This window comes from Ursus americanus, chromosome X (genome assembly GCF_024610735.1).
Source record: "Ursus americanus isolate L20-20 chromosome X, mUrsAme1.1.p, whole genome shotgun sequence".
In the NCBI taxonomy this organism is placed as follows: Eukaryota; Metazoa; Chordata; class Mammalia; order Carnivora; family Ursidae; genus Ursus; species Ursus americanus.
The window spans coordinates 121,726,608-121,798,120 of NC_142164.1; the positions used below are offsets into that span (position 1 = coordinate 121,726,608).

General features: G+C 52.1%; 2 protein-coding genes across 2 annotated transcripts; both read right to left on the reverse strand.

The window, feature by feature from the left end:
• Positions 1–10,639: 10,639 nt before the first annotated feature.
• On the reverse strand, positions 10,640–29,549 carry ASMT (acetylserotonin O-methyltransferase). The gene is made up of 8 exons (XM_045813658.2): positions 27,402–29,549; positions 20,658–20,832; positions 18,842–18,971; positions 16,301–16,369; positions 15,512–15,630; positions 14,051–14,191; positions 11,899–12,021; positions 10,640–11,418 (listed from the first exon to the last, which is right to left on the reverse strand). Exons 1-8 carry the CDS (start codon positions 27,468–27,470, stop codon positions 11,207–11,209), a joined length of 1,038 nt encoding a protein of 345 aa, XP_045669614.2. The 5' UTR covers positions 27,471–29,549; the 3' UTR covers positions 10,640–11,206.
• Positions 29,550–39,388: 9,839 nt separating this feature from the next.
• Positions 39,389–49,900, reverse strand: AKAP17A (A-kinase anchoring protein 17A). Its single transcript, XM_045813642.2, has 5 exons — positions 49,738–49,900; positions 46,387–47,164; positions 45,773–45,921; positions 42,519–42,759; positions 39,389–41,297 (listed from the first exon to the last, which is right to left on the reverse strand). Exons 2-5 carry the CDS (start codon positions 47,146–47,148, stop codon positions 40,350–40,352), a joined length of 2,100 nt encoding a protein of 699 aa, XP_045669598.2. The 5' UTR covers positions 47,149–47,164; positions 49,738–49,900; the 3' UTR covers positions 39,389–40,349.
• Between the last annotated feature and the right edge of the window lie 21,613 nt (positions 49,901–71,513).

Below are 71,513 nucleotides of genomic sequence, written 5' to 3' on the forward strand. Positions count from 1 at the left end.
CTCTGGGCTTCCAGAGCCAAAGCCAAGAGCGTGAGCATGGCTTCGGAGGAACGGCGTAGACACGTCACAAAGGGGGAAGTCATGAGGGTAGCCCCATCGTCCCAAAGACCTGGAAGAAACAGCCCCCCCCAACTCCAACCCCATCGCTCCTGAGCAGATTTGCAAAGGCTCCCCTTCGTCCTCATGAAAACCCGCTCATTTCTCCTCCGATCCATGCAACACCTGGAACCGGGCAACAGAACACAACAGCACGGCCGCCTACCCCCCCCCCAAAACCCCGTGACCTTCCACCAGCGGCCACGTCTCGCTCCGAAAACACATCAGGGTCCAGGGACGCCCTTCACAACACGGTGAAGTCGAAAACGTATCACATTCTGCACCCACCCTGGATCCCGGAGTTTCTGCGTCAGACACCCCCTCCCAGACCATAGAGAAAATGCCTCCAAATCACAGGCAGTGCCCAGAGCGTCTCCCCCCATGGGTGGAATTACTAGTGATTCTTCTTAGTCTTTACTCGTTTGCATATATCCTGATGTTTTCCCGCCGTGAACGCTGTTTGCTTCTGCCTTGCGGAGATACCTGTGTGGTGTTCTCGTGGCAGACGTGTTTCTTGCACACGGAGTCTCTGTTGTTGTGCAGGCCCTAGGAGACGTGTGGGTCACCTCAAGCCCACGGTGAGCTCAGGGCAGGTCGCCCCTAAATATCCCACACTGGTATATGGATTATGTTTGGTAGAAGTTACTTAACACACAGCAAGTGCATAGAGGACACTGAGACCCTCCTGTGTCCCCCTGAAAGTAGGAAACAGATTTGCCATGGCAAGCATGCCCTCCCCATACTAAGAATCAAAAAGACACCTTTGTCACCAGAGATGAGGATGTACAAGATGAGAAAGCGATAGAAAAAGACTTTACTATTTTTGTTTCTAATGTCATACCTCTGCCTCAATTCTGTTCCGAATTCCTTACTCAAGACAGCTCCCAAACCCCTGTTTTCCTGACCCTGTCCATCCCTCAAAAAATGCACTATTTTGGGGCCCCTGGGTGGCACAGCGGTTAAGCGTCTGCCTTCGGCTCAGGGCGTGATCCCGGTGTTATGGGATCGATCCCCACATCAGGCTCCTCCACTATGAGCCTGCTTCTTCCTCTCCCACTCCCCCTGCTTGTGTTCCCTCTCTCACTGGCTGTCTCTCTCTGTCGAATAAATAAATTAAAAAATCTTTAAAAAAAAAACGCACTATCTCTCTGGTCAGAATGTATAAAAACTGCCTGCCTTGGTCATGTCTTTGGGTCTCAATTTCATTCTTGGGCCTCCATGCACACATAATAAAACTTTGCACTTTTTTTGGTCGTGTTAATCTGTCTCATACTCATTTAATTCCTAAACCAGCCTGGATATCCCTGAGGGGACGTGGGGAGGAAATCTCTCTCTCTTTGCCCAAAAAGGGCGACCGTGGGATGGGACCCTGGAGCCCAAACCCAAAGGTCAGCATGAGCTAGCCACTCACAGGTCATAAAAGAATCCCAGAAAACAGGCATCGTAAAAATCTTGGGCGAGGGGAACCGTGCAAATGCTATTATTCCTAAGAATACTTCCCAGTGGCCCAAATACAGCAGAATGAGGACGACCCCCCCCCTTTGTAAGCAGAAACATAATGTCAACTTTCCTTTCCAAAAGCATAAACGATCGTAAACCAGCAAAAGCCAGAAAGCACTGAAAGCACGGGGCAGCGTCAATTACATTAATGAGACAAATTAAGCAGTGGCAGCCAAAGGAAAGACCATGACCTGGACATTCATCCAAGAAAATAAAGCCCATAAAGTGTGCGCTTCACTATTCATGGGAGAAATACAAAGCAATGAATGGGTGCGTGAGGACATCGGCGGGTCATTTATACTAGCAAACCATGAGCAATCCCCTGGACGTCCTACAGAAGGAGAAACCGTTGCGTATCTTTACGCGGACACGAAAAATCACACACGCAGTGCAATGTTAATACACCAGTCCCGTCTCCACCGGCAGCAGCAGGTTAAGGATTAGAAGTCATCCGTCAAGCATGAGTGGGCGGAGAGCCCGTCTACACCTGGAATCCCTGGACAAGCGTGTGTCTCCAGACCCTTCGGTCACCATCTTCGCCCCATGACAAAGGGTGTCAGGGTGACGTTAAATTGGACTGCATGAAGGTGCTGGGAATACCCCAGGTCGTGAGACCCATAACACATGTTCATCCTCACGGCTGACGTGCTGGATCAGAGTTCCGTCCTGAGTACGGAGTGGCGGCGGTCCAAATGGCATTTTCCCCAGCCAGCTCTGTCATGGCGTCCTTGGTTTCATGAGCCCTGCCTGGCCATCGCCTGGTGCCTCCCACCCCACACGCTTCCATCCCCAACTGAGCCGTGTCTCAAACACCAACATGCTCAGAGGTGCCCCATCCTCAGTCTTGGAGGAGCTGCTTGGATATCCCCCGACAACGCCCCACAGGGCCCCCTCCTCCTGTGTAGGATGATGATGCATCCCCCTTCCAGCACCTCCGTCCATGTTACAAATTCACTCTGTGTTTCAGAGACGGGCTCCCCTGGTCAGAGTGTGCCAACAGCCTGCACGTCCCCCATCGTGATGCGTGATCTCACTGTCACGAGACCAAGGGGCAGTAGGACCAAGACGGAAATGACAGATTTCCAACAAACCCCCTGAAGTGAGCCAAGGTACCGATTCTGTTTCCCATCAGAATTCTACTGGACCTCCTGTGTCGCGGCTCCTTGGGCAGTGCCCCTGCTTCGCCTCACAAATTCTCTGGACACCGTCTTGCACAAAAATGCAAGACAAACAGGAAGCTCTGTGATAAGGAGATGAACAGCAGGAGGGTAGGGGAAAAACGCGAGTGTCATCTTGGCTAATGTGGGTTGTAAATTCCTAGCATAGACATTTTACGGGGGAGGGGGAGGCCGCCATGGAGGCTGGTCTCATTAAGGCAACATCTGTTTACAAAAAGATAATCTAGCATTCTTTCCCCAGGATGAATTTCTAAAGAGACGTCTGGTTGACCAGCAGGTTGAAGAGATGATGTGCCAAGGGTGCCCCCTGCTGTGCACTGTGACAACTGCTCATTGACACCCGGTCCCCTGACCAGGGAGATGGCTTCCTGGAGAAAACGTCCCCCAGCCCTGCCTTCCCACCTGCTCAGGCCGGAGTCCGGTTGGGGGTCAGGTACCTGGGGAACGATTTCGCTATGAATGATGCTTAAAAAGCAATTTAGGTTTCTACTTTTCTGAACCTGGCCTTTTTTGTAGGCATTTAAACCTACTAACATCTTATTATTTTAAAAAAACAAACAAAAAAACCCCAACTATGTGACTTTATATTTGTTAAGGAATCATATCAGAAGATAAAAAGGAAACCCTGTGGGATGCCTGGCTAGCTCCGTCAGGGGAACATGTGACTCTTGATCTCTGGGTTGTGAGTTTGAGCCCCAAATTGGGTGTAGAGATTACTTAACAATAAAACGTTTTAAAAGCATTTTTAAAACGTTTTATTTATTTATTTTAGAGAGAGAGAGATAGGAGCAGCAAAGGAGAGGGACAAGCCAACCCCATGCTGAGCACAGAGCCTGATGTGGGGCTGGATCCCAGGAGCCTGAGATCATGACCTGAGCTGAAACCAAAAGTCCAACTGAGTTGGTTTAACCAACTGAGCAACCCAGGTGCCCCTAGAAAATATTTTAAAAGTGAGAAACTATGATATTGTGCAGCTGGTGAGGACAAGTTCTGATAAGGAAGTGTAACAAACGTTTATACAGCCTGACACTTAGGGAGTTACTTGCTTCCCTCCTGTGTGGGTCCAAGGCTTAGACATCACAGGTGGGACACTCCGGTAGGGTGAGCTCAGAGAAAGGGGATTCCCAAGGGAGCCTGTTGCACACACCACCACCACCACCACCACCACCACCACCCCCCCCGCCCAGGTCTCAGGGTGCAAGTGCAAGAGGGTCGGCTCAGAGAGAAGAAGCCAAACACCTGCAAATCCTGGGCAGCCAGCATTGGTGAAACCCTGAGGAAGAATTACCCCGGCTCTTCTCTCTGTTCCCGCCCCCTTCTGTCCTGCCGCTGCCTCCCATTGGCTAAGCCCACCAGGAAGTCATTCTGTCATGGGGCCATGCAGGTGTCAATCATACAGGGCACTGAGCTGTGCAGAAATGGTTCAGCGTGAACCAGGAGGATCCCGTAAGGGAATCACCAGTATCTGCACGGGGCGGGGGCGGGTGGTGGTTCTTCCCTGGTGTGTCGTCACCAAAGGCACTGGGCTCCTCACCGGGCTGGTCCCTGCGTGCATCCGAACCAGCGCTGCAAATGCACTTTGGAACAGCCAGTCCCGGGGATCCCATGGGATACTGGCCGTGAAGGCTCTGTAAACACTGCCGCTTCCTTCAATAACGTATTTCTACATGGTTTTTCCTACATACATGATGGTTCTCCAGGAGGGGGGAGGGAAAAGGCAAGAAATAGGAGTCATAGCAGAAACAATGGTCCGGAGATCACTAGGCTTGAGGTGGGGGGGCTTCATGCATCTGCCCTCCCGCACACAAAGGGGTTCTACTTCTTGCAGGAATGGAGCTCCAAGGAGAGGATCGAGAAGGAACCGGAAGGTTTCCTTTGGAAAATGTTCAGTTCTGCTCCCGCTGTGGAGGCTTATATGGTCCGAGAAACACAGGGGAGAGGGTTCTAGGTTCCTGGCACAACCTTTTGAAACATGGCGTTTTTTCTTTTAAACTCAAAGGGGCCACGCACCCCTGTGTTTTTTAGTGACTTTTGTTCTAAACGAGTCTGTCCCAAACAAGGCAATCTACCCCAAGCGATGTATCCTAAGAAAAATACAACCCATCAGACATTCTGAACGATGTTTTAATTTTTTTTTAAAGTGTTTTTTTCTGGTACTTTGCATACCATATTTGTTTCCATCATCCTCTCGTCTTGGAAGAAGACGTATGGCTTTCCTCAAATCATGATTTCCATTAATTCCTGTTAAAACTCAAATTCCTTTGAAGCGCACCTCACTCATTTTAAAACTGGGCCCAAGTGCCTCTCAGGGAACGTCGGTGTCTGTCCGTAGGGAAAGCACGCGACCTCTCTCCACCTGAGGACGCCTAATAATGGTTGTCCTCAAACTACCGACAGCCTCTCTGGCCCCGCGTTCCTAGAACAAACCTCCCACAGACATGCAAACAGACAAGATTTATAAAACATATGCGGGCGCCCGCGGGAGGCGTCCCCGGTGCTCGGCGGCAAACACACAGCGAGGAATTTGCACAAGCTCCAGGGGGCTGTCGCGCTTGGCGCCCTGGGTATCATTTCCTGGATTCTTCATGTCAAACTGGGCTCCTTGCGTCTGACAACTGGAGACGCAGATGGCGTGCCGTGTGAGCAGATAGAGGCCTGAGGTCTTCACGCAACGTTGAGTTCATGGTGTCCCAGAAGAACAAAACAAACAAAAACAAGACAAAAAAACAAAAAATAGCGGGACTGCATAGTCCATGACACTGGTGTCCAGCCTGAGTGTCATTCTTTAGGGTTTGCACGTTGGGGGAAACGCGAATGTCGCGTAGCGGGGAGGACGTGGTTCTCGTTATTGGACTTGCAAGATTTTAACATAGGAGCCCGTCCTTGTCTGGAGACCCGGGCTCTGCCTCCAAAGTCCATCCAGGGGCTCTTTTGTCGTCCAGGCTCCCGTGGGAGCTGCGGCTTCACGGTCCTCCTTTGGGGTTTGCCATCGCTTGGAGAACCACGTGGGCATCTACGTGGCTGCAGGGGCGCCACGAATGATGGGGAGATTGTATGCATCACATTTTCACATTTCATAGAAGCAGAACCATACACAGTTGTGTGCTTTCCTGAGCGCCTTCTGTCTCTGAGCGTAATGGGCTTGCTGTTCATCTCTGTCGTAGTGTGGGTCAGTGATTCGGGGCTCTTTGTTTGTTGTGTTTTCATTTTTTTTGCATTATTTTTTATTTGCTTTAAAAATGTCTCCAAGCATCCGATTGTTCTCCACAAACCAGAGAAGCATAGGGTTTTGCAAGCGAAGAAAGAAAGAAGGGGCTTCGGTATGGCTGAGCAGCCCCCTGCCCCGATGGGACGTTGGCTGTGTGCCTTGTTTTGCTGTCTGCAGTGCCCACTCCACATCCCTGTATTAGGGACGCTGCTGCTCGGGAACACGTATGTTCAATGAGGAATGCAATGAGAACCTTGCGGTCTGGCGTCATTCCCCCGCGATGGGTCTTTGAAACCCAGATCCTGTCCAGGGGGCTCATGCTATCCACTCATTTGTCAAGACTGCAGGTCAGTCAGCAGGGCAGCTGAGCTCAGAGCATGCACAGAACGCAGGAAACGCACGGGATCTGACCTCGGACCCGCGTCTGCGGTGGGACAGAGCAGGGAGGCAGGAAACAACCTTCCCCACCTTGCATGCACACCTGTCCTGGCAGGGATTTCTCACGAGGGCCTTTGTTAAAACCTCATGAAATGCAACGTGCGGCTAATTAACGTGAATTAACTGAAACATTCTGCAAGTGCTTCTGTTGTCCCCTCGTTCGAAGGTCCTGTGGGAGAGTGAGGAAGATGCCCTGCCACCGCGGCTCACTCCCCCCCCCCCCCCCCCCCGCGTCCCCAAGAACCTGGGAGAAAGGCGTTTTGCTCCTCGACCACGTTCCAGGTCCTGGAACCCTGAGACCAGCCCCAGGCTTCCTGAAGATTTGCATATTAGCAGAATGTGGAGAAAGAACTCTCCAGAAGCAAATGCTCTAAGCAAAAGCAGATGGGAGGGTGCTGCCCCTTGTTCACAACAGGGAGCAGGACACCTCTTGCTCTCAATGTATAGGACTAACTCCTGTGTATTATAATGGGTATTCACGGTATTTGTCCTTTACAGCGGAAAATGACGAAAAGGTACTTTTGGACGTTGTTCTTATTTTCATGACACCTGACGTTTAAAGGAGTAAAGGCTGCTTCTCTGTCGGGGGTCAGCGCCCCCCCCCCCACCCGCCATCGCCAGGATTTGGTGCCTTTGCAGGATGTGGGAACGTGTTCCATCGACTGCCCCACGGCGCCACCTGCTGACGGACGGGCATCCCCATCTCCAGCGGTCCACGCGTCGCCGTGGCAACAGGAGGAGGACACACACACACACACACACACACACACACACACACACACCGCCTCCCCTGGAGGCCCTCCTGAGAAGCAACGGGGAAGAAGCCAGAGCAGGTGCTTGCTGGCGCCCTGGAGGGCTGCTCCTGGCAAGTCCACCTGACCCCACGAAGGCGGGACCAACGCTGGTGAGGACACACTCTGCAACAAGGAGCTGGTTGGCCCCACCTGCTCGTCCACGTAGCCCCAGGAAGAGAAGCCGACCCTCCCTGGGCCAGGCTTCCAGCTCTCCTGCTGTGGGATCGGCCTGACCCGAGCCCTCACCCGGCCAGGGTTAGGCAGACTCTTACACATCCCTAAATGCCGACCTCGTCCCTAGAGCCATGAGCACATGCAAAGCTCCAATGGGGCCACATTTTAAGCCAGCACCTGTCAGACTCGGCGCTGTGGACATCTGGGGCTGGACCATTCTCTGGGGTGTCCCGGGCACACCACACGGTGATGAGCTGCGTGCCCGGTCTCCACCCTCCACATGCCAGCAGGTCCTCCTCCACAGGGCGACCACCCCAGAGTGACTCCAGACATTACCAAAATCACCCCGTTGAGAACCACTGGTTTCAATGCATTCAGACTCACAGAAGGTCTAAGACACACAGGGCTTCATAGATTATCTGGTCCCGCTCTTAAAGGTGAAGGCTGGATGTCCAACGGGGCCGGTGTCCTGTCCAAGGTCAGGTTACTCTTTTTTTTTTAAAGATTTTATTTATTTATTTGACAGGATAGAGATAGCCAGCGAGAGAGGGAACACAAGCAGGGGGAGTGGGAGAGGAAGAAGCAGGCTCACAGTGGAGGAGCCTGATGTGGGGCTCGATCCCGTAACACCGGGATCACGCCCTGAGCCGAAAGCAGACGCTTAACCGCTGTGCCACCCAGGCCCCCCAAGGTTACTCTTGAATGCAAATCCTGGGACTAGAAATTGCCAACGTTGTGCCCTTGCTGCTTGTAGGGACCTCCTACGTCTTCAGGGTTATCTAGGGCTCCCTTGCAGCCCTGTGGTGGCTAAAAGAAGCATCTGCACCACCAGGTGATGTGTCTGGGTCTTGGAGACAAATGTGTGATTGCTGAGAGGCTACGGATGCTGATATCTGGGGCCCCAGCAGCAGGGTGTCCATGGCTACCTCCCCAGGACTGGCTGCACCCAGGAATGATTTTGGCTTCAAGCAGACTGGCTGGACTCCCTGATGGTACATTTTAATGGGCCACCTTGAAGTCATGGGTTGCCAGTCTTAAGTCCCTAAATCCCATAGCACTTGCCAGTTTGTGGGATGGGAATTGCCTTGTCTGGCAATTCAACATCAACATTCAGGGCAGAAAACTCTGTACCTGGTCCTCAAGAAGTTACAGTTGAGGGGGAAAACACAAGCACATGGAGACATCCATTGTTAAAATATTGCCATTTAATCTAGAACAGGCAAGTCCATAGACACAGAACATAAGATGGTGGGAGCCAGGGTCTCGGGGACAGGGATAGGGAGTCCTTGCTTCATGGGGACAGATCTTCAGTTTATTATTTTTTAAAGATTTTATTTATTTATTTGACAGAGATAGAGACAGCCAGCGAGAGAGGGAACACAAGCAGGGGGAGTGGGAGAGGAAGAAGCAGGCTCCTAGCGGAGGAGCCTGATGTGGGGCTCGATCCCAGAACCCTGGGGTCACACCCTGAGCTGAAGGCAGACGCTTAACGACTGCGCCACCCAGGCGCCCCAGACCTTCAGTTTAAAGATGAGAAAGTTCTAGAGATGGATGGTGGAGATGGTTACACAGCCACGTGAATGCGCTCAATGCCACGGCACCGAGCACCTACAAAAAGATTAAAATGGCAAATTTCACGCCATATCTACTTTGCCGTGCCAAAAGAAAAATTAAAATAATTGCCATTAGGGTGCTAAGTGAGATAGAGAAAGACAAATACCATACGATCTCACTTCTAGGTGGAATCTAAAAAAAACCAAGAACGGAGCACACCAACGCAGAGAACAGAGTCACGGTTTGCAGACGTGGGAGGAGGGGTGGGCGAAATGGGTGAAGGGGGCAAAAGGTGCAGCGGTCCAGTGTCCGCTCTGGTCAGTGCTGCCCCGAGAGCAGCCTGCGACGTGCACCTGCCACATCTAAGGTCAAGACAAAATCTACAAGAGTGGAACTCGCAGAAGCAGAGAGCAGACGGGTGGTTGGCAGGGACTGGGGGAGAAACGGAGAGATGGCGTCACAGGGCGCAAACTTCCAGTGAGAAGTGCAATGAATCCTGTGGACCTGTTCAGCATGGTGATTATAACTAATGGTCATACACTGGAACGTTGCTAAGACAGCGGATCTGACATGTTCTCAACGACAAGAACAAAAAAGTTACCATACAGATGTGGGGTGTGTGAATTAGCTCAAATGCGGTCATCAGTGCACAGTGCATACGTACATCAAAATATCGTGTTGTACAGCTTAAACATATACAGTTTTGTCCATTATACTGCCAGAAAGCTGGGAAAATGGAATAGGATGGGGTAGAACGAAATAGAATACAACAGAATGGGATGGAATAGAGTAGAATAGAACGGAATAGACTAGAACAGAATAGAGTAGAATAGAACAGAACAGAATAAAGTATAATAGAACAGAATAGAGTAGAGTAGAGTAGAGTAGAGTAGAGTGGAGTAGAATAGAACAGAAGAGAGGAGACTAGAACAGAATAGAGGAGAATAGAATAGAATAGAATAGAATAGAATAGAATAGAATAGAATAGAATAGAATAGAATAGAGACAGAACAGAATAGACTACAACAGAATAGAGTAGAATAGAACAGAACAGAATAAAGTATAATAGAACAGAATAGAGTAGAGTAGAGTAGAGTAGAGTAGAGTAGAGTAGAGTGGAGTAGAATAGAACAGAAGAGAGGAGACTAGAACAGAATAGAGGAGAATAGAATAGAATAGAATAGAATAGAATAGAATAGAATAGAATGAGACAGAACAGAATAGACTAGAACAGAATAGAGTAGAATAGAACAGAAGAGAGGAGAATAGAATAGAATAGAATAGAATAGAACAGAATAGAGGAGAATAGAATAGAATAGAATAGAATAGAATAGAATAGAATAGAATAGAATAGAATAGAATAGAATAGAATAGAAATAGAATAGAACAGAATAGAGTAAGGACCCCCTGGGTGGCTCAGTCAGTTTAGCATCTGGCTTCAGCTCATGTCATGATCCCAGAGTCCCAGGATCAAGCCCCATGTTGGGCTCCCTGCTCAGCAGAAGTCTGCTTCTCCCTCTCCCTGTGTGCTCATGCTCTCTCACTCTCTTTCTCTCTCAAGTAAATAAATAAAATTTTTAAAAAATAGAATAGAGTAGAACGAAATAGCATAGAGCAAAATCAAATAGAACAGAAGAGAATGAAATAGAACAGAACAGAATAGAACAGAATGAAATAGAATGGAATGGATGGAATAGAATAGAATAGAATAGAATAGAATAGAATAGAATAGGAGTAGAATAGAATAGGAGTAGAATAGAACAGAAGAGAGGAGAATAGAACAGAAGAGAGTAGACTAGACTAGACTAGACTAGACTAGAATAGAATAGAATAGAATAGAACAGAAGAGAGGAGAATAGAACAGAATACAGTAGAATAGAACAGAATACAGTAGAATAGAACAGAATAGAGGAGAATAGAATAGAATAGAGGAGAATAGAACAGAATAGAGGAGAATAGAATAGAATAGAATAGAATAGAATAGAATAGAATAGAATAGAGCAGAATGAAATAGAATGGAATGGATGGAATACAATACAATACAATACAATACAATACAACAGAATACAATACAACAGAATACAATAGAATGACATAGACCAGAATAAAACAGAGCAAGACAAAAAGCACACAGTAATGGGAAGTTGACAGCAGCCAGCAGAGACCCCCACTCCCTTGTCAATCCCCAGAAATGAGGAAGCTAACGGAGACCACCCATTTGTGAGGGTGCTTGGTTGGGCTGGTTGCTGCAGACCCGTGGGGAGCTACCTCCTGGCTAGGATGGCATCGTAAATGCCCCCGGTTCTCCTGCACTGGAAATCCCGGAAGCCGGCAGGAGCCAGGAGTCCGAGGTACTGGGCGGGGGTCCTCTCCCGGCCCTCCGTCTGCACTAGCATGTTCAGCGAGTACAGCTGCGTGGTCAGAGGGCCCCGCCCATCTGCATCCAGGAGGCTTTCAATCACCAGGACACCACCGCCTGGGACAGGGAGAGGCGGCCGTGAGCAAGGGACGAGACAGCCTGAGGACCCCCTCTCCACCTCCCAGACTGGCCGCCCCAGCCCCCAGCCCAGCCAGCTCTCCCACTGCCCTGCGTGCCTTCTGCCCTCCTCTGCAGAATGGGTCCACACAGGACGCCCCCTGGGCACCATCCAAGTCTGCACCAGTGAGAAGAGCAGGTGGACAAAATGCCCCCTACCCAGCCACATGGGTGTTCGACCCGGCCAGGCGTGCACCATGGGAGCCTTCCACATTCTACACCTTTACCTGGGACTAGTTACAGAATGGGTGCTAATGCCTCTTTGTTTTAATGACTTTTCCAGAAGGGAAGCCAGTTGGGAGCATGACCTCACTTGCCCGTGACGTGCGTTCAGTACCTAGCCTCCAAATGAAGACTCTAGCCCAATCCCACCCTGAACGTACTCACAAGCACGTGTGGACACACAGACCCATGACCCACCTGGCTTGCAGGCACGATGGATCCTCGCCAGCAGGTGTGAGCACCGCGCATCGGTCCAGTCGTGCAGGACCCTCGCCAGGATGTACAGATCTGCCTCCGGAAGCGGGTCTTTAAAGAAATCTCCTATAACACAGGCAGATGCCATGGGATCAGCCCGGTACTCAATTCACGTGACTGCACCAGCACCCAGGATGGAAAAGTCACCTAGCTGCATTGAGCTGTCCTAGGTCTTCCCAGCTGTGATGCAAAGACCTAGCCCCGAACAAAAGGAAGTCTCAGTAAAGACAAGAAAATTCGGAACGGTGTTTGGGGTCCCTTTCCAGTCTTCAGATCTGGAAAATGATTGTGTCTTTATCCTCTTTCCTAAGGTTGCAAGTAAACAGCTCTCCAGGCATTGGATTTCAGGAGACTCCAAGCAATGGGTCAGCAGCTCCTGTCTGATGAGTTGAAGTAAATCAACAGTCGATTCATGTTTTCCTGATTGAAAAAAAAAAAAAATGCCCAAGAAAGACCCTCCATGCATGCATGGTGTCAAACACTCAAGTCTTATAACATTTTTCCTGTAAAAAGTACTGATTTTGGAAGAAATCTTGGATAGCCCTGTGCTGTGCAGGGTCACCCGGCAGCCGCATGTTGTCCAAAGTTTACAAATCCGCAGGAATTCATGAGGAGTATCTATTGAATGCTGCACTGGTCAGTCGGTCACTCTGCCCTGTGCTGAGGCTCCCAGAAAATCCAGGGCTCACAGACATTTCCGCCATGAATAGGGCAGAGCAAATGGGGGAGTCTTCCAAACTGATTTTCTTCCATCAGTGACAAAAGACGGGGGTTGGCAAACTCTGGCCCGGGGGCCACATTTGGTGGGCCTTCTGTGTGTGTGGGCAGCAGGTGAAGGAGACAATCCGGACTCCAGGATAAAGAGCACACCGGCAGCTTCCACCAGCTTTCCCTTTGTGACCCACGGCGGAGACACGAAAAGCCTAGCTCCGCTGTGTAATAACAAAGTAATCTACTCTCTGGCCTGACCCCCCAACCTCCGAAGTCGATGTATTTCTCCCATTTTCCAGATGAAGCACAGAAATAAGTCTGATCATCCTCTCCAAGACGTGTGATAAAGACGCCCAGAGGCCAGGTTTGGGGTAAGGCGAGGCAGGAGCTCTCCATGTTTGTGACATTTAAGGGTCCCCAAACCTGGTCATCAAGGTTTGTTATATTTTAATGTGATATTTTTAAAAATGAATACTAAGGCTCCCGAAATTATCCCTGATGGTCAAAGCTTGGGAATGTTACATAAAGACAGTATTGAACCCTATAGGTGCACAACCCCAGCAACGATGGTGGCATCTGAGCCTCAGAATGGCCAAGTCTCCCTAATCGTCTGAGTGAGCAATGTCCCTGAGCTTCCCTTCAACCCAGTTCATGTGCTATTATTGGTGCTTTGGATTTAGACACCTGCATGCATGTCCTGGGGGTCACGTAAGAAAAGCAACACCAGATGGGGGCTTAAGCCACAGGGATTCATCACCTCCCAGCTCTGGAGACCAGATGTCTGAGATCCAGGTGGGGCAGGACCAGTGAGATCCAGGTGGGGCAGGGCAGCTGAGATCCAGGCGGAGCAGGGCTACTGAGATCCAGGCGGGGCAGGGCCATGCTCCCTCCAGAGGCTCCAGGGGAGGGTCCTTCCTGCCTCTTCCAGCTTCTGGGGCTCCAGGCATCCCTGGGCTTGTGGCCACGTCCCTCCCATGTCTGCCTCCATCTTCACGTGGCTTCTCCTCTCTGTCTCCTCTTCTATCTCTTACAAGGACACCTGTCCTTGGATTTAGGGCCACCCTGATCTAGGACGAGCTCATCTCGGATCCTTCACTTCCTCACATCTGCAAAGACCCTATTTCCAAATAAGGCCCCCTTCACAATTTCTGGGTGGACAAATTTTGAGGAGACACTCTTCAATCCACTCAATACTCAAGAAGGAACTAAGCGTAAGAACACCATCTAGTTCTACCCGTTTTCCCAGCATCACCAACAATACTTCCAAGTTGAGGGTGGTCGCCTGCAGGGAGGAGGAAGCCATGCCCACGGTGCATCCTCGGCCTGTCCTGAGCACCCAGGGGATGCCTCTATGTTTCCCCGTGCACACACGGAAACAACCCACCTTCACAGAAGCTGATCCGCCCTTCCTCCGGGAATGAGAAGTGGGTCTTCGCCGTCTGCACCACCTCGGGGATGTCGAACACGGTGACCTGACACCCAGGGTACAGAGAGGTGCACTCCTTGGCCAGAGCCCCAGAACAGCCTGGAAGGGGACACGGAACAGGACAGGTGGGCAGGAAGCTGTGGGAAGCACACGCCTTGGCCCACCATCGACCCACGGGGGATGTGATTCCACCCCCCATGGAGGTCTTCATGGCTCCATCATCACCTATGAGCTCCTGAATCTACGAATCTTCCCGGCTGGACCGATCCGCTGATCACCATGACCCTGTTCTGCGTGACTCATAGGCAGACATGCACTTGGGCACCACAACCATCCCGTGCGGGGACTGCCCTGTTACCTAAGGATTCTGTGGCACAGAGACACCACGGAACTTGCCCTAAGTCACACAGCAAGCCAGGCACAGGGGCCACTTTTGCATAAACCGCATTGAGTTTCCCAATGATGGCGCCTTGCTGCCCGAGACGGTGGGGTGGGTCGCCCTGATGTCGACTATGGGTCTGAGCACCTCAGATCTGGGAACCAAGGACTAGGGGCCTCTTGGATGCACCTCGCAGCCTGTCCACATCCCAGGCCAGCTCGGCCCAAACCAGGGAGCCGTTGTGTTGTTCAAACGATGGAGCCACGCCTAGGTTGGGAGGCCACGTGGGGCTGGCATTACCCCCAGAACGTGCACGTAGGCAAACATGGCTTCGGGAGCCCCTGAATCCCCATCTCATGGGGGCTCATGCTCCCCGTGCCTCCTCTATGGGACCAGCGCAGGGTGGTCAGGACGGGGGCGTTTGCTTGAAAGGGATCGACGGTTAGGCCTGGCTGCCTCAACCCGCACCTCCACCAAGCCCCACATCTCCATCCTTTAGGACAGAGATGACCAACAGCCCCCACTCCCGCGTCTGCTCTAGGATGTGCCACGCCCAGCCTTCCGCCACGGGAGACGCTCAAGACGTGGGCATCCTTCTCTCCATGTTAGCATCAGGACCCCCAGAGCCCAGAAAACCCGTTGGCCCCCTGGAGCCCCACACAGTGCTTTTCCTGCCCTGGGAAAGCAGCGTGGGAAGGTCGACTCGATGGCTCTGCTAACTGCCTTCCAGCAGCTCCATGACGGCTGCACCCCACCGCCCTCTGCAGCCTCGTTTGTCACAGTGAGCAATGCCAACGTCTACACCCGCATGGCCTGGACACCGGCAGCATCCACGTCCCCGGGAGCAGAGATTCTTGGTCTCGCCCAACGCACGGGGTCAGAACCCCAGAGGGTGCACTGTGTTCGGGGAGGAGCTGGGACCCCACAGCCTGTGGGACGCACATATGCTAAATGGGATTCCTGTCGCCTTCCCCGCCTAGCTTACACTACAGAGAACTCTAGCCCTAAGACACAGCTCCACACGTGGGGCCGGCGCTCACCACCCACGTCACAGATGACCGGGAACGGGGACAGGTCAAAGGCAGCCAGCACGCGCCTCCCGCTGACGCTCCAGACGTCTTGCAGAGCTCGCATGAAGTGCAGCCGCTCGCCCTCGGATCTGCACGTGAAAGCACGCTCGTCAAGACCGCGGGTATCTCCAGATCAGGGAGAAGCTGTGGGCGGAGCAGGGGTCTTGAAAGCGGGAGGATGGGAGGGGAGGCACCAGCCCTGAGGACTCCGCACCCCCTGCCCGTCCTTCTCCCCTTTCCCGGCCGTCATCCAGCTAGGAACCCTGCAAAGAGCCATTGGGGCCTCACCACCTGGGGACTGGGCTACCACACCCCATGCCGACAGCTGCCTCAGGTGTGTGCATGGAGCCCACCCACTCCCTGGGTAACTCTGGCCCAAGCAAAACCCATTCCTCATTTTTCTACATCACTGTTGCTTCGTGGAGAGTCCCTTGGAGGGAAGGACAGATTCCCACCTGCTCAGGACACTGAGCAACACAAACAAATCTGTCCTATTATTATTATTATTATTATTATTATTATTATTATTATTATTTTAATATCAACATCCCTCTGTTTTGCTCTGTTTGGACCCATACATTCCTCACTTGAGCATGTATTGCATGGTGCACTGGGTGTCATATGCAAGTAATGAATCACGGAACTTTACATCAAACACTAGGGATGTACTGTATGGTGACTAACAGAATAAAAAATATTATTATTAAAAAGAAAGAAAGAAAGAAAGATCATCCTGCAGACGTGGGCGCTCGGCGTTACCTGTAGATGGCGGTGAAGAGCTCCTCAGAGGGAACCCCAAATGCCTCCTGGTACTGGTTCTTGCCGTCCCTGCAAACAGGCAGGACGCGGTCACCCAGGATCTGACATGTTCAGGGAGCACCAGCCAGTGCACGCGCGGGGTCACACGCGGAGTCACGCACAGAACAAGACTTGTCCCCCGACAAGACTCCAAACACACGCTCGGACCCCCTTCTTGGGCGGAACACACGTGCGTTCAGAGCGGCAGGCTGCGCGTCTAGCCCGGCTCTGCCGTGTGGGCGAGGAAGGAGCGAGTGCTAAAAACAGTCTGAAGGAAGTTCGAAAATGATGAGCGGTCAGGGGACACGGAGGTCCACAGCACTCGTCGGCCGGCATCCGGGGGCAGGGGCACCTTGCTGTGTTGTTATCAATACCTATCAGTATCTGTCATCTATCCATACCTATTCCTCAATATTTATTATTTATGTATGTCACTTAATATCTATCAATATCTATCCATATCTATCAGTATCTATTCTTCTATTATCTATTAATATCTATCAATACCTATCCATCAATATCTGTTATCAATCTATCTACCTACCTATCCATCCATCTCTCTATCTATCGTCCATCCATCCCTATATCTATGGATCATCTATCTATCTGGATACCTGTCCATCCATTCAACTATCTTCTACCTAGCTACCTATCATCCATCCATCCCTGTCTCTATCATCCATCTGTCTATCCATCCATCCAACCATCCATCCATCCCTGTATCTATGTATCTATGTATCTATGTATCTATGTATCTATCTATCTATCTATCTATCTATCTATCTATCTATCTATCCATCCATCCTTTCATCCCTCCACTAATCCATCCATCCATCCATCCATCCATCCATCCATCCATCCATCCATCCACTTATCTATCTATCTATCTATCTATCTATCTATCTATCTATCTATCTATCCATCCATCCATCCTTTCATCCCTCCACTAATCCATCCATCCATCCATCCATCCATCCATCCACTTATCTATCTATCTATCTATCTATCTATCTATCTATCTATCATCTATCCATCCTTCCATCCCTCCACTTATCCATCCATCCATCCATTCACCTCCCTATCCATCCATCCAACCATCCATCCATCCATGTATCTATCTGTGTATCTATGTATCTATCTCTATCTATCTATCTATCTATCCATCCATCCATCCATCCATCCATCCATCCATCCATCCTTCCATCCCTCCACTTATCCATCCATCCATCCATCCATCCATCCATCCATCCACTTATCTATCTATCTATCTATCTATCTATCTATCTATCTATCTATCCATCCATCCACTTATCTATCTATCTATCTATCTATCTATCTATCTATCTATCTATCCATCCATCATATCTATGTATCCATGTATCTATCTGTGTATCTATGTATCTATCTCTATCTATCATCTATCTATCTATCAATCATCCATCCATCTATCCATCCATCCATCCATCCACCTGTCCACCCATCAAACCATCCATGCTCCATCCACCCATCTAGCCATCCCTATATTATTGTCTATCTATCTATCTATCTATCTATCTATCTATCTATCTATCACCTACCTACCTGTTCATCCATCCATCATCCATCCATCCATCCATTCATGTACCTACCTGTCCATCCAACCATCCACCCATCCATCCATCCACCCATCCATCCCTCTATGTATCTATCTGTCTATCATCTACCTACCTGTTCATCCATCCATCATCTATCCCTCCATCCCTGTATTTATCCATCTGTCATCTATCCATCCATCTACTTACCTGTCCATCCAGCCACCCATCCATCCCTCTATATATCTATGTATCTATCTACCTGTTTATCCGTCCATCATCCATCCATCCACCCACCCATCCGTCCCTCTATCTATGTATCTATCTACCTGTTCATCCATCCACCATCCATCCATCCACCCACCACCCATCCGTCCATCCCTATATCTATCTACATACCCACCTATCTACCTGCTCATCTATGTATCCATTCATCTGTGTCACTGGCTCCCAATTGTAGGTGATTCTGCCCCCAAGAGGCACCTGTCAATGTCTGGGGACATGTTTTTATCATCATGACTGGGGAGATTGTACTGGCACCTGGTGGGAGGAGACCAGAGACTCTGCTCCACACACTGCAGAGCCCAGGATGCCCCACCTCAGAGAGCCATCCAGCCCCAGAAACCCACAGCACCGAGCACAACCATCACGTTTTGGGCAGAATCTTCTTGGGCGCCATCTTTCCCGCTTTGCCTCCTCAGCCCGTGGCCCTTTCCCTGGTGACCACCGAAACACAGGGACTTCTCAGCTCTGCAGATTGGCATTACGTGAATTCCATCAGCCAGCACCAGGGGGTTTCTCACATCTGCTCTGGATTTCCAGACCTGGCGGGGTTGTGTTTGACTCTACAAGGAACCTGGCACTTCAGCGGCACAGAACCAGCCCTCAGGGAGCCCCAGGGTCCCGTTCTCGCAGTCGAGACCACGCCCACCTCACAGCCTGGGCCAGGTGGCCCCAGCACAGGTACGTCGTCCTGGCCAGGTACCACAGCATGTTGCCTTGGCACTTGGGACTGGCCCTGACCAGGTAGGTGCTGGAGAGCTCCGTGTTCTGATACGAAGCTGAAAACAAACACAGAGAACACAAAACGCTAAGTTAGGTTCCAAGTCCTTGCTGTGGGCTGGTGCCAGCATCCGTAACATGAGGGCTGAAAGCAGATTCTCGCCTGGGGGCGTCAAACTGCCCACAGCCACAGCCGGGGACTCAACCCCGAGAAGCAGGGTGGCCTCTGGGTACCTGGCACACCTGCTCGATTCCATTTTGGCAAATCCCGTTGGAAGGTCTGGTGCAGGAGGTGGGAAGGGCAAGAGAGGCTGTTGGGAACCCTATAATAAAATCCATGGGCTTTAAAATAACACCTGATTTGGATATACACTCTACCCATGATACAACGCTCTCCAAAATGGGAATCACGTTGATGGAGCAGGGGGTGTTTTTCTGCCGCGCTCAGCCAAGCAGAGGCAGGCAAGCCCGGGTGCACGTCATCATTTTAACAACGCCCTGCAAAGGATGTACAGCCCCAGACCCGCAACGGCCCCGGTGCTCTCTGAGCAGGTGCACTGGCTGTGAGTTACCCCATCTCACAGCGTCTGCAAATGGTCAGTCCCGTGCCCGAGCCGACCTCCCTGTCTCCTCTCCTGGGGACCCTGCTTCCCCAGGGCCCCCGCTGTTTTGCATGGGGTGGTCCCCACTGTGCTCACCTGTGCATCCCTCTTGGAACGGACAGCATGCCGTGCCCTGCTCATGAAGAAGGTTTTACGCTTTCTATCTACCTGCTATCTGTGCTACCTGCTACCTACTTACGCTATCTACCTACTCACGTGCACCCCACAGGCAGGCAGAGCCCAAAGAACAAGGTGGGAGACTCCCCCGGGTCACTCTGCCTCCAAGCCGAGCACGGGAAAGCCTCCTGGTCTGCACACTGCCTATCTAGATCCTCATGAGCATGGGCTGGGTGTCAGCACCAACCAAACGCCCCAGGGCCAAAGGACAACTGATAATTGTGCCAGAAGCTGCCTCCAGGAGCATCCCCTGCCCCCGATGTCTCCTGGCCGAGGTGTCCTCCTGGGGGTGCAAACTCAGGGTCAGCCACCCCAGTACGTATGATGTGCAAAGATTGTTCTCAGGGAGTGGCTGGAGGTGGTTCCAGGTAGCTTGCACTCTCCTACCTGCTTAATTTCCACGCCCAGGTACCTGAGAGCTGTCAAACCCCACAGGATACTCAAGTTAACCCATCCCGGGTAATGTCACGCCAGAACCCGCACTGGTGCATGACTCCACGCCACAAGCACGAAGGCCACTGACCACGGCTGCCACAGCCAGGCCAACACTCCTGTTCCTGTGTGCTCTGACTCAAGCAATGGTTTCTACACGCAGTTGAAACTTTGAATTTTGCAAAGTGAGGACATAAAAAAACCAAACCCTACCATCACCATATTCCATAAGAGAAAAGCCATTTCAACATCAAAAGGAGAATATAATATCATAAGGAAAGGCAACCGTTTAGCCGGATAAATCTAGTTTGATTGAAAAGTACTCCCTTGTGATTGTTTTTTCCCCATTTTTTCTTGTTCATTGGATACTTCATGAGGGTAGTAATGTGCACACCCGCATGTGGAGACCTCCCTGGAATGAGGTCAGCAAAGTATAGCCTGGGCGCTAAACCCGGCCCACTGCTTGTCTTTGTAAATAAAGTTTTATTGAAACCCAGCCATGCCCATTCATTTACATAATGTCTACATGCTTACGTTTTCCTCTTCTTGTTTCCACCTGAAGCAGCTTCAGCGACACACAGGTGTCCAGCAGGAGCTCTGTCCCACGGGTGCTGGTGCCGAGCCGTGCAGCCACTGTCACCGCACCCAAGGGCTCTGGGGCCTCGGCGAGAAGGTCAAACACGCCCAGCTCACAGGCGGCAAACAGAACCTCGGAAACAAGGGGCCAGCTTTGAGTGTCCTGGGAACCACACCCACAGAAGCACACACCATGGGGAGCCAGGGGTGAGTTTTCAGAGGACACTGCACTGCTATGGAAAATGCTATGGTGGGCGCGCCTGGGTGGCTCAGTCGGCAAAGCATCTGCTTTGGGCTCAGGTCATGATCCCAAGGTCCTGGGATCGAGTCCCACATCGGGTTCCCTGCTCAGCAGTCAGTCTGCTTCTCCCTCTCCCTCTCTCCATCTGCCCCTACCCGTCGCTCATTCTCTCTCTCTCACATAAACAAAATCTTTAAAAAAAAACCCACAATTGCAGTTCCTTTAAAAATCTAACATAGAATGGCCATAGAAACCAGAAATTCCACTTCTGCATGTGGACCCAAAACAACTGAAAGTGGAGACTAAGAAGCGATACTTGCACACCTGTGCTCACTGATGCATTACTGACAGTAGCCAAACATGGACGAACCGAGTGTGTACTAATGGACAAATGGATGAGCACACTATGGTCCGTGCACACAGCAGAGTATCACTCAGCCTTGAACAAACAGGTCATTCGGAGACCTGCTACGATGTGCATGGACCTCGAGGACACGGTGCTGAGTGACGTAAGCCAGACACAGAAGGACGAATGCTGTGTGACTCCACATATGTGGGGTCCCTAGAGGAGTCATATCCATAGACACAGAGAGTAGCTGGTGGGACCAGGGCCTGGGGATGGGGATGGCGATGGGGGTTAGTGATTAGAGCTTCAGTTTGGGAAGATGGAAAGCTCTGGACAGCGATGGGGGAGGGGAGGGTGGTTGCACAGCAGTGTGAATGTGCTCAGCGCCACTGACCTGCGCTCTTAAAACTGGTGGAGATACTAAAATGGATGTTGTGACTATTTAAAAGCAATAAACTTTTTGAAAAATAAAGGATTTTTAGTAAGTAGAGAATAAAAATAAAATTTTCGAATTCAATGTTTGAACTCATTAAAATTTTTTATTTAAATTTTAAGATGGAAAACAAAACGTGTAAATAAAATTTAAATAAATGTTCAATATTTTAAACAGAATAGGGTAAATAAAAAACAAAATAAAATGAGAAGAAATGAAATGAGAATAAATAAAACAAATAAAAAAAGCAAAACGAAATGAAATGAAATGAAATGAAATGAAATGAAATGAAATGAAATGAAATGAAATGAAATGAAATACGCTTCCACCGTGCACTTGGAAGGACCTATTTCTGCCACGCCAAGTGCCATGGGGTTGACCAGCTGTCCAGGACGATGCCATCTACTGGATGGGTTGGTCCTCGAGAAGGGTGGGGGCCAGTGCTGGGGGGCAGCTGCCAAGTACATGTGGGGTCCCACAGGGCCGTTCGCTGGCTGGCCAACATTGAAAGGGAGAGCCTGAGCAGATGTGGGTTTCTGCAGCGTGCCCCCCACCCCATCTGTCTTTAGAAGCTCCTCACCGAACCCCCTCTCCCACCGTCATGCCCAGAACAGCACCACCCCAAAAAAGAAACACCCTGGGAACCGTTCTAGCAAAGAAACAGCCTCTGAAGGCAAGTTATGATCCCCAAAGAGAACACCAGCCGAGGGACAGCGACACACACAGCCACCCGCAAAGTCACATGAGTTTTTAAGACCCTAGTCTTTGCCTCTTCACTGTGACCTGGGGGCACAAAGCCAGGGACTGCATTGGTTTAATTTTGCAAACGAGGAAGTACATGTACTGCGTTCTGTTGTTGGTGTGCAGACGTCAGTGGTGTTCCCCACACGGTGGTGTCAGAGCCTTAAAACGTCTTGCTTATTTTCTTCCGTTTATAGGTCTAAAGAACTTAACAGGTCATGCCTGCAAATAATGCATAAAGGCTAAACCATGGGTAAATTAATGCATGTTCCCCCCTCCTCCACAGGGTTTTGGATGGATGGTGCCAAGGCCAGGGTGACCTCACCGATGTTGGCAAGGACAGTTGTGCGTGCTCACGTCCCAGGTGCACAGATGGTCCTGGAACCCAGGTGCACCCCACGGCACTCTCTCTACACGGTGATCAGATAAAAATAAGACCCGTCTCCTCCATCCTACGTGAGTAAGTACGTAGGTTGGTGCTTGCTTGCTTTCTCCCTGAGCACACAGAAAGCCCTACACACGCACGTGGCCGCGTGGGGAGTGGGGAGTGATACTGCATTCCCTGTTATTCTATGATCAGGCTCCTGTTAACTCTTATTCCATGAAAACAGGGTTTCTGGACCACAGCACGGCTGACATGTGGGGCTGGAAGGCTCTCTGGGGTGGGGCGTCCTGGGGACTGTAGGGTGTGGCGCCGCGTCCCTGGTCTCCACCCACCACACTCCAGAAACACCCCATCCCAGCCGTGATAACCAAAAATGTGCCCAGACCTTGCCAAGTGTTCCCTGGGGGGCAATGTCCCCATTTGAGAACCCCTGGAGTAAAGTTCTATCAAGTCAATCTATACGCTCCATCTGTAACATTCCATTAAGCTCACGTTAAACCTTATTAAAGTTGTATCCATTTGCATTCTCTGAGGGTCACACAAACTCTTATTCTATTAAGATTGCGTCAACTCTTATTATGGCCCATTCCTTGTTATTCTATGAAGGCTGTATTAACTCACCCTATTCACGTTGTAGGAACTCTTCTATTAACAGGGCACGAATTCCTTCACTCAGGCTGTTTCAAGCCTTATTCTATCAAGACAGTATTAACTCTTGCTCGGTGAAAGGTGTATTATTTCTTATTCCGGTAACGTTGCATTAACACCTGTTGTGACTATATGACATCTTGTACTGAGGCTGTGTGAACTCCTACTGTCTTTAGATTTTATTAACTCATTCTATCAAGGTCATATTAACTTTTATTCTATCAAAGTTGTATTAAGTATTATTCTGTGAAGGTTATAGTAAGTTTTATTCTATCAAAGTGGTATTAAGTAGTATTCTATCAAAGATCCTATTAAGTTTTAGTCTATCAAGGTCATATTAGGTTTTATTGTATCAAAGTCGTATTAAGTATTATGCTATCAAGGTTGTATTAGGTATTACTTTATCAAGATAGTATTAAGTTTTATTCTATCAAGATCCTATAAAGTTTTTTTTTGTATCAAGGTCGTATTAAGTATTATGCTATCAAGGTTGGATTAAGTATTATTCAATCAAGATCCTATTAAGTTTTTTTTATCAAGGTCGTATTACATTTTATTGTATCAAGGTCGTATTAAGTATTATGCTATCAAGATTGGATTAAGTATTATTCTATCAAGTTCATATTAAGTAGTATTCTATCAAGATCCTATTCATTTTTTTCTATCAAGGTCGTATTGGGTTGTATTGTATCAAGGTCATATTAAGTATTATGCTATCAAGGTCATATTAAGTATTATGTCATCAAGGTCATATTAAGTATTATGTCATCAAGGTCGTATTAAGTATCATGCTATCAAGATTGTATTAAGTATTATTCTATCAAGATCTTATTAAGTTTTTTTTCTATCAAGGCCGTATTAGGTTTTATTGGATCAAGGTCGTATTAAGTATTATGCTATCAAGGTTGTATTAGGTATTACTTTATCAAAATAGTATTAAGTTTTATTCTATCAAGATCCTATAAAGTTTTTTTTCTATCAAGGTCGTATTAAGTATTATGCTATCAAGGTTGGATTAAGTATTATTCTATCAAGTTCGTATTAAGTAGTATTCTATCAAGATCCTATTCATTTTTTTCTATCAAGGTCGTATTGGGTTGTATTGTATCAAGGTCATATTAAGTATTATGTCATCAAGGTCATATTAAGTATTATGTCATCAAGGTCGTATTAAGTATTATGTCATCAAGGTCGTATTAAGTATTATGCTATCAAGGTCGTATTAAGTATTATGTCATCAAGGTCGTATTAAGTATTATGTCATCAAGGTTGTATTAAGTATTATGCTATCAAGGTCATGTTAAGGATTATGTCATCAAGGTCGTATTAAGTATTATGCTATCAAGGTTGGATTAAGTATTATCCTATCAAGGTCGTATTAAGTAGTATTCTATCAAGATCCTATTAATTTTTTTCTATCAAGGCCGTATTAGGTTTTATTGGATCAAGGTCGTATGAAGTATTATGCTATCAAGGTCATGTGAAGGATTATAGCGTCACGATAGTATTAAGTTTTATTCTGTGAAGGTTGTGTTCCCTCTTGTTCTATTAAACTCGTGACAACGAGGTAACATGGTATCATCACATGTGCTGAACGGAATTTGCTCCCCAGATTTCTAACCCACCCCACACCGATGTGCGCGAGTAGCAGACAGCCCCAGCTGCCCAGGAAACACCTCGCCAGCGCAAGTAAGTCACGTCTTCAAGCAACAGAAAAGCAGCAGATTATGATGATGATTTTGTAGGCGGGTCCTCCTCTGTATCTCAAAGGCTGTACAATAGGAATCCTTAACCCTTGGCGGTCTACAGACCAAATCTGGGGGGATCTGTGAGCTCAGTTGGGGAAGACATTCGGCTTCAATATTCACCCAAACTCAGCACCTGCTGTGATTATGGAGTTGGTGCAAACCACGGCAGTGTTACAATGCCTGTGACTCGGTGACCCAGGGAAGCCAAGACATCTTCTCGTCTCACGATATCTGCCACGGGGCGCTCGAAATACCGCCGGCATGCCCACGGTGCCTCGGTGCATGTGGGTTTGGACCTCACTGGATGCACACATCACCCCAATCTTGCAACCCCAGACCCTCCGCCCCAGCGATGGCCATCCTTGGGCATCTCTCTGTCTAGCGGATGCTCAGCTGGAGCCTGGTGAAGCTGTCTGTTCTCAAAATTAGAGTTTCACTGCAAAAAGCCAGGGAGAATCCCACCGTCCCATAAGAGAAGCCCACCGTCCCCTGCACAGCAGCTGTGAACACTTTCCTGCCGTCTGCATCCGCACGGCCATCCACATGGACATGTTCAGCACCTGAGCCCCAGAGATTCCCAACACAGCATGTGTGCATCCCACCAAAGACCACCCCCCGCTGTTAATATCCTCATCCCACAGCCCTGGCACCGATGGAGCTTTGAAATATAAAATCTGATGCTAGCTGGTGCAGCCACTCTGGAAAACAGGATGGAGGTTCCTCAGAAAGCTAAGACTAGAGCTCCCCTATGACCCAGCAATTGCACTACTGGGTATTTACCCCAAAGATACTGACGTAGTGAAGAGAAGGGCCACATGCACCCCAATGTTCATAGCAGCATTGTCTACAATAGCTAAATCGTGGAAGGAGCTGAGATGCCCTTCAACAGATGACTGGATTAAGAAGTTGTGGTCCATATATACAATGGAATATTACTCAGCCATCAAAAAGAACGATTTCTCAACATTTGCAGCAACATGGACGGGACTGTAGGAGATAATGCTAAGTGAAATAAGTCAAGCAGAGAAAGACAATTATCATCTGGTTTCACTCATTTATGGAACATAAGGAATAGTGCAGAGGATCATAGGGGAAGGGAAGGAAAAATAAAATAAGACAAAATTAGAATATAAGAAATAACTCAGACGATCCTAGGGGAAGGGAGAGAAAACTGGGAAGAAATCAGAGAGGGAGACAAACCATAAGACACTCTTAACCATAGGAAACAAATGAAGGATGCTGGAGGGGAGGGGGGTGGAGGGATGGGGTAACTGGGTGATGGGCGTGTAGGAGGGCATGTGATGGAATGAGCACTGGGTGTGATACCCAACGAAACTCTAAACTCTACCTCTGAAACTAATAATACACTCTACGTTAACTAACTTGAATTTAAATTTAAAAATTTTGAAATTTAACAAAAGAAATAAATGAAGGAATATACTATATATATATATATATATATATATATATATATATAATCTAATTATAACTTGCTTCTACTGTTTCATGGAGGTAAAATCCACATAGCAGGAGACTCGGCATTAACCATTTTAAACAAAACAACTCAGGGGCGTTTGGCACATCCACCGCGTTGTGCAACCACCAGCTCTGTCCGGTTGCAGCACATTCTCATGCCCCCAAAAGGAGAGCCCGTCCCCATTGGCAGTCCCTTCCCATCCCCATCTCCAGCGCCCAGCGACCACCACTCTGCCGGCCGTTTCTATGGATCTGCGTGTTCTCGATGTTTCATATAAATGGAATCACACACCATGTGGCCGCTATGCCTCCGGTTCCCACACGGGATAACGTCTACTCAGGCACAAGAAGGGACGAGATGGTGATGCGTGCTACGTTGTGGACGGACCCCCAGACTCACCTCTAGTTTACATGCATCACCTTGCTTTTTAGCGTGTTCGTGGACGAGCCCCTATATTGCCCTATCACAAAATATTTTCAGTATTTCGATCCCTTTCTTTCAATAAACGTTGCCCCATGCCCCAGTCGCCAAGCCTCTGCCTGGACACCTGCCCAGAGTTCCAGGACGTCCCACCCCTAAAGGACACTCCGTACCCATTAAGCTGTCACTCCCCATTGCCCTCGCCCAGCTCCCACCAACGCGATCCAAACGTGCCCTGTGCAATGTTCTCCCCACGCTCCTACCTGGGAGACCATGAACCCATTGGAGTACTCAGTCAGCAGACGGTATGCCTGTTCCTCGGGGGAACTCATGTTTGTCCTTACGCCACGCTGGCCTTGAGCGCCCCTGGTTGTCCCAGCTGCAGGGAGTGTGGGCCTGTTAGCAAGCTGTGGGGCGGCCAGCCGCTCGGTGCTGCTGCCAGAGCTCCTTGCTGGAGGCCCAGTATCAGCCAAGCACGGATCACTCTAGAAAATCCCATTAGCCCTATTAAGGAGATGACAAAGCTTAAAGGTCCTCGCTGGCTTACTGCTCACTCCTTCTGTCCCTGCTGTGCACACAGCCCTGAAACAGCCTGCCTCTCTCACCTCCCTCCTTACACCATCAGCTACGGAACGCATCCAAAACCAATATGCTTGCCTGCTAATCACCAGCATGGATGACGCATTTCACGTGTTCATGAGTCTCTAGTCCCCTTTGCATGGGGAGGCAAGGGGGTATAATTAATCTTCCAGGGCTGCTGTCACAAATAACACAAAATCCATTGGTCTAAGACCAAGGGAATTACTGTGTCCCAGGTCTGCAGGCCAGAGTCTGAGATCCAGGTGGGGCAGGACCCCTGAGATCCAGGTGGGGCAGAGCTGAGCTCCCTCCAGAGGCTCCAGGGGAGGGTCCTTCGTCCCTCTTCCAGCTTCTGGGGCTCCAGGCATCCCTGGGCTGGTGACCACGTCCCTCCCGTCTCTGTCTCTGTCCTCAGGTGGCTTCTCCTCTGTGTTTGTCTCCTCTTCTGTGTCTTATAAGAACCTATTTCCAAATGCGTTCCCATCCTGAGGTTGCAGGGGTTAGGACATGGATGTATCTCTTGGGGGGGCCACCACTTAACACACAGGAGACAGAGGGTGAGCTCAGCTGCCATCCACAGCTCAGGGTGTTTACAATACTGAAGTCCGGTCCTTCTTTGCTTTCCACAGTCAGTAAATGCCCTGGAAGCCATTCCCTAGATTTGGACTCTGAAACCATTTTCGATCGCACATCTTGCTGCATCTAAAAATGTGCAGTAGGGACTTTAGTGAGGGGTGTCGCTCAAAAGGGGCCTTTGAAACATGGTCACGTTATTCCTTTTCCCCCCTGCATGCTGTCTGTCTGTCTGTCGGTGCTCGGACGTCAGGAGCAGCTCAGATGACAGACGGCGGAGGCCTCACATGGGTTCCCAAAGAGAGAAGAGAAGAGCAACGGTTTGTCCCCACTGCCCTCCCTCCAGCACCGTCGAGCCAGACCTCCCTCCAGCACCGTCGAGCCAGACCTCCCTTCCCCGTGAGTCTCACCCATAAGAGCCCCTGTGCCATCCAGGCACGGCCCCTTGGAGTCACTCTCGGGTGTTGCTTATTAATGCAAGCCATTTTGTGCAGGGAGCATTATCATCGCAGAAGCCAGGATTTCAGGGCCAGACACGTCAATTCAGGAAGCCCCATGCAGACAGCTGGAGACGCGGGGCGTCCGTGCATCCTGGGGGCATCCTGCTGGCAGCAGGCACAGCTGCAGCACCGCGGGGCACCGGGTGAGGGGTGGAGGGGACAACCAAGGCGGCAGGCGGAGACGCTGGGGCTGGCTGGGGAGCCCAGTCCTTCGGAGCCCAGGTCATGCTGGGGCAGGACTGGCCGGGGTGCCCAGCAACGAGGATGTCATGGCCAACGGGGTGGGAATGTCCAGGCCGCACGCAAGACGGTTATGCACAGTTCATGCGAGGAAGGAGGACAGGTATGTTCCCACCCGCTGGTGGCCGCAGAACAGAGCGGGCACAGAGACTGGACGGCTCCAGGCAACAACCGCGAGGCCAGACTTCCCGGCAGGGTCTCATGGCTCCAGGAAGGCCCACCTGCCATGTTTGTATTTTATATTTTATTTTATTTTATTTTATTTTATCTTATTTTATTTTATTTCATTTCATTATTTTATTCTATTTTTCTATTTGTATTTGTTTTACTTTTTATTATCATATTTTGTTTTATTTTTTATTTTATCACTTCATGTTATTTTAATTTATTTTATAATATTTTATTTTATTAGATCACTTTTTTATTTTATTTCATGTCATTTCATTGTATCTCATTTTATTTTTATCTACTTTTCTATTTGTATTTGCTTTACTTTTTATTATTGTATTTCATTTACTTTTTATTTTATCATTTCATCTTATTTTTATTTATTTTATTATATTATTTTACTTTATTTTATTAGATCACTTTTTCCATTTTATTTCATTTCACTTTATTTCATTATTTTATTTAATTTTTCTATTTGTGTTTTGCTTTCTATCTTATTTCATTTTTTTATTTTATCCTTTCATCTGATTTTTATTTATTTTATCGTATATCTTACTTTATTATATCTCTTTATTTTATTTTTTTGAAAGATTTATTTATTTTAGAGAGAGACCAGGAGCAGGGGGAGCAGAGAGCGAGGATCAGGATCTCAAGCGCAGGGCTCAAGCTCTGACCATAGAGCATGACACGGGGCTTGATCTCGTGGCCCTGAGATCGCAACCTGAGCCAAAATCAAAAGTTAGACGCTCGGGGCGCCTGGGTGGCGCAGTCGTTAAGCGTCTGCCTTCGGCTCAGGGCGTGATCCCGGCGTTATGGGATCGAGCCTCACATCAGGCTCCTCTGCTGGGAGCCTGCTTCTTCCTCTCCCGCTCCCCTGCTGTGTTCCCTCTCTCGCTGGCTGTCTCTCTGTCGAACAAATAAATAAAATCTTTAAAAAAAAAAAAAGTTAGACGCTCAACCAAGCTACCCAGGTGCCCCATGTCACTTTATTTTAAAATTTCATGTATTTGTTCTATTCATTTTACTTATTTTGAGATTTCTTGAACCAATTTATTCTCTTTCATCTCCTTTCACTTTATTTGTTTTACTTTATTATTTTTCTAAGGGCACGTCCCCCATACGGGGCATCCGTCTTCCCAGCGTTGTGAGGCCACCGTCCTTTGTCGTCTGATCTGAGCTTCCGTCCGTGTCTCCCCACATCCCACGTGTGCCAGGTCCATCTCTGGGCTCCCTGGTCAGTGCGCTGGTGTCCAGCTGGCTCCTGGGAGCCCCTGTGCATTACCCTCACTCCTACGGTCTACACCACATCCTGGCAGAGAGACAGTCCAGTCGTGTCTCTACCACTCTGCACACAGCACCACTTAGGACTCTTTTCCATAGCAGAGTTCCTGGAGTGTGGACTTTTCCATACGGACTTCACAGCCGTGTGTCAAGTTCTCTGAAAAATCTCGCTGGAATTTCAATGGAGATGACCCTGAATGGACAGCCTAGCACTATGAGATTTCCTGCATGGATGCTGAGCCATCACGTTTGTGGTTATCCCGGAGGCAGGTGCTCTCTCCTGGCCCTTCAACAGTATTGTCTAGGTTTTATGAAGACTGCAGTCCCTTGGAGATTTATTCCTTAATGCCCAGTTAGCTTCTCCGCTCTTCTGGATGCTGGCGTCTTTACTGGGACGCCTTCTAGGGAGTCACCACTAACGTGCAGACATGCCACGGGATCTTGTCACCGCTTACACGTAGAGACGAGACGCCGTGGGCTCTGGTCACCACTGATGTGTAAAGACCACGGGCTCTCATCACCCCTGACCTGTAGAGACACCGTGGGCTCTCGTACGCCATTCTGTGTCCCGCAAATCAAAGAGCAAGCCGACCATTTCCAGGTGTCTTGTGATTTCCGTGTGGATAATTAAAATGCCCGCATATAATTAAAACGTGGCTTCTTCCTTTCCAATTCGCAGAGTAAGGGAGAGGAGGAAAGCTGACATTGGGTAGGATTGCAGAAATCTTTAATCTGGGGCGCCTGGGTGGCACAGCGGTTAAGCGTCTGCCTTCGGCTCAGGGCGTGATCCCGGCGTGATGGGATCGAGCCCCACATCAGGCTCCTCCGCTGGGAGACTGCTTCTTCTTCTCCCACTGCCCCTGCTTGTGTTCCCTCTCTCGCTGGCTGTCTCTATCTCTGTCGAATAAATAAATAAAGTAAAAAAAACCTTTAAAAAAAAAGAAATCTTTAATCTACCTACATGTCTTGTGATTATTCACGTATTTATTTACTTACTTATTTCCTTACGTATCTTGTTTATTTTGGTACCATGACTTTTATTACATGCCTGCGTACAGCTGCCGCTTGGCCCGGTACCTGTCCTACAGTTTAACAGATTTGAAGTTCCAGTCCAACTTGCTTTGTTTTGGAGACATAAAGGCAGGCTTTCAAAAAAAATGGAAATTGCACAATTTACTTGATAATCCATGTGAAACCATTTGATACCTGTGTTAAAAGGTCACATGTCCAAATCCATTCTCGTCAACTCATTTTCAGTTTCTGTTGGTCCTGCCTCTTCTTTGCTACAAGCCGTGGCCCGGTCATACCTGAAACGTGCCCCACGTGTCTCTCGTGCCCTTTCTGATGCTTGACTTTACAAGCAAAGCCCAGATGGCGGCTGTCGGCCCTCCTGCGGTCTCCGCCTTCCTCCACCCCGCGCCCCTGCAAGCCTGAGCTCAGCATCAGCCCACCACGCCTTGCCCATGCCCCGTTTTGGAGGCAGCATCGCCTGTCTGGGGGTGCAGGGAAGGCTCCAAGGGCGAGCTCAACGCCATCGTTTGTGAGAAGGTGGGCTTGTCCTGTGGCTGGGTGGGTGATACGCAATATGGCAGAGCCTGAGATGTCCTTGCAGGCAGCTGCAGGTAAGACAGTGAATGACCCTCGGGGGCAGGGGGGCTCCCAGGAGGGACAGGACAACCTGCCACCACTCGCATTTGCTTGATTAAAGTGCAAGCAGCCCTTCTCAGACAGGATAGGTGGGATCTCCCGGGGATTTCCTGTTAAGGCGATTACTTTACTAATGAGATTGAGGGCTGAGAAGGGCTGGAGCTTAATGCCTAAAACTCAAGGTCGGCGCTCATGTCCTCGCCTTTCACGGGCAGAGTCCTGAACACGACTAAACAAAGGGCTCCAACATTAGAGTGGCAGGAAATGGACAGCCACCTGTCTGTACAGGGCCAGTCCCCGGAAGGGCACCGATGCCAACACGCAAACCCAGAAAAAGTAAGATGCCATCTTGACAGAAGAGGATTCCCACCGTGCAGGTGGAAAACAGAAAAGGAGTTGCGTGGACAGGAGTTGTTCAAAATAGAACCCAGCTAATGGCAGAGGGGGGCAAAAACGTTCTCAGGTTTGTGCGTGGTGATGGTTATGCATGTGGCTAAAACCCAAAGATGCTGGATTGGATGGTTCACATGGGTGGACAGTATGGTATGTGCATTGTATCTCCATAAAGATATTTTTTGGAAGACTTTATTTCTATTTTTTTTTTAAGATTTATTTACTTTGAGAGAGCACGCGTGTGCACCTGGGGAGAGGGACGGAGGGAGAGAGTCTTCACGCAGACTCCCTGCTGAGCATGGAGCCCGGTGTAAAATGAAACAGGATTCCAATGCAGCACTGTCCACCTGCCCGTTTCCTGAGGACCTCACGTCCATGTAGGTCGTGAACCAGGAGACCCCAGTGCCTCCCCTGCTTCCGAGCATGTGGACGGGAGGAATGGCGGAGTCCCCCCCAGCTCCCCCTGCAAATCCCTCGTGCTTCTGGGGAAAACACCTGAGACGCACGCGGGTGAGTTAGACAAGGTTGGCACATTGGCAAGTTCATGATCGTCACCCGGTTCACGAGAGCCACCCTTGCTCTGGGCTCATTGCTTGAGGCTCGGGTCTCACCGTGTGATGTGGGGAAGAAGGGGAGAGGGTGACCCTTAACTGGCAAAACCCTTAGTAGCACGTGGACTCCGCCGGGGGAGCAGGTGTTCACAGACCCGGCCCTGGGTCAGCCCGGACCCCCTGAATCCTGCCGTCGGGCTTTGGGATCTCGTCCATGCTCCCGGGGTGACTCCACTGTGCACACAAGGAAGGAAATCACACACCCGGTGGTTCGGCACGAAGGTGACCTACACATTACGTGGCTGATCACATCAATTCTAAAATGCACGTTTACTGATTGATTTTATAGTTGACTGTCGCGGAAATGGGGCCATTGTCCTGTGTTGAATAATGTCCCCGTAAAATTCCTGGGCCCTCGGGGAGGGGTCTTCCTTGGCAGAACGGTCCCTGCAGATGGGATGAGGTGAGAACATGCCACACACAGAGAGGGGGGAGCAGGAGTCCCACCTGGCTGGAGGACCGTGTGCACCGGGGATGGGGAAACGTGCTGTGTGACCGGCAGGGCCGTCCACCTGCCCCCGGCGACGGGAAGGGTCAGGCCGGCCAGACGGCTCGCGAGTTCCTGCACACTCCCATCCGGGAGCCAAATGAGCCTCCCCAAAGACGGAGGCCACGCACACAGTCCTGGTTACACGTGTTCCATCTAGAGGTTGAGGATTGCCAGTGTCCACAGAAAGGGCATCGCGGGTGAAGACTGGCTGAAGACTTTGTGCTTTCTTCTCTTTCCTGATCGGAAGACGCATTGAGCCGCCACCGTGAGCCTGTCCGTCGTCGGCAATCCAGGACAGAACCCCTGCCTCTTGGAATTTATGTGTTAAACAAGGCAAGTGGTCAGTGGGCAGAGAAAGAGGTTAAAAAGTCCATGTCACAGGGAGATGATGTGTGGTGTGGAGAGAAGGGGAGGTGGGGAGATGGGTTTGGGGAGGGGGTGCGATTTTCTAATAGAGTGGTCGGGGAGGCCCTGAACATATGAGTGCCAAGGGGAGCAGGTGACCAAGGGAAGAGCAGCCCAAGAAGAGGATGGCAGGTGAAAAGTCCCGGGGGCGGCAGCACGTGTGACCTGCTCAGAGAAGAGCAAAGGAGCAGCAGCAGGTGCAAAGGCCCTGGGGCTGCAGCATATGACCTGTTCAGAGAAGAGCAAAGGAGCAGGGGCAGGTGCAAAGGCCCTGGGGCTGCAGCATGTCTGACTAGCTCAGAGAAGAGCAAAGGAGCAGGGGCAGGTGCAAAGGCCCTGGGGCTGCAGCATGTGTGACCTGTTCAGACAAGAGCAAAGGAGCAGGGGCAGGTGCAAAGGCCCTGGGGCTGCAGCACATGACCTGTTCAGACAAGAGCAAAGGAGCAGGGGCAGGTGCAAAGGCCCTGGGGCTGCAGCATATGATCTGTTCAGACAAGAGCAAAGGAGCAGAGGCAGGTGCAAAGGCCCTGGGGCTGCAGCACATGACCTGTTCAGACAAGAGCAAAGGAGCAGGGGCAGGTGCAAAGGCCCTGGGGCAGTGGTGTGTGTGACCTGTTCAGAGGACAGCAAAGGAGCAGGGGCAGGTGCAAAGGCCCTGGGGCAGTGGTGTGTGTGACCTGTTCAGAGGACAGCAAAGGAGCAGGGGCAGGTGCAAAGGCCCTGGGGCTGCAGCACATGACCTGTTCAGAGAAGAGCAAAGGAGCAGGGGCAGGTGCAAAGGCCCTGGGGCAGTGGCATGTGTGACCTGTTCAGAGGACAGCAAAGGCCCTGGGGCAGTAGCACACGTGACCAGTTCCGAGAAGAGCAAACAAGCAGGAGCAGGTACAAAGGCCCTGGGATAGTGGAGTGTGTGAGCTGTTCAGAGAAGAACAAAGGCCCTGGGGCAGTGGTGTGTCTAACCTGTTCTGAGAGGAGCAAAGGCCCTGGGTCAGCAGCGTGTGTGACCGGTTCAGAGAAGAGCAAAGGAGCAGGGGCAGGTGCAAAGGCCCTGGGGCAGCAGCCTGTGTGGCCCGTTTAGAGAAGAGCAAAGGCCCTGGGGCAGTGGTGTGCATGACCTGTTCAGAGAAGAGCAAAAGAGCAGCCGGGGTGGGGGGGGCAGAGGGAGTGAGCAGGAGGCAAAGAGGGTGGCTGGAGAGGGCCCAAGCCCTCCAGGGTGCCACACGGACCCGCCGGAGACAGAGCCCAGTGGAGTGTTGCCAGCAGAGACCCCCTTGGCACGCCTCGTGCAGGGATGGTCGTCACAGCCCCTCTTCACCCCTGCGGCCTCCCCAACGGGATGCGATGGCACAGGTGCTGGGCCCATGCCAGCAGGTGCACGAACCACAGTGTGGCCAGGTCCAGGCCCGCTCCTGGGTTTGGAAGGGTCGGCGGCCGCACGGCACACAGAGCCCGGCATGGGGTATCCCGGGGGGGGGGGGGGGTTCGTGCTGGGGAAGGTGGAGCCCAGAGCACTCCAGTGTCGGGGACCAAGGGGCCGAGGGACGGACTAGGAGCAAAGCCAGGTGCCCAGGGGAGCACGCAGCCTTCAGCCCTGGACGGGCTCCCGCCTGAGCAACTTGGTGGTCACCTGGTGCCTCGGCTGGGGCGGCGGGAATAACCGTGCCACAGGCTGGGGACTTATGAACCACAGACGTGCATTTCTCACGGTTCCGGGGCGTGAGCGTCCAAGGTCCAGATGCTGGCGGACTTGGGGTCCAGTGAAGACCCACTTCCTGCTTCACGGATGGCTCTGTTCTGTGTCCTCACACGGCAGAGGGGCCAGGCGGCTGTCTGGGGTCTCGTAAGGACGCGCATCCCGCTCATGGGGCTGCACCCTCATGAGCGAATCCCCTCCCCAAGGCCCCACCTGCTAATCCCAGCACCTTGGGGGTCAGGATTCAGATATGAATTCTGGGAGACACAGACATGCAGCTAGGCACTGGCCAGTGTGCTGGAGTGGGGCGGGGGGTGAAGCAGGTGCAGAAGGGCTGCCTGGAGGAGGACATGGGTCCTCAGGCTCCCGTGTGCACCTGGGCATTGGGGCAGGTCCCCCCGCCCGGGATCACCTGTATGTCCCCCAAGCCCTGAAGCAGGGAGAGGTGAGTGAGGGGTGCAGGGGTGGGGAGCCATGCTGCACAGCTGGGGAATGCAACGTACCCCCCGGGGCCACAGCAGGGAGCTCCTGTGGGAGGGAGAGGGCCGCTGCCTGGACCCCAGACCCGCCCGGGGCGGGGGAAGCCTGCGCAGATGGTCCTGGTGCACCTGCAGAGCTGAAACCAGGCCCCGTCCTGCAGCAGGACCCTTCCAGACACCCCTGCACACCGCTGATAGTATCAAGCCTTTTCCCAAACGTGCATTTTATCTCACGTTTTCCCAAAAACACAAGCGGAGAGCGAACATTTTAAAGAAACTAATGTGGTCTTCAGAGTGGGTGCCCGATCCCCCCTGGTGACCCCTGATGCCCTCAGGTCTAGCGCACAACCCTGCTCCGTTCCTCCCTCGGGGCACGGCCGAGGAAAATGGGACCCCCGCCAGCGGCCCCTCGCATCAATCCAGGCACAGTCCAGACCGCCCCAGGCAGGTCTGGGGTCCAGGAGCAGTCCGAACCAACAGCTTCAGATCGGGATGACGCCGTGCACCCTCGGTACGGGGGAATTTCTGCACAAAAGGGTGGACGCAGGCCGGGATCCCAACGGCAGACACAGGGGCATCGACAGCCCAGCACGCCCACTGAATCTCACCCTAAGAGGATGTACTCTGTGACCCCCGGTTTCCGAGTAAGCCGACTGTCCTTTTGTCAAAGGACAGGCAGCAGATCAGGGGACGGTTCTTGGGTCCCCACAATGACTTGATGATGGCAGTCACCCAGAAAGGCTCGGGGCAAAATGCTATAAATGACAGAGACCCAGAGACACACAGAGACAGAGGGAGGTGCTGAACTCCCACCTCACCCCACAGGTTACATGTAGGACAATGCTTCTGGGGTTGAAATACCCCATTCCTTCGGGATGCGTTCTCTATTCCCAGCCCACCCCGTTTGGAAACACAGTCGCCTCACGACACACAGAAAAATCCACGTGCGTTTGCAAAGATAAAGTGTAATCAGTGACACGTGTTTTTCGACCCATCACTCCCGCTTAGGAGCCATTATCGGCAGGTCAAGACACCTACGGAAAACAGATTTCTTAGGACGTCAGTGGAAATACTGGTACTGTGGAAAAATCCTACCCCAACTCAAGAGGACAGGGGTGCCAACTCTGAGGGGAGCCCAGACGCCGTCCTTCACGTCAGCCCCTTTCATCCCTGGCGACCGCACTCTCACAGCAGGACAGGAGCTGTGTGGGAAAGCAGTTCAAAACCAGGCTGTCTGGCTCTGGAGCCCCATTCGGGGTGGCGTTGCTCTGGGGCGTGCAGACGTATCTGCTACATCACGACAAAGCGCCTCTCCTCTTCATCGCTGTCAAGTGCAGAACCCAGCCCGAGGGGCACACGCATGCCTCAAGCCACGACCCCTTTCCTCCTAACACCCTGTGATGGAGTGTATATGTGGCTATGACTCCACCATAAACCATAATGGACCCCTTTTCCCAACACATTCCTTTGTTCCCCATTTGCCACCAGAGACTTCAGAACAAAGAAAATCACCAAGAGTAAAAAAGACTTTCACAAATGACTAGTCAGTTCTCCCAAGACAGGACCATCCTAAACTTGTATGCACCCAATAACAGAGAGTCAAAATACAAACAGCAAAACCTGACAGGACAGCAAGGACAAAGTGCTGCAGGCACTATTATGACTAGAGATGCCAGCACCACCCTACACTCAGTGACTGACAGACCCAGTAGGCACAGGGGCAGTGAGAGTGGAATGGCCTGGACAGCACTGTGACCACTCTGCCTTCCTTGTTGCCCAGGGGTTGAATGTACATAAAGACCAGTGGAGGGGGAATTCAAATTTCAGATTCCTGAGCCTCTTTCATAGTGACACCCTATCTTGTACTTCCGGGGCTGGCATTCTCCAGCTTTCCTAGGGCCCTCCCCTCCCACCACTGACCCCAAGCCACATATACATCCCATGCTCCCTGAAGGCTACACACTCCCCAGTTACCCCTCCCCTCCCCTCTCCTCTAACCTCCTGCCCAACGCACCAACTTGTTCTAAGTCGACACCTGTTGCCACAAGCCCCCTCCTCACCCTTGCTCTCTCCACAACTCTATCAACTCATGCCCAGTTTAAAGCCCTCCTACTTGGGACACCTGGGTGGCTCCGTGGGTTAAGCGTCTGTCTCCAGCTCAGGTCATGATCTGAGTCCTGGGATCGAGTCCCACGTCAGGCTCCTTGCTCTGCAGGGAGTCTGCTTCTCCCTCTGCCTGCCACTCTCCCTGCTGTGCTCTGACGATTAAACAAAATCTTTTTTAAAAAATAATAATTAAAAAATAAAAAAAAAAGGCTTCCTATCTCTCCGTTCCAGGTTGGAAATGACCCAGTCTGTGCTTTTCTCTCCTGTCAGCTCTTCCAGGCTGACACTTCCCCAGCCACACTGACTCCCTGACCCTTGAACACACCATGTTTGTTCCCATTGTACAGACCTCTGCCCGGACAACATGTCATGGAAACCCACCTTCCTGAGCTCAGGTAGAGACCTCCTCTTGGGCCCAGAGACCTCCCCCTGACCTCAAAGGCTTCCCAACACCTGGTCCTAGGATGTTCCGAGCGATTAACAGGGCAAACGTTCAACGCTGGGCTACAGGGACCATGACAGGATTACTGGGAAGTGTTTTCAATCCCTGGGCGTCTGAGCCCACCTGCTCCCTTGCCTCCGCAGGTGACAGACAAGACAAAAGCCATGCCAGAGAAAGAAAGATGCGAGTCAGCTGTGTCTATCTTGGTTTGTGACAGAAAGGTGAGCTGGGGCTAGGCACGTGGCCAGCCACCCATATGCTGACGAGTTCTGCGTGCTAATTAAACACAGACGGAGGGACTGTTGGAGTCTGGAGTCCCAGCAGCAGTGCTGACTCCTACCTGTTCCAACTCTAGGTGAGAAAAGAACCACTTTTACTTTCATTCATTTTTAAAACGGGCTCTTTTGCTTTCAAAAGACTGCTTTGGTGAATCTGCTCAACTTGTGCTCCGCAAACAAACCGAACGCTCCTTAGGACCCAGGATTCTCCTCCACGGAGTTATTTTACAGTAACAACTGCACTGTGAAATCCATCGTTGCCTATCAGCGGTTCTAAATCCATTTCAAATCTGCTCAACGAGGCTCAGTTCAGTAACACAGCCCAAAGAGCTTAAACAAACAAAGAGAAATAGGGAAAATATTAGTTCATTGGAAAAAGATTTTATTTCACAAAAAGATGCAAACTGGAATAAACACCATCTTTCCTAACGCAAACATTACAGCTATTTTTAAGTATTTCTTGAGCTTCAGTTGGAGAAGCAAATGATTATAAAATTTAACAAGTTTTTAGCCTTAAATCTGTTTGAAACGTTCCAAGTAAAAATAATTTAGCAAAACAGCTTCTTAAAAAAACCACACACGCTAACCTTGACTAGAAACCAAAGCTTTTAACCAACTTTTTTTTTTTTTTTTTTAATGCGTAATCACCAGTTTGTAACGCGAATGTTTCTGAAGTGAGAGAGCATCAGACCATGCCGGAGGACCCCCCACGCACCGACACCTTAAAAGGACAGCACGTCTGAGTTTTGATCTTAAGGACGTGCACTGTGTCCACACGTGACGGAACGTGCCACAACCCCTGGGTTCCACTGGCATCCCGCCAACCACGCTTCCCAATCATCAGTTAAAATTACAAAAGAAAAAGGAAAAAAACACCACCAGGGCAAGGCTGCTTCATATTTTGGGGGCCCTGCGGGACCATGGCTGTCCATATTTGACGATTTGTGCCCAAGGACGTGCAACATGCCTCCCATGAAGTCCGCACGCGTGGGGGTCTCCCTGAACGGGACAGAAATGCTGCACTACAGGTACACGGTGGCTATGCACTTAGCACTGCCGGCCAGTGCGTTTTTCCTGATTTAGAGAGAATTGGTGACATTAAAGCTATCGGATCAACAGTTTTCAGGGAAAACTAAAGCTAGCGATTGAAGACTATGTGTTCGAACAGAAGGGCCGCCAGATGTTCATGAAGGCAGACATGTAATGCGTGGCCCTCCTGCACGGTGTCTCCTTGGCTGTGTTCTGCGGAGGCTGGGCAGAAGAGGAGCCAGGAAGCTCCACGGGTCCTGGTCTTCGCTGGACGGCCGCGTGGGGGAACGCCCTGCATTACCTGTTCCAGGTGCTGCGGTGCCGGCTGGGGGACCCTGAGCGCGACCGGTCTCGGTCACTGCGGCGATGGCGGCTGCGCTTCCTGCCCGAGCCGCCCCTGCGGTCTCGGCTCCTCTCCCTCCGGCTGGACCGCTCTCTGCTGTGGGACCTCCGGGACCGGCTGTGGTCAGGGCTCGCGCTCCGCTGCTGAGGGCTGTCGTCCTGGCGTGAGTGCTTCTTGTGCTGCCGCCGCTCCTTCTGCGGCTGCCTCCCGTCCTCCCGGCTACTAGCCCGCCGCGGCCGGCTCCTTTCCCGCTTGTGTCTGTCGTCCTCCCCCCGAGCCCCGCTGGCCCGGCCTCGGCTCCCGCTGGGCTCGCGGTTGCACTTGTCTTGCTCAGAACGGATGTCCTTTTTGGGCGTGTTCTGGTCACAGGCGGCGGGCAAGCCCTTGGGCTGCTGGTTGTTGTCGGGAATGCAGGAGAGGACGCCGGGGCACCTCTTCTCCGGGGAGCTGTCCCCTGCTGCCGCGAGGCGAGAATTCAGGCCTTCCTTGCACTGGGCCTCCTCGGCGACGCTCCCGTTCACATTTTTCGACGTGGTGTCGGTCTCCAGACAGGGCGGGGTCTCCTTCGGGGTGCTGGGGGGCGGCGGGCCCACAAGGGGATGCAGGGAGGCCGCGCCGACGCAGCTGGCCGACACGGTCTGCAGGATATCCAGCACGGGCTGCAGCAGGTCTGCGTGGGAGACCCCGAGCTCATCCTGCGTGTGGGGGTCGTCGGCCTTCTTGCTCAGCAGGATGCTCAGCAGGCGCTCCCGCAGCTCCCTCTCCTTGCGCTGCAGCCCCAGGGCCCGCTCCTTCTCCTCCTCCACGCGCCGCAGCTCGGCCTCCTGCAGCCGCCGCCGCTCCTCCAGCTGCTGCAGCCGCAGCGTCTCCTCCTTCTGCTCCTGCTCCTGCAGCTTCACTGCCTGCAGCACAAAGGGGAAGGCGCGCACATGTACCCCGACAACCCCCCGCACGCTCCAAGGTGGCGCTGGGTCTGTAGGTGCCCTGAGGCCCGGGGGTACCGGGTGGACGCTCTGGCCAGAGTGCGGCCCGCCCGTCCCTACCACGCCCGGGCCGCATGCGTCCGAGCGAGAAGGAAACCCCGTGGCAAAGCTACACGGCACAGCCCCGGGGCGGGCATTTCGGGAGGGGCCTGGCCCCTCCGAGGCGCACACGGGGCCTGCTGTGAGGTCACAAGCGGTCACCAGCAACGGGGAGCTGAGATTACGAGGCGGACGTACGCTGCCGTGGCCGCCGCGGGACGTGCGGGGCCTAGCCTGGGTTAGCGTCTTCAATATTCACCATGAAACAAGAGCTGAGCTGCCACGTCTCAGCGCGCCTGCCAGTCTCCTTCCCGGGGACTTATCACAACTGTAATTAGACAACAGGTTATGGGGTCGCCCCGCGCCTCACTCCGCGGGGGCACGCGGCCTGCCCAAGCACAAGGAGCGCCGGGCGAGGTCCCCGCGTGTCCCCGGCCCCCGGCTCGCAGGAGTTGCCGGTCGGGCCTCCGGAAGGAGCGGGTCGGAGGAACGAGGAGGCTCTCAGCACTGAGGCGCTCATCCATACGGCACCGGCTGAGACCTGTCAGTTCCATGGCTGCGGAGGAGGGACGTGGCCCAACCAGGCTCCGTAGTGTGCCCTGAGCTCCCCAAGGACACCGCAGGGCCGCTCTCTATCACCAGGCTCAGCCCTCACCCTCCCGCCGCCCCTGGCCACTGGCTTGCGGGGTTGGAGCAAAGCCCACCGTCCCGACGGCCCTGGGCAGAGCATCTGCAGTGGGAGGACAGCCACGAGGGCCAGGGAACCCTCAGAGAGCTCAGCCACTCCCTTGCTCTGGGGGTAATGGTGACCCTCCGCCCCAGCTCCCTGAAGGCTCTCAGGACCAACCCTGGGAGGTGTGAACGCACGTTCCGCTAACTCAAAGTTCTAGGAGCTCTGCGAGACGAGCACGCATTCTAGGATCCGGAACGAGGCAGGAAGGGCAAGAACTACAAGCCGACGGCCTCACCGTCGGTACTAATGCTGTCACTCGTGGCTGCAAGCAGCTGCGGGAAGGGGGCGGTGACGCCGGCCCCACGTGTCAGAGACGCACCGGCGGCTCCCGGGCCCCGGACAAGAGCCCCCGCGCCCGCGCGCCGTACCTTGGCTCTGCTGAGCAGCTCGGCGATCAGCCGGATGGACTGCAGGTTGCGCTGGGCCAGCAGCAGCTTGCGCTCCTCCAGCCTGATCTTCTCCTGCAGCTTCTTCTGCTCCTCCGCCTGCAGCTTCTCCAGCTTCTTCTGGTTCCGGCGGAACTCGCGGTCCCTCTGTTTCTGCTCCCTCTTGCGCAGCTTCTCCTCTCGTTTCCTCTCTCTCTCCAGCTCTTCCAGCTCCTTCTGTTTCCTGCGCAGAACACACGAAGGGCTCCGTGAAGCAGAGGCACTGCGCCGCGGGTGAGCGCTCAGGACGCGGCCAAGTGGTAGTTCTAAGGCAGTGGGGACAGGACAGGTGTTGGAGCTCGTTCACGAGACCGGTCATGTGAACTCCTTGTCCCCCAAGTCGGTGTCCGCTGAAGGCGAGGAGCCGGAGGAGTGGACGTGGACACGGAGGGAGGACTTCCAGAACCTTCCCAGGGAGGCTCTCGCCAACGACCCTGAAGCCAGCAGGAACAGAACAGGGGGATGTGATGGACACGGCAAGTCTGGGCTTGAACGACACACACCAGAAGCTGCAGAGGCCAGCAGGGGCCTGGGGGAGCTCCTGGCACAGCGCCAGCCGGGACCACCAACAGGACCTCCAACAGGACCTCCAGCCGGACCCCCGACGCACAGCACTCCTGCCGCACAAGGAAGGAGGCACGCAAGCCGACGGGAGCAAAACCCGTCCCGGGGGAAAGTGCAGAGGGCAGACAGGAGCGTCACGACACGCTCCAGCACCCGCAGGCCTGCCAGCACATCAGACACCGCGGGCCCGGGCAGCAGAGTCTCTGCACACGGCCGTCCGCTCAGAAAAGAACAACTCAGTGTCCAGGCGATGCTGATGCGTGCTCCCAGTGGGCACAAGGCCCCCATCACTAGGGCTCCGCAAACGGGCCGTGGGGCACCACCAGAAGGAACAGAATACACATGTGCACAGCCACGTGGAAGGTTCTGGAAGCATTCTGCTAAGGGAAAGAGTCAATGCAGAGAACCGCGTACCCTGTGATCCCTTTTGTGTGAAATTCTAGAAAAGGCAAAGCCACAGTGACAGAAAACCGAGGACAGCGTGCACTGAGGTCTGTTTCCCTGGACCGGGGATCCCTGAGCGCATGCACCCGCGTGCGGAAATCCTGTCACGTCGGCAGAAAAAAACCACCTGGAGACGGCAAGTCTTCTTTAAAACAAACCCACAGCAAGCCCAGGAGAGACACAGACTCCCGCAGGGAAAGTCTGCAAGAACTGCAGGATGCGTTTCCACAGAACCCGCGCCGCACTTTGGCTTCAAAATTACTCGGATAACCGACAGACGCGGTAAAATACTGAAAGCCGCGCAGAGCAGGACGAGACGGGGTGAGACCTCCGAGCCCAGGCAGGGAGTCAGCAGGCTGCAGAACAACAACCCGGCCAGGGTGACGCTAGAGCCGCAGAGACCTTGCACCCAACATAACGGAGGAAGACGCAAACCCCCTCGCGGCCCAGCAGGGAGGCAGGCCAAGCACAGGCACCAGGGGCTCCCACTAGCAAAGGCGAAAAGTTCCATGGCCTCAGCAGGCACGGAGGGTCATGTGCGGGAAGGCCCCACCAGCTACAAGGGCGCAGGTCCAAGCAGCCTCAGGGGCCCCCCCCTGCAGGCAGGCGCAGCTCTGAGCAGAGGCGGAGCTGGAGCCCCAGGGCTTGTCACGTGCCACAGCAGGACAGCCACCAGCCATGCTCCACCCCTCGGAGAATCTGAACCAGCCAAATGAACACGCGCCAGTGACCGAGGACAGGCACTGAGGCTCCCTGGGGCCGGCCCGCACACTCAGGCTGAGAAAGGGCCACAGTGGGTGGTAGCGGGCTCCGCCGGGCCAGCCTGACCCCCTCCCCTCCCAGGCCTGGCCCCTGACTAGCACTCCGTGACCACAGCAGAGGCAACGCCCGCTGTCCAGGAACCGTCTGTGCTCATCACGCCTCCAGCCCAGACAGACAGTGGGGCCTGTCCTCAAAGGCCAAGTGCCTGCTTGATCCGAGTGTAAAGGTCCAGGACACCCACCTCTAGTGAGACCACCAGGGCCTCCTGAGAAGCTGTGGGGAGGGGCCCATGGGAGCCTCGGGGCCCACGGGCATGTGGGTCGCAGTCAGTGCTCACTAGGACAAGGGCTGGGCTGCTGTGCACGCTGCACCACGTCTGACCGAGCCGCCCGCCTCGGCCTTTCCCGCTCTGGCCCAGGAGGATGCGGCCACAGGGACCGGTCACTCAGTGTAAACTCCACTCTACCTGCCCTAAAGGCAGCATCCACAGCTCGGCTCTGCAGCCAGAAGCACCACGTGCCCCAGGCGTCTCCCTCACGCCGGGGCTCCCACGGCTGCTTGGGGATCCCCAACTCCAGCCATGCCCCCACTTGTGGGCCGTCACATCCTGCACGGGCCAGCAAACCACCCCTCCTTGGGGAACAAAGTGGCACTAGGCCAGGAATAACACACGTGGTGTGGACCCACGGCCCCACAACTGGACTGTGGAGCAAAACCCAAGTCCAGAGTCACGTTTGCCTCTGCGTCAGAGCGGAAGGAGCACCCAGCAGCAGGGGCGGAGAGGGGGGTCCACTCAACGCACAGAGACACCGTGAGCCCGGTGACGGGCAATCTGGCCACGTCAGACACAGCCAGCCCGGACACCCGGCGACGCACAGAACAGAAACCACCCGTGAAACACACAAGTGCAGCACAGGTGATGGAATGTGGAGAATTTCCCCAAAACGTAGGTGACAACGTTGGTCAGGTTCCTTTTATAGCACAATAAGCAGAAGATGGACGGGGGCAAGAACCGTGTCCTGGCGCGGCCCCTGACGTCTGAACGACCTGAAAGGTAATGAGCCTGTAAATAGAAACGGTTTCTACCAGAACGCGGCCGGTTTCATCGGGCGTCCATACAGTTCGCTAACGGAGCCTCGGACTCAGTGCACAAGGGCCAGGAAATGGGACGGTCTGCACGGAAGGCGCGGTCCAGGCCCCCCGGGGGCACATGCACGCACACTCAGACGCACACACGCGCACACACTCGGACGCACACACGCACAGACACACGTGCACACACTCGGACGCACATGTGCCGACACAAGGGAACAGACGCACACGGGTATGCATGCACACACACGCAGAGCCAGCACACTCAGACGCACGTGCACACAGAGACACACACACCCCCAGGCCGTGCGCAGGCCCCGTGTCTGCACACATACCGTTCCTCCGCTCGCTGCCTCTCCTCGGCCTCCTTCTCTCGGCGCTTCTGCTCTTCCCTCTGCTGTTCCAGCTCCTGAAGCTTCTGCCTCTCGAGCTGCCGTTTCTTAATGGAGGCGTCGCTCAGGTGTTTGGTGGAGTCGAAGGAAACCTTCGGGGGGAAAACAGCGCAGAGCACAGTGACCCACGAGCACACCCAACACCTGACGTGGCAGCCGCAATGGGGCTGTGCTGCCCCACTGCACAAACGCGTGCATTCCAGAAAACCGCACGTGTGCATGTCCGACCAGGACGCGGGGCCCGGATCCCGCGGCCACATCTGAACGCTCGCAGATACTCAGTGGCTCAACGCTGAGCTCTCCTGACGATCCAGCTGGGGAGCGCCCACAGACAGACGCGACTGGCCTGCACCACTTGTTTACAAAGAGGAACGTCACCCTTTTACGAGACACTGTGTCCCCTCCCACTACCAGGGCCATACCGTCCCCCTGGACCGATGCCACCAGGCCGGCCGCCACGGGGCCTGCCAGCCGTCTCGGGGCCACCAAACCAGCTGCGGGGGGCCCTGCCCCCAACTCTGAAACGGGCCAGAGTGGGCGGCCGGGCAGGGGCTCACCTTGATGTTGCAGGCCACGGCCTTGCCGTCCTCACCCTTGTACATGAGCTTCATCCCGCGCAGGGCGCTCATGGCCTGGATGAAGCCCACGTACTCGCGGTACTGCACGTACGCCTCGAAGTTCAAGTGTCCCCCGAAACTGAACGTGTGGAAGTTGCGGCCGGTCATCTCCTCCCGGTAGGGGTCCAGCATGGGGATGTCCACGTTGCGGATCTCCCCGAACTTCTCAAACACCTTGACCAGAACCTCCTCGCTGGGCTTCTCGGAGCCCGACTCCTTGAGGGCGAACCACTTGCAGGGCAGCCCCTCCAGGTGGATGGTGTCCGGCCGCTCCCCCGGGAGCGTCTCGTTCATGTCCTTGGCGTCGCGGAAGAAGGAGTCCCAGTCGTGGCGGGTGGGGAAATCGATCTTGAACTCGGCGGCGCGCACCTTGAGGATGTCGGAGAAGCCGCTGAGCTTGATGGTCTTGCCGTCCAGGCAGGCCAGGAAGGACTTGACCAGGCTCTTGTTCTCCACCTCGCCCTCGAAGCGGATGAAGTCCATGGTGCTCTTGGAGATACGCAGCGTGGAGAACTGGTGGTTGTGCACCATGCCCTTCAACCGCTCCATCACCTCCCAGTTGGAGATGGACTTCCCGGGCTGCTTCAGCTGCGGGAGCGCCACGCTGATGGTCATCTTCGTGATGGGCTTCAGGTACAGGCCGTACGGGGGGCAGAGCTCCACCGCCTCAGACGTGTCGTGCACTATGGTAGCCGCTGCCATAGCCAGGTCCTTGGGCCTGGAACACAAACATGGACGGTCAGGGTGGGTGCCGCACAGCAGCGTCCGCGTGCGGCAGGCCCGAACCGCAGCCCCGCAGAGGAGAAACAAGTGTGCCCCTCTGCCATGCCGTTGCAACGGTCTCTAGCTCATTGAACCCCACCATCTCCTGAAGTCAGGTTTTGTGGCGGGTTTTTTTGGATCAAAGAGAAAAGAAACCGGGCTGATGAAAACTTTTACGAGGAGCCTTGTGCCCGTGTCTGTGGGCGCGGAGCCGCACCCAATGCCCCGCAGCAGGGCTCCCAGGGCCGCAGAGCGAGCACCGCCGGCACCTCCCACTCCCATGCAGGGAGGAGAGGCCCAGCTCCCCGGGAGGCTGCCGGCTAGAAGCCTCTGGACAGGAAGGAGCTCAGCTCCAGACGCAGGGAGGGTTTGTAGAGCAGGCGGCCCTAAGGAAACAGGAAGGAAGTTTCTGGCCAAAACGTCAGCTTGAACAACTCCACTGCACGCTCATGTGCCCTCTACGTCCGCGATAAAGTTAAAAAAAAAAAAAGGAGAAGGGCCCTTGCGAAGTTGGGGCTCCCCGTGTGCACCTGTCCTCCTCCGCCTTTTCTAAAGCAAGACTCTCCTACTGGTCTGACGAGTGTGCACTTCTGGAAAGCCGAGCTCCAGTGCAGGAACCCAAACAATACAGTGGCTGCCTCCCCCGCCCACCCACCCACTGCTGGGAGGCTTCCCGTCAGCCCCGGAGGCTCGGCCTGGGGCGACGCCCCCACACAAGGGGCTGGTGCAGGGCAGAAAAGTCCCGCGGCCCAGTCTAGGGGGTGAGGGGGGCCCCCCAGACAGGGCGCTGGTGCAGGACAGAAGAGCCACCTGGCTCAGTCTAGGGACTGCGGGGGTGCCCCCAGACAGGGAGGGGGCTGTGCAGGGAAGAAAAGGCACCTGGCCTGGTCTGGGGGGCTGAGGGGAGCCCCCTCAGACAGGGAGCTGGTGCAGGACAGAAAAGCCCCCCGGCCCGGTCTAGGGGGTTGAGAGGCTCTGGCTGAGACCCAAGACCTCCCCCCAGGATGCCGAGGGCCACACAGGAGCCTGAGCCAGACTCGGGGCAATGACCCCCGGTCGCATGGCTACCCGTCTCCCCAGCATGGCTCCCATGCCCTTAGCTACCCCAAGTACCCCAGGCCACCCTGTGACAACCCCGCGGCCCCTATGACTTCCATCCCCTCCAGCTGCCCCGGCCCCAGGCTCTGGCCTCCAGGCTCCCTACACTGCTCACTGCCGTCCATAACTACCCTGGTACCCCCAGGCTCCCCAAGCCCCTGGGACAACCCCATTCCCCCACCCCTTCACCCTAGCCTCTATGACACCGAAACAGCCCCCAGGACCCACATGGGGTCTTCCCAGCAGCCCCTGATCCCTCTGCCCTGGAAGACCCCTCCTCCCACCCCCAGTATCCCTACTGTCCCCAGCCCCCCAGGTAACTCCAGCCCTTGCAGACTCCATGCCCCTCCCCTTCCAGCTCAGGACCCTCCCAGACCCCAGCCCACGGGAGGCCCCGGCCTCCCAGGCCCCCATCCAGGGCCACTGGTCCCAGAGACCCCACAGGTGGCAACCCCCCAGAGCCCCCATCACCTCCACCCCTACCAGACCCCAACTCCCCTCCACCCCCAATCACAGGTCACTGGTCCCAGAGACCCTGCAAGTGGCAACCCCCCAGCGCCCCCAACACCTCCGGCCCTACCAGACCCCAGTTTCCCCCCACCCGCAATCCCAGCTCACTGGTCCCAGAGACCGTGCAGGTGGCAACCCCCCAGCGCCCCCACCCACCCAGGCCACGGCCCTCACAGACCCCAGCATCGCCCTCTCGGCCCCAGCCTCCCAGCCTCCCAGCCCCCCACCCCGGGTCACTGGTCCCAGTGACCCTGCAGACGTCAGCCCCCCAGAGCTCCCGCATCCCCCGCCCTTGCAGGCCCCCACCCCGGGCCGCAGCCTTCACAGACATCGGCTCCTGGTAGACCCCGGCTCCCCGGAGCCGACCGCCCTCCCGCCACCCTCATAGATCGCAACCCCCCCAGTTCCCCCTCCAGCCCCCAGCCCCCAGCCTGCCAGTCCCTCCATCACGGGCCGTGGACCCCGGAGACCCCGCAGGCGCCAGCCCCCCAGAGGCCCCGGCACCCCCGGCTCTACCAGACCCCAGCCCCCTCCCCCAATCCCCGGCCCTCACAGACCTCGACAACCCCCTCCCCGCCCCCAGCCTCCCACCCCGTATCCCGGGTCACGGGTCCCAGAGTCTCCCAGAGGCGCAGACCCCGGTCCCCCGGAGTCCCCGGAACTCCCGGAGCCCCTGGCCTCGCAGACCCCGGCTCCCAGGGCCCTGCAAACCCCGGCTCTCACAGCCCCCGACCCCTGGAGCTCCCGGTCCCCCAGAGAGCCCGGCCCTTAGAGACCCCGACCCCCGGAGCTCCCGGTCCCCCAGAAAGCCCGGCCCTTAGAGACCCCGGCCCCCCGGAACTCCCGGTCCCCCACAGCCCCTGGCCCCCCGGAGCCTCCCACCCCGTTCGCGGAAAAAGGTGGTCGCGGGGTGTCGCTCACCGGCGCGGGGCTCCGCCTGCGCCCCCGGCTACCGCCGCCCAGGCCCGAGCTCACCGCCGTCCCCCGACGACCCCGGCAGCCGCGGCCTCCCCGCCCGGCGCCGCCACCGTCCGCCGGAGGCGCTCCCGACGCCACCCGCCGTCGCCGCCGCCCGCCCCTGTGACGCATTTCCGCTTCCGGCGCTCGTGTCCGCGGAAGCGGCCGCGCGGCGGCTCCCTGTTTCGTCTGCCGGTTCTGGCCCCGCCCCCAGGCGGGACTTCCGGAAGGCCTCCGAGTGGGGGCCGGGGCGAGCCGGCCCGGGCTTCTTACTGCGCGTGCGCGAGTCCGCCCCGCCCCCAGGCGCCACCTGTGCCTGCGTCCAAGCGGAGGCTTCACCTGGGGCCCCCCGGGGGCGCTTGTCTGCCTTAAGCCAAGCAGGTGCGGAGCCTGCGCTTACGTCTCAATGACTATTATGATCACACATCACGTATAACAGCCATCTGGTTGACCTATAAATCACTAATTTACTACTAGTTCGTTTTACTTACTATGTCTATCGATTGTGGAATATCCTTAAGTATACTATATAGTTTCGTAAAAATATGTAACGACATAAATACGCCACAACTTCACACTTCAACAACTTTCCGTCTCTATTTTGATATAGTTAATTTTAAAATACCTTACATTTAAGGAACCACATAAAATCCATTTTACACGTAATACGTAATAATAGTTTTTAAATAATAATACACCTGCATATAATTACATGATTATAAATTAGCAAGTTACGATTTATTAAGCTCCCATGTGATGGCAGACGCTGTATAAGGCTTGTGTTTTTGATGCCCCAAATAGGTCCTAAGTCTGGGGGCGCCTGGGGGGCTCAGTCGGTTAAGTCCCAGAGTCTAGATTTCGGCTGGGGTCATGATCTCCTGGTTATAGGATGGAGCTCCCTCCTCTCCACCCCCCCCCCCCCGCCCCGTCAGGCTCCAGGCTCAGCAGGGAGTCTGCTTGTCCCTCTCCATCTTCCCTCTCCATCTGCACCTCCCCACGCCTCACGCATTCTTGCTCTCTCTCTCTCTCAAATACATAAATAAAATCTTAAGAAAAAAAAAATGTATGTCACAAGTCTGCAAAGTGAAAGTCCAGGGGAGGGGAACAAGTGCACAGATCCTGTGTTGTTCGACACAAGGTGCCAAAGCAGTAGCTTCAGTAGGCACAGGAGTGGGCAAGGGGACCCTGCCGTCACGTGGGGCTCCTGGGTATCTGGGTGTCTGCTGCGTGTGAGTCATGTTGTCCTGTTAATAAACTGCCATTAAAGCAAATATGGTCATTATCTCCCCGACAAGGAGGAAACAGAGGGTCTGGGGCCCCCCCGGGAATGGGTCCACTCTTGGAATCCAGGCAGGCTTCTCGGTGGGACGTGTATCTTTGCTGTCTTTATTGAACTTCTCCTTCTTCTTGGAAACGGAGAGATGTTTGGGGTTCTCGTTAAAGCCGTGTCCCCAAGGCTGCTTGCAAGGCAATGGCGTGTGTCCCTAAGGAACTGTTAAATTTGGAAACTGTGTTTCCACTCTGCTCGCTGAAGCATTTGCAAAGCAAATTAAGAAATGAGATACTCTTTCAGAATCTACACACCTAAGAGGTGGTCATAATAATTTCAAAAACGTTCAAGGAAAATCCTTTTATTTTTTTCAAGATTTTATTTATTTTCTTGACAGAAAGAGAGAGACAGCCAGCGAGAGAGGGAACACAAGCAGGGGGAGTGGGAGAGGAAGAAGCAGGCTCCCAGCGGAGCAAGGAGTCCCGATGCGGGGCTCCATCCCAGGACCCTGGGATCACGCCCTGAGCCAAAGGCAACTGAGCCACCCAGGCGCCCCAAGAAAAATCCTTTTATATGTTTGAGCAACATATTCCTCTTCTGGATGCATCTCAGAAATAGAAAAACAAAGTCCCTAATGTCTGCAGCCCTAATCTGGTGTCCTAGTATGGCCTGGGCATAGCTCTGTAAATCACTCTCCCTGAGTGTGAATGAAGGCTGGGAGGATGATGGGATTCGCTCCCAGGGCTCTATGGCAAAGGTGAAGGAATTCTGCAGTTGAAATCAACTCCGGGAGCGCCTGGGTGGCTCAGTGTTAAGCGTCTGCCTTCGGCTTAGGGCGTGATCCCGGCGTTCTGGGATCGAGCCCCACATCAGGCTCTTCTGCTGGAAGCCTGCTTCTTCCTTTCCCACTCCCCCTGCTTGTGTTCCCTCTCTTGCTGGCTGTCTCTGTCAAATGAATAAATAAAATCTTAAAAAAAAAATAAAGTCCGTAATCAGGTCATTCAAGGTAATCAAAAGGAAAATTCATCCTGAGTGGGCCTGGCCTAATCAGGGGTAGAAGTCAGAATTAAGAAGAGCACAAGGTTTGAGGCACCAGAGACACAACCTGGTTGCCTGGAAAGAGAAGCAAACTGCCTTGTGGAGAAGATCGTTTGGCAGGAATTCGTGGGTGGCCCCCTAGGAGGTGCAGATGTCGCTGCTTCAACCACAGAAAACTGAATTCTGCGAATAACCAGTTAGCTTCTAAGACAGCGCCGAGTCTCAAAGGATACCCCCCCCCTTCCTGCTGGCCGACACCTTGCTTTCAGTCTGGTGAGTCCCTGAGTAGAGACCCGGTTAGCTCATGCCTGGACTCCAGACTTAACAGAAACTGTGAGATGTTTTAACATGTGTCTATTACACATTTATCACATATGGTACGTGTGTGGAGGGGGAGGACTTGAATTACAAAAATGTATCCTCTCTAGTTCTGGAGACCAGAGGCCTGAAATCAAGGTGTTAGCAGGGTTGGTTCCTTGGAAAGCTCTAAGGACCGGTCTGTTCCAAGCCTCTCTCCCAGCTCCTGGTGGTTGCCTGAAATCTTTGTTGTCCCCTGCTTGTCACCACACAAACACCTTCCCTCCGTGTGTATCTCTCTCTGTGTCTCCACTTGTCATAAGGACACAAGGCATGTTGGGTTAGAGCTCACCATAGCCCACCGTGACCTCATCTTCATTTAACTGAGCAGGGCTGACACACAGAGGGACCCAGTCCCTTGCTAGATGTAGGCATTCAAGGAGGCACCACAAGAACTGAGACCAGCCAACTGGTCTAAATGCAGAACCAATCCAATTCTGGCTTCCCTCTAGATTACACACTTCCCTCCAGCTTAAACACCTCTCCCCCTGTATTGATACCTTTCACTTTGACCCAGGTTCAGAGATTCCATTAAACTGTTCCTGCAAGAAAAGCGCTTGAGGATGTAAATGTGTTGATCTATAAATGTGTCTATCTATCTATCTCCACCCATCTATCCATCTATCCAACCACTTATGTATTCATCCATTTATTCACCTACTCATCCTTTTGTCGGTCCATCCATTCGTCCATGCATCTGCCCATCCATCCATGCATCCATCCATGTGTATATCCGTTCATCCACCTACCTACCTACTCAATCCCTCCATGCACTCTGCACCCACCCACCATGCACCAGTCCACCCATCTATCCACCCATTAACTCATCTATCCACTCCTCCACCATCCACCCACTCACCCACTTCTCCATCCTCCCATCAAACAAATTAGACATCCCTCTACCTCATAAATTCATGCCTTTAAAGCTTTTATTCAAAACAACTCCTTTCCGCCAGGTGGCGCATTCGCCACCCTAATGAACACTGGAGAGAGCGCTGCGTGTTAATCCTCTGGTTTGGTCCCAGGGCAAGGTCTTGAGAGGGTCACTTAGTTAATCCCTCATCCGTCCTCAGCAAAGACACGTCCAGTGGTTTCCCATGAACGTTACCCTATTTACAAAATCCACCCAATGCAACTCATTTTCTTCTTAGAAAGTTCCCCATGTGTCCCAGAACTTTGAACTCAAGGGCCCAACTCGTTCTAAAGCAAAGACAAAAAGAAAAGGGTATTCTGTTGTCTTTAGAGTAGCCACACCATGAGTTGGAGGCAGTGCTGGAACTTCTCTCTCTCCTTTGCAGGTGTTGGGTACGTTAATGTCCCTGATGTTCGAAAGGAAATTCAACAAGGTCTAGTAATTATCATTTTTAATGTGCCCACATTCTCTTCGATGCAGGGATTCCACTGCTGGTAGCTCATCCCACAGAATTATTCCCCACAGATATACAAAGGACTATGTACAAATTATATTGCCCATATGTATGTACACATACATATACTTACGTGTGTGTGCAGCTCATACACACATTACCTGTATAATATATTAAACATATATATTTCCTGCAGGAATACAACCAAGGTACCTGTGCAATGAATGCTTCTGTCAGTATTAATTATGAGAACAAGAGGCAGCCCAGTGCATGTATACAGGGTGCTGAGTAAGCCACACAATGCACTCCTATGCTGAGTCAGGCATTGATGTACTCACTCAACGGGATTCAACATTACGTGAAGATGACGTGTGGCAGACATGTTACATGCTCCCATTGTTGTGATGGTATGGTATTCAGCGGTAACTTCGGAGTGTGGAAGCAGCACTCTGGGATGGGGGAACTGTGGCACTAGAAAGGATGGAGAAAGGGGGATGAAGAGGGATAAAGGACTTGGAAGAAAATCAAACATGTCCAGCTGAATTGCAGGGGTCAGGGGTAAGAAGGGTAAGAATGACCCTGAGGTCCCCATCTCTGGCCACTGGGTGAGGTAGATGATATAAACTCCATGGGAAAATCAATTAGGAGAAGGCTCAGTTTGGGGCAGGATGGAGGCAGGTAGGTCCAGTTGGGACGATGTTGGTTGGGAGATCCCTGCAGCCCTGATGGAGCTGTCCAGTAAGTTCCAGAGCTCTGAGTGAGTCCAGAAGGAGGAAAAACCATGACACTGGAGCTGCAACCCTGGGACACAAGGAAAAGATACTGTAAACAATCCGTCCATCCATCCAGCCATCCATCCATCCTTCCTTCCTTCCTTCCATCTACCAATTCATTCATCCATCCATCCATCAATTCATCCATCCATCCATCCTTCCATCTACCAATTCACCCACCCATCCATCCATCCATCTTTTCTTCCTTCCATCTACCAATTCATCTGTCTATCATTCCATCCATCCATCCACCAGCCGATCCATCCATCCATCCATCCATCCATCCATCCATCCATCCATCCACCAATTCACCCATCCACCCAGCGGTTTAATTATCAATCCATCCATCAATTCATCTAACCACCAATTCAATTACCCATCTATCCATCCATCCACCAATTCGTGCATCCACTCATCCATCCATTCATCCTTCCACCCACCCACCCATCCAACTATGCCAGTGTCAATGTGTGACAAGATGCATGGAATATTGCAAACCAAGGAAGCTCACCTGAGCCTTAGCATCCAGTTTTTATTGATACTTGATGACATACTTTCTTTGCGGCTAACCTTTAGTCTCCACCTCCTTCTGGAGGCTCACGATAATATCTTTAGTCTTCACCCCTGCTTGGAGGTTGGAACTAATACGGCATGTCCCAAAGCCCTCATCATAAACCACTTCACTAAATGGTCAAGTGACCAAAGCCCCCAGGCAAACAAAGACAAGACAGGACATGTCATGGCCTGGATATCACCTCCTAGGAGCCAGGGGCAAAGACCAGGCCTCCTTTTATGTCAGGTTGAGTCTTTACCACACAAAAACAAAAGTGCAGAAGTGCTATAATTTATGGTAAGTGGTTTGAAAGTAGATGTGAAGGGGTGATATAAAGCATGGTCAGGGCATGGGCGGCTCCCCTCAGGAGATCATGGCGGAAGCCCTGAGGGCGGATGTGCGGGGCTTATTGAAGGAAGTTGAGGGGATCCTGGCTTCTTGGTACAGAGTGGTCTCCCCTACGTCTAGCCAGGTATTGGGAGTGGGGAGTGGTCAAATGTTCTTGTGGGACTTTCCATGAGAGAGATCATACCAATCTCCCGTGGGCTCCCAAGCAGAATGGAACTATTGTGGGCCTAGGGGCAAAGCTGAACCCCACAACCAGCTCTCAGCATCCAGGTGGAGTCTGTGGTTGTGTCTTGCTGGGTTAAGATCAATTTAATCTCCTACATTCTCTCTCCTTCATGGCCTGCCCAGATCATACAGAGAAGCATGGTGTTTCCAGCAACTGAATGTTTGTTCACAGAGTATCCCCCTCTGTTCATTCCAAGACTGACTCCATACTTTCTGTGTGGTTTGTTCCTGCTTTAGAGACATGGGTTTAGTGTCTCCATGCCCTGGGTTTATAAACGTGGGTTCAAACATGGGTTTAGTGCCATCTCTGTGATTTCTCAACAAGAAGAACAGAAAATCAGATATCGTAGAGATCAGATCAAAGGGCGGGCTCAGAACAAGAAATAAAGATGCAAAACCGAGAGACAGAAGTGTCCCTCCCTTGGAAAGAAATGACGTCCTTGTACTTCTCACCTGGGCTTCCCTTTTCTCTTTAGGGTAATTGGGGTATGATTCAGAATACCATGTAAGATGCCGGACTATGAAGAACAAAACCAGGAAGGAGCATGGCCTTCAGGGAAAACTGTGCAGGGATGAGCCATCTGGAAAGTTCAAGTGACAAATGAGAGTTGGGGGAGGCCCCAGGTAGCGACCCCATTATGAGGCCTCAAACAAGTAAGGCCTGCCAGAGAGACCCATAGACAGGGGCCAGTCCTGAGACATCACTGAGAATTCCCATGACCAGTTCACTCAACTAGGATCTAATGTGAGAGCACTAGCAAACTTGGTCCTCTCTATCCACTCTACCATCCATTAATCTACCCATCCATCCAACCATCCACCCACCCACCCATCCATCTACTCATCCATCCATTCATTCATCCATCCAACCATCCATCCATCCATCCATCCATCCATCCATCCTGCATGCATGCATGCATGCATAAATACATCTGTTTTTCCATCCATCCATCCATCTGTCCATCCATCCAACCACTCATCCATCCATCCATCCATCCATCCATAAATATATTTATCTTTCTATCCGTCAACCATCCATCCATCCACCCATCCATCCATCCATCCATCCATGCATAAATACATCTATCATTCCATCCATCCATCCATCCACTCATCCATCCATCCATCCATCCATCCATCCATCCATCCATCCATAAATATATCTCTCTATCCATCCATCCATCCATCCATCCATGCATAAATACATCTATCTTTCCATCCATCCATCCATCCATCCATCCATCCATCCACTCATCCATCCATCCATCCATAAATATATCTATCTTTCTGTCCATCCATCCATCCACCCATCCATGCATGCATAAATACATCTATCTTTCCACCCACCCATCCATTCATCCGTCTGTCCATCCATCCGTCCTTCCAGCCACCTACCTATTCTTTTTATATTTCTACCCTCTTGACTTTAACAGAAGCATGCTCACCACGAATATTCTTAAAACCTGCTTCTCATCATGGATGTTTGCATCTGTGTTTGTTGGTTTTACATAGTGCCTGACAAGATCATCGTTACGTTGGTCACTATGTTTGGGGCACATGTTTATATCACCTCCTCCAAGGAGACACAATCAGCACACACAGAAAAAGTCTTGTGTTTGTTTTCCACAGCAGCCGGGTTGCTATCCCATGTTCGTCACTGAGGCTTGCAGGACCCCGGGTGCCCCACATTTAAGGTGGGGCTTCCGTGAGACTTCCGCTCCCCAGCATGAGGAGGGAAGGTGGGGCTGGTTCATTTCCTGCCTTCTTCTGGTTGCATTTCGTCTTGTTACTCACCAGGCATTGTGTGGACACCATGAGAAGACTCACATGCAGAATTCCAGGGACGTGTAGAGCTGGAAGGGGTGTTGGCCACCATGTCCCACCTCCCTCCTTCTATCCAGAGGGGCCCAGCAGCCACTGTGGCCAGGACTGCATGCCCAGGTCCCTCCATAACCTGGCCAGTCTCACTGCATGTCCTGGGCAGCCGGAGAAACAGAAGCTAATCTTATTGCTTTTCCCCTTGTGTACGGATGGCCAATGAAGGGTAAGGTTGACATACACAAAAGGACAATGGCAGATCAGCTGGTCAGCAAAGCCAGACACGAGCATGATCTTTCCACTGGAACACTGGTCCACGGAAGCGTGGTACTCTCTGAGGCTCTGACGTTCAGTCATTTTTCCTAATGGTTACCTATCATCCTCAGTGCCAAACAGACAACAACCACAGGTCTTCCCACTCCTCGTGAAGGCAGCAGAAATAATTCCGCGACCTGTCCCATTGCCATGGTGCATTTTATGAAAACATGCACCACCTGCGTGACCTTGCAATGATACTTGGCCTGTTCACCATTTGGGGGGAACCCTTTTGCATATTGGGGAATATGAAAAAAGGTATATTAGCAGTACAAACAAAAGCCCTCCTCCCGTGACCCTTGTCATTCTCATCTCCCTGGAGGAGACCCCATCCCCATAAAGCAGTCCCTCCCTGGTCCCCTCCCGAGCACCTGGAAGTCATGAACTCAGTGTTTATGGAATTGCCCATTCTGGATATTTCACATAAATAGAATCAACTAGAATTTGCCCAAATCTGGACTTCATACAAACAGAATGACACACTGTGCCCCCTTTCATGTGTCTGGCTTCTCTCACGAGCATCGTCTGTTCAAGTTTCATCCACGTGATACCAGCTGTCAGACCTTCGCTCCTTGGTCATGGCTGAGTCATATTTCCTTGCAAGTGCCCCCCACCCTGACCCCCAGGAAAGAGAACCCGTTATTTCCGCCTCGAAAGAGGGCAACAGGGTATTCTGCTGATTTGGGAAACTGGGTGTGTTTTCAGCCTATGTTCTGGGAGTAGGTGTGAAGCCATCTGCCCCTCCCCCCTGCTCATGCTGACTCTCTCTCTTTCTCAAATAAATAAATAAAACCTTAAAAAAAAAAAGAAATGAAGAGAAAGAGCCCAGCTTAGGCCTGGCCACTGGAAAATATTGGGAGAGCACATCGTGTTTGTTCTTTGCCTTGCATGCCTGCTTTCTCTCTTGGGTCCTCTGGTGGTCAGCTCCCTGCAGACAGATTTTCTCTGCTCTGCATGAATCATACAAGCAAAGGCGTAAGCCCTCCACTTCTCGGCTCATGAGGCCATCCATTTGTGACGGTTAATTTTATGTGCCAGCTTGGCTGGGCCACAGTGCTCAGATCTGTGGCCAAACACTCTTCTGAGTGTTTGTGTGATGTTAATTTGTGATTGAGATGCACATTGAAATCAGTGGGTTTTTTTTTTGAGTAGAGGACATTGCCCTCCCAAACGTTGGTGGGCCTCGTCCAATCAGTTGAAGGACTTACACAAACAGAAACTGAGGTCCCCTCACCCCCGGAGCAAGAAGAAATTCCGCCTGCAGAAGTGTTCAGGCTCAAAATGTTAAGTCTTCACTGGGTCCCCAGCCTCCTGGTCCAACCTGCAGATTGAAGACTTGCACCTGCACAACTGTGTAAGCCAATCCCTTAAAATAAATGTCTCTATATCTCTATGCATCTGATTGGCCGAGCTCGAATCAGGTGTCTGAATCCAGGACCCACCCTCATACCATCAGAAGCTCTGCCAGAGGTCAAACTCCAGATCGGGGCTGGAGTGGGGGAGGGTGCTTCTTAGAGAAAGGTTATCAGGGAAAAATCAGGAGTAGGATAAGTGGCATGAAGAATTCTTTAAAAAAAATTTTAAAGTGAACTTGTATGGTATTTGTCTTCCTCTGACTGACTTACTAGGCAATGCTGAAGGCAGCAAGGAAAAGATGGGGGTCATCCAATACAAAATCCACCAGGAAAAGGCAAACTCTGGGACAGTTCGGGGGCAAAAGGATAAAGAGAGAAAAAGTAATGTAGAAAATCAGGTGAAAGTGTAATACATACAGATGTTATCATATGTATGCACAAGGACCACACAACAGCTGAGCATCCCAAAAAGCCAGAGATGGACCCGGAAGGGACAGCACGGATGGACTCCTTCTTTTAGGGCAGAGTTTCTCAGCTTTGGCACTAGTGACATGTGCGGTGGGTCATTTTCTGATGTGGGGCATCCTGGGCACTGTAGGGTGTGGAGCAGGGTCCCTGGTCTTCACCCACCATGTGCCAGTAAGATGTCCTCCTCAGTGTGACTGCCGGAATTGTCCTTGATTGCAAACTACTGCCATAGATACACAGATAGATAGACATATAGATAATCAATAGATGGATAGGTGGATGGATAGATGATAGAAAGATAATAGATGATGGATAGATAATGGATGGATGGATGGATGGATGGATGGAAGATAGATAGATACATAGATATATAGATGATGGATACATGGATAATAGGTATCTGATGAATGGATGGATAGATAGATACCTACATACATAGATCAACAGATAAATTATTGATGCTTACATGATCAATAAATACATAGATACATAGATGATGGGTGGATGGATGGATGATGGGTGCATGGGTTGATGGATGGATAGATGGATGGATGGATAGATGGTAGAGGGATAGATGATAGGTGGATGGATGGATGAATGGATGGATGGATGGATGGATGGATGGTTGATGAATAGATAGGTTGATAAATGGATGGATAGATAGATGATGGATAGATGGATGGATGGATAGATGGTAGAGGGATAGATGATAGGTGGATGGATGGATGGATGGATGGATGGATGGATGGATGGATGGATGATTGCTTGGTTGGACAGGTAGAAGATGGATAGATGGATGGATAAATATATGGCTGGATGGATTGTTGGATGGATGATTGGTTGCTTGGTTGGACAGGTAGAAGATGGATAGATGGATGGATGAATGGATGATTGGTTGGTTGGTTGGACAGGTAGAAGATGGATAGATGGATGGATAAATATATGGATGGATGGATAGATAGATGGGTAGTTGGATAGATGATAGGTGGATGGAGGGATAGATAGATAGAAATGATTGACAGGTAGAGATGATAAGTCAATACAGATGACCCACACACAGACACAAACGTAAAGAGACAGGTGAGGCTCTTTGCTCGGTTTCTGGGCTCTGAAAAACAGGAGAGTCTGAGAAGCAGGGGAGAAGGGCCCCTCGCTCTGAGCAGGTCTGTCTTCACTATGACAACAGAACATCAGACAAGGGGCGACCTCACACCAACCCTAGAGGAAAACCCCAAACCACATGGGGGTGGGTGATCTCTGTCGGTGGACCCACACCACCAGGTGCCTCAGGATCAACCCTTCGCTGCTGCAAAAGCACACAGAGATCGCTACGGCCCCCTGACCCGCAGACGACCCCCGCTGTGGGAGCTGAGGTTTTCCGGAAGACTCACTGGGAAGGAGAGGGGTTGGGGGGGGACAGTCCCTCAGGAGGCCAGCTCACAGCCTGGCCCTTGCAAGGTGCAGGGGGCTGCATCAGGCGCCCAGGGGAGACCTCACGTTCCATCCTGGACACGTGTGCTGAGGAGTCTGGCTGATGCAGGGGTGAGCACAGAGGAGGCAGGGTCAAGACTGCCGTCCCCCAGCCCCCAGCACCACTGACATATGAGACGGGGCTCACACTTTTGGTACCAGCGACCCACCAGCACCGAAGCAGACTGTCCGCTGAAGTGTTGTTCTCGCCACATCTCTGTTTCCCACAACACCCCTGTGTGCCCCAGAACGCCAGCCAGGACCCCATATGACATCAAGGAGCTCCTCTGGGCTGTGACACTTTGTCAGGCTCGCCTCGTTCCTGGTGTCTTTCTGGCACTTTCGAGGCATGATGTTTGGGGATTTTGTAGAATGCGCCTCTGTTGGGGTTTATTTGTGTGATGTTTTTCTCATGTTAGACTGGGGCTGTGGGTTTCGGGGAGCAAAAGCACAGAGGTGACACGGCTTTGCGGTCCCATGCTATCGAGGGCACCTGCTCTCAGCCTGAGTCGTCCCCGTGGACGCCGACCCTGAACACCTGGCTGTGGTCTGTCTGACAGGTGTCCCCATTGTGAGGTCACGACTTCCCTGCCTTGGATTCTCTGCTTGTTGGAAGGAGCGCACACTCAGGGGTGAGGATTCAGGTGAGCAGAAATGATTACCTTAGCACATCATCACTCCACCCGAGGTGCACTGCTCCCGATTCTCTCTATTCCCACTTCCGCGTGGCCCGCCAAAGGCCTTCGCTTAGAGGCCACAATAGTAGTCGAAACACCAGGGCTAGGTTGGGACATCTGCAGTGGGAAGGGACAGCCCCCCACACCCAGCCATACCCTCCCATGTCCCACACCACCGGGAATTCCACATTAGAGATTCATTCCTTTGGCGTTGATGAGGTAGTAATGAACGGCCTTATTGAACTGGTATATTAACAGGAGACAATTTAATGAACCCCATTTCCAACCAAGACAAGAAGAGACCCAAGACAAGGAATCCCAAGGTCAAACGCGGAAGAGTGACCTGACTTGGTGGGTTCACCAAGCGGATGATGCCTCCTGACATTTTTGGCCCAGGGCTACCCTGCCTTGTCTTTCCCGAGCTTACAAGCCCAGGTGGGCCCCGCAGTTGTTTGCCATGGAGCAGGCCCTCTAAAAACCCCATTCGTAAAGGATGTTCCAAGGGTTGACCTCCACTCTCGCCAATGGCGTCCAGGCTCTGCGCGGGCTGTGTCCCCAGTAGCTTGACACCATGACTGTGTCCCGAATGGTTGCATGGCAACCACACCAGCACACGTATGTCTGGCTTTCTCGAGCTCTCTGGGAGGCAAGGCGTCTGGGGAACGAGCCAGGTGTGCACGTGCAGTGGGTCATGACCGCCAGTCACCCCCCAGCTAATCAATGACTCCCACCCCTGAGCGCTTTCCAGCGCGAACGCTTAGGTTCAGAGAGGAGTGCAGGTCAGACGTCCTGGAGGATTGTTGCAAGTGTGATTCCTGTTTGCCAAGGAGGCTGTGCGTGTGCGTGTGTGTGCACGCGTGCACGTGTGTATGTGACCATCATGGGTTCGTCCTGGGGCACAGACGCTTGGTTTCAGGGTTCATACTCCACCAGGAGATCGTGCATCCACAGTGCTGTTCTGTAGCCAGAAGTGTCTGCAGATGAGAGGAAAAAGGAAATGTGGTGAATGTATTCTCTCATCTTATATACTCTATCATGTTATATATTATGCCGTTCTATTATGTATAAATTATATTATACAGGTTATACTATATAGAGATTGTATTCAGTTCTATATATTATATACACTTATAGTATCTAGATTATATTATATATATGGGTATATATGGATATATATAGGTTATATCATATGTGCATTATATTTAATTGCATATAGTATATATTACATAGATTATTATATATAGATTTTATTTTATAGAGTATATGTAGATTATATTATATATAGATAATATTTTATTATATATAATTGTATATATAATCATATACTATCCATAGTATCTTATATATACACTATAGATATATATTAATATTATATATTATATATTTATATATGAAATATAATGTATGTTGTTATTATATATTATATTTATATATTATATTTATATATTATTATATTATAGATATTATAGATAATAACTGTAATATAATCTGCATATAATTGTGGACTATGTGTATTATATAATTACATGAAATATATATGATTATTATACAAAATATATTGTAATTATTATATAATATAATATTTTATATTATAAATTATAAATATAATTATGATATACAAATATAATTCATATAAGTTATATTAAGTAATTATTATATAATACAATTATTATATAATATATATTATATATAATTTTGTATGAAGTAATTATATAATACAATTATTATATAATATTATATATTATATAATTTTGTATGAAGTAATTATTATATAATACAATTATTATATAATATATATTATATATAATTTTGTATGATTTATGTTTTATATATGTTTTATATTTTTTATATATTTTATATGTATAAAATATACAAATATATAACTATATATTATGCCTTTTGTATATTTTTAAAGTATGGTTTATATATAAATACTTAAATATTATATTTATATATAAATATTTTCATATATATTTTAATATGGTTTATGCTTTTTGCTTTATCCGTAATGGAGTACCTAACGCTGAGCCCTGACGACCCAGGCAGTCCCGCCATTTGCAAGAGCATGGATGGACCCCGCGGGTATGATGCTTCATTCCACACGGCAGAGAAAGACACGCCGTGCGCGCTCGCCCTTCTACAGAGAATCTAAAATGCTCAGACTCACAGTCGCAGAGACCAGACCGTGGTTCCCAGCGGCTGGAGGTCGGGAAAGGCAGAGTCCTTGGTCCAAGGTTATGTATTTAATGTTCTTTAAGATTTTTCTTTATTTATTTGAGAGAAAGAGAGCACAAGCTGGGAGAGAGAGAAGCAGGCTTCCCACTGAGCAGGGAGCCCGACGCAGGATTCGATCCCAGGACCCTGAGATCACGACCTGAGCGGAAGGCAGACGCTTCACCACGGAGCCCCCAGGTGTCCCCAATTTCGCCTGGCGTCCCGTGTTTAGAACATACAACCTCAGGGCACCAGCACGTTCACAACTGTGCAACTGCCATCTCTATTTCCAGAACCTTCCATCCCCCGGAGGAGACCCAGTCCCCCTCCCCAGCCAGTGGGAACCACCTGTTTGCTCCCCGTCTCCGTGCATTTGCCATTTCTGCAGGACCACACACGACCTGTCCTGTGAGTCTGGCTTCTCATACGAGCATCGTGTCCCCAGAGGCCGTGCACGGGGCAGCCGGCATCAGAGCTCCGTTCCTGTTCGTGGCTCAGTCCTACTCCATCCACGCATGGACCCCGTTGCATTTCTCCGTCCATCTGTGGACGCTGGGCTGTTTGCATCAGCGGGGGTTGGGCACGTCCCGTGTTGACCCACAAAGCAGAAAACACAACACAGCCTCCCTGAGCTGCAGGACATGGGGACACGGGCTCTTGTTCGTCACCTGCTCCTGAGAGCCTGGGGCGTAGTGGACACGCCCACACCCCGTGGCCTGGCTGCGTGCCACGTCTTCAGGGAAGTGGCATTGAGTACGGGGCCTCTTGTACCCGCGAGCTCGTTTCCTTGCACCGTCTCATCGATGCCAGCCCTGCAGACAAACGGCCACGGCCAGATGGGAGGGCCAGATAGCGTGCTGCGGTGTGCGGGGCGGAGGCCCTGTGGCTTCCCTTCCCGTGTCCTCGCCCACCTCACGATGACGACAGGACCTACCCGGAGCTGCAGAGACGGAAGGAGGTGACCAGACAGGACAGCGGGATAGCACGATGCGTGCCTCCTGAAACCCACTTGGGGGGCTCGGCATCCCCGAGACCTCGCAGGGTCAGGTTTGCTCGGAAAGGTGATGCTGGCACAAGTGTGCAGGGCACAGGGTCCGGGGCTGGCCTGTGGGTCTGGTCTTCGTGGCGCGCACAAGGAAGCGTGGGCATCTCGGTTCCCCCACACACGCTACCCCCCCCCTTGATGCCAGAGTATGCCGTTTTCCTGGAGAAAGAGCAGACCGACCGTGCACATGTGGCAAAGCCCCTACATGCACAGGACTTGGGGTCTGGGGACCAACAGGGCTGGGCTGCTGGCATATTCGCACCCAGCATCCTAGAGTCACGCCTGCAACACTGCGACCGTCAGAACCGCACGGAGCGCTGACTGCTCCCTTCCTACCGCCGGGCGTGAAAGCATCGCCAGAACTGGGCAGAAAACGGGCTGGTCGAAGTCCCCACACGGTTCTCCCTGCAGGTGCTCGCGCCATGCACGCTTCCTCGTTTCTCCCACACGTTGCAGCAGAGGGAACTGTGGACTCATGGGGTTCTCGGGGTCCCCATTTCCCACACACAGACGTCTCTACTGCTCTGTGCGCGGCACCTGCCTTTGGTGACCATTCCCTGCCGGCAAGGCTGACGGTGAAGAAGAGTGGGGTGCACGCACACGTCTGCCGTTCCAGCGTGACCCATTTCTGTGGCATCCACTGTCTGGAGGAACAATCCAGGGGTGGACCCTCAGGACCCTTCCGCGCTCACCCTGGGTGAGCGTCCGTGCATAACCCTCTTTTGTGGTGTTTCTGCCTCAAGTCGCCTTACTGAATTAAAAAAAAACCCAAAACCCAAAAAACAAACAAACAAACCCAAAATCCTAACTTAACTGCACAAAGGACAGCTGGGGAGAGGCTGAGCCAAAAGGAGAAGGCCTCATCAGCTCCGTCAGCCCCACCTGGGAATCTGCCTGGCGGGGACTCCCATTTTTCGTTGCTTTGCCCATGTTGGCAAAGGACCAAAAATTGCCCTCAGTGTTCATTTTGGGGTTTGTCACGAGTGCACAGATTTGCAAATTCAGGACTCACCAACAGTGAGGATGGGCTTTAGGGGCCCCCAGCTCGGACCGAGTCCACAAAGGGGGGGCTGGGTGGGGTCTCAGTGGGCTCGTGACAGGTGCACAGCGGAGTCAGAACGGCGAATTCATGATCTGTTGGCCGAAACTGGTGTCCACAGACCCTTTGTACGTGAGGCGACATCAGACCGTCCCTGCCCGAGGGCCTCGTCCCCAGCATGGGGACGGACAAACAGGACGTGGTCCATCTACCCGCGGGAATATGACTCGGCCGTGAAAGGGAGGGCAGCTCTGACGCCTGCTGCCCTGTGGACGGATCCGGAAGTCCCGACGCCCCGTGCAAGACACAGACGCACAAGGACAAATCCTGCATGGTGCCGTTTATGGAAAACGTGCAGAACCAGCAAATGCACAGACATAGAGCAGATTTCCGGTCACCCGCGGCTGCGGAGGGCATGCGGAGCGGCAGCTCACGGGGACGGGGTCTCCTTCGCAGGGGATGTACGTGTTCCGGGCACAGAGAGAGGTGGTCGTTGCATGACCTTGCGAATGTACGACATGTCCCCTGAGTTGTGCACTTTGAAAGGGTGGGTTTTGTGTTGTGCGAATGGAGGTCAGATTCACAAAGGCACACGAGGGAGAAGAGCCCTTGTCCCCGTGTCCCCTGGGCTGCTGCTCAGCTCTGGGTTCCCTCCTGGGCTGTGACGGTCACTGCGTGCCACTTTGCACATCTGCCCACCTGCTCCCTGCCGTGCTCCCTCCCAGGGGATTCATCCTGTCCCAGCTCCAGAGACCAGAGTTTGAGATCCAGGCGGGGCAGGACCCCTGAGATGCAGGCGGGGCAGAGCCGTGCTCTCTCCAGAGGCTTCAGTGGGAGGTCCTTCCTCCTATTCCACCTTCTGGGGCTCCAGGCGTCCCTGGGCTGGTGGCCACGTCCCTCCCATCTCTGCCTCCATCCTCACGTGGCTTCTCCTCTGTGTCTGTGTGTCTCCTCTTCTGTCTCTTGAAAGGACCCCTGTCATTGGATTTAGGGTCACCCTGATCCAGGACGGTCTCATCTCAGATCCGTAACTAATGGCACCTGCTTCATACCCACAGGCTTCAGGGATTCACGCTTGGACATAACTTTCGGGGCCCCCCTCGCATTCAGACCCGTGCACCTGCCTTTGCGAAATGCCACTCACACCCATACACCGCAGGTCATCGAGCCAGACAAGAGGGTGCAGCATGGTGGGTGCGAACCCCTGAAGCCTCAGCCCCAGCAGGGAGCGGTCACCTGAGCTGACGGCACCATAGCCGCGGACAGATGGCAGGGATGTGCAGGAAGTGCCCGGAAAGCTGTGACCACAGCAGCTGCTGTCACGGTGTTTCTGCTGGCCCTCATTGCGCCCCAAGACAGCTCCTAGGGAGGCTGCCGCATGCGGTGACCCGGGGACAAACAGGCGGACTCCTGGGCGTCATGCCAGTGCACGCAGAAGGGCAATGCATCCTGGACGGGAAATAGTTCTTGCTGGACACACAGTCCCTCTGCTGGTCACACGGTCCTTCTGCAGACCCCCTGGGTCCCCGTGCACCCCAGCCACAGCCCCTGGGCTCTGACAGAAGCCAGGTCTGACCACAGCTTCCTGCACACAGCCCCAGTCTGCCCTCACGGTCTCTCTGGGCTGATGTGCCTGGCCACTGGAGGTTGCCACAAAACCCAGTTCTGACCACGGTGATGGAAGAGGAAGTTGGCCGCAGGGATGCTGACCAAGGTGCTGCTTTCCTACCACGGGGCCAGACTCAGAGGAGGGCGGACTGGCACAGGTCTTTTCCTCCTCCTGCCCTGAATGCAGACGTGACACCTGGTGCCGTGGCAGCCGCTTTGCACCATGAGGCAAGGATGCTAATTTACCAAGAAGGATGGTGGAAAAGGATAAAAAGAGAGGGGTCTTCAATGGCATCATGAAGTTGCCCACCCTACCCTGGAGGGCTCATCTCTAGATTTCTTAATACATGAAGAAAAAATAATAATCTCATGGTTTAAGCCACCAGTATTCAGGACTTACCGCTGGAAGCCTTCTTAATGAGTCATTCTTTTTTGGTTTTTTTTTAGGATTTTATTATTTATTTATTTATTTATTTATTTATTTATTTGACAGAGAGAGAGAGACAGCTAGCAAGACAGGGAACACAAGCAGGGGGAGTGGGAGAGGAAGAAGCAGGCTCGCAGCGGAGGAGCCTGATGTGGGGCTCGATCCCAGGACCCTGGGATCACGCCCTGAGCCAAAGGCAGACGCTTAATGACTGAGCCACCGAGGTGCCCCTAATGAGTCATTCTTTGTGCAGAGAGGAGGGACATGCTTCTCCAGCTCTCATTGAGTAGGCACCGGGGTGTGAAGACCTGTCCCAATGGCCAAGGACATGGGGTCCCCTGCGTCCACTTAGGATCTGAGGTACAGTTTGTGTCTGGAGGCAATCTGAGCTTTTGGAAGGCGCCGTGGTGTGTCTGCCTGTCCTGGAGATGGGTGAGGACCTACTGTCTGTCTGTCCTGGAGATACGTGAGGACACAGGTCCGTGCCCTTTTGTCTGGGGTCCCAGGGATTGAAGCATCAGTCCCCTACAAGACTCGTGAGTGCCCTACAAGACATGGAAGGAGCTTTGTCACTCCCACTTTGTTTCCCCCTGAGAGAAACTGTCACTCGGAAGGACCAGGTGCTCCCGGGGACTCCAATTCAGGCACAAGAGCAGATAAATGTGCCCCCTGCCTGACGGCAAATTCTCTCTGAACCCTCCACACCCATGCTTCCCTCCTCCACCTCCCTGTGACTGACACTGTCCACGGGCACCTTCTAGGGGCTGGCAGGCCCAGGGGCTGCTTCTGAGGGCTTGCACGCTGGGGACAGGGGTGCGTGCATCAGGGAAATAACTGCCGTCGACAGGTCAGTGGAACCATATGACTGATGTGACGGCCCCCTTAGCAGGTGCGAGTGCCCAGCTGGGGCTCAGGGTCTTGGCGTGGAATCCCTCACAAGAAGGAAGCTCGTGACTTTGGAAGGAACTGGGCTAAGGCCCAGCAGGTCTCAGCCTGTCCTCTCTGTCCCCAGAGCCATGGGTCTTGGGAGGGCAGCCATCAATACCTGTGCATTCATGCCAGACCTTAACGGGTGCTCCAATAAGATGCAGCTCGGTTTCCCAGGGCCTGAGCTGCTATTTCGGGTCCTGTTCTCCCTGTGGGACCTGCAGATTCCTCTCTGTCACTCAGAATCAGTCCCTGGCTGCCCAGAGCACATCCGGTCCCTCTGGCTTCCTTACAGCCAGCCCCAAACAAGCCAGCCACAGGAACTCGGTTGGCCTGTGCCCAGCTGCTCCCTGGGCAGGTGAACTTGACATTCCTGGGGCCGAGAACACCTTCCAGACCACTTGAAGGAGTTGAGTCCATTTCTGTGCAAGGCACACACACAGTAAGACCAGCCTAATATGCATCCACACCCAGCCCCAACATGCCCAGCTTTATCCCCAGGGTCCTCACTGTTCCACCCTGAGGTCAACCACATGCACCGGGAGCCACAGAGCAAGGCTCAAAAACTCAGCCCTCAGGCCTGAGCTGGCCCCCAACTTGCTTTTGTAAATAAAGTTTTATTCGAACACTTCTGTGCCCATTTGGTTACATATCGCCCATGGCCGCTCTGATGACAACCACAGAGTCCAGGCATCTACACGGACACTGTGTGGACCTCGAGGCTTAAGTATTTACCACCTTCTTCCTTAAAGCCAAAATATGCCAACCCTGAGCTACAGCCCCATGTTCACAAGGAGGTCTCGACCCCAGGTCACGGCCTTGGACACATTCAGTCAATAAAGATGCATCTGGCAGAGAGCTATTCACCTCATTCTTTAAAAACCTTAACTCGGGGCGCCTGGATGGCTCTATCAGTAAAGTGTCTGCCTTTGGCTCAAGTCACGATCCCAGGGTGCTGGGATCAAGTCCCGCGTCAGGCTCTTGCTCAGCGGGAAGCCTGCTTCTCCCTCTCCCTCTCCCTCTGTGTTCTCTCTCTTTCTCTCAAATAAATAAAAATATTTAAGAAAATCACCCCTAACTCTTGCTGTAGGGTTGTTTCATGATTCGCTGCTGCAACGTGCCCTTTTTGGAATTGATGGGACAGGGGGTGCAGGTGAATCCCACCTGGTCTATTTCAAGATGAGAGAACTTACCTGAGGAAGATGAAGGTAGAGTGAGTCAGTCAGCGTCCTACAGGTCATATCCACCCCGTAGGCCCTACAGATCTTGGATCTAATAGGTACAGCACCCTATTGATAAATATCACCACCCCCCAGCAGCCCGGCAGCCTGGACTCTCGAATGGTGACCGTCACTGGTGTCGTGGGAGAGATGTGCCAGCCTTCTGCAGCATCTCAGAGACACATCCTCTGTGCGGGGCCGACCCCTCCATCATGAGTGTGACCTTCCGATATACCAGCATCACAGTCTGTAGAAACATAACATATGTAAGTAGGTAGATAGAAAGATGGATGGGTGGATGATAGTGATAGATAGATAGATAGATAGATAGATAGATAGATAGATAGATACGATGGATGGATGGATAGATAGAGTGGATGGATAGATATGATGGATGGGTGGATAGATGGATGGATGGATAGATGGATGGATAGATAGATAGATAGATAGATAGATAGATAGATAGATAGATACGATGGATGGATGGATGGATGGATGGATGGATGGATGGATGGATGGATAGATGGATGATGGATGGATAGATAGATACGATCGATGGGTGGATGGATGGATGGATGGATGGATAGATGGATGGATAGATAGATAGATAGATTTGATGGATGGATGATGCATGAATAGATAGATGGATGATGGACAGATATGATGGATGAGTGGATGGATGAATGGATAGATAGAAAGATAGATAGATAGATAGATAGATAGATAGATAGATAGATAGATAGATAGATAGATACGATGGGTGGATGGATAGATGAGTGGATGCATAGATAGGATAGATGATAGAGAAGATAAATGTAGATAAATAGACAATGGATAGTAGATGACTGATAAGTAGATAATACATAGATACATAGACGATAGTTGCATAGATATTGATAGGTATTGAAAGATATATAGATAGATATGAATAGATTAATAAGTATAGCTAGATATTGATAGATATTAATAGATATAAATTATTGATAGGTATGGATACACAGATGATACAATTCATACATAGATCAAGATGACAGGTAGAAATAGGTAAATGGTTGATAGGTAATAGATGGCCGATACTAGGATAATAGATGCGTAGAAATATGCAAGATGATAGATAAATACAGATAATGACAGGTCGCGTCTACAGATGGTATATTGACAATAAATAGAGGACAGATCCCAACAAATAAATGAAAAGTCTATACAACGCAGATAGATGGGTAGCC

Excerpts from the sequence above, each read along its gene's own strand:
- ASMT (XM_045813658.2), bottom strand. The coding sequence starts at position 27,470 with ATGAGTTCCCCCGAGGAACAGGCATACCGTCTGCTGACTGAGTACTCC. Across the intron at positions 14,192-15,511 it reads GGTCATCTGTGACGTGGGTG|GCTGTTCTGGGGCTCTGGCC; the intron begins GTGAGCGCCGGC and ends GTCCCCTTCCAG. Across the intron at positions 11,419-11,898 it reads CCATCGTGCCTGCAAGCCAG|GCGGTGGTGTCCTGGTGATT; the intron begins GTGGGTCATGGG and ends TCCCTGTCCCAG.
- AKAP17A (XM_045813642.2), bottom strand. The coding sequence starts at position 47,148 with ATGGCAGCGGCTACCATAGTGCACGACACGTCTGAGGCGGTGGAGCTC. Across the intron at positions 45,922-46,386 it reads CCGTGGCCTGCAACATCAAG|GTTTCCTTCGACTCCACCAA; the intron begins GTGAGCCCCTGC and ends TTCCCCCCGAAG. Across the intron at positions 41,298-42,518 it reads AGCTGCTCAGCAGAGCCAAG|GCAGTGAAGCTGCAGGAGCA; the intron begins GTACGGCGCGCG and ends TTTGTGCTGCAG.